Here is a 66730-nt window from a genome sequence, read left to right on the forward strand (position 1 = left end):
AAGGTTAAATGCCCCCTGTTTTGTACAACACCAATTCCAATGAAGTTGGGATGTTGTCTTAACAATGTTCAAACTGATAAACTTTATTGTTTTTAGCAAATAATCATTAACTTAGAATTTTATGGCTGCAACACGTTCCAAAAAAGCTGGGACAGGGTCATGTTTACCACTGTGTTACATCACCTTTTCTTTTAACAACATTCAATAAACGTTTGGGAACTGAGGACACTAATTGTTGAAGCTTTGTAGGTGGAATTCTTTCCCATTCTTGCTTGATGTATAGCTTCAGCTGTTCAACAGTCCGGGGTCTCCGTTGTCGTATTTTACGATTCATAATGCGCCACACATTTTCAATGGGAGACAGGTCTGGACTGCAAGCAGGCCTGTCTGGTACCCGCACTCTTTTACTACGAAGCCACGCTGTTGTAACACGTGCAGAATGTGCTTTGGCATTGTCTTGCTGAAATAAGCAGGGGCGTCCATGAAAAAGACGTTGCTTGGATGGCAGCATATGTTTCTCCAAAACTTGTATGTACCTTTCAGCATTAATGGTGCCTTCACAGACGTGTAAGTTACCCATGCCATTGGCACTAACACAGCCCCATACCATCACAGATGCTGGCTTTTGAACTTTGCGTCCATAACAGTCCAGATAGTTCTTTTCCTCTTTGGCCCGGAGGACACGACGTCCACAATTTCCAAAAACAATTTCAAATATGGACTCGTCGGACCACAGAACACTTTTCCACTTTGCATCAGTCCAGCTTAGATGAGCTCGGGCCCAGAGAAGCCGGCGGCGTTTCTGGGTGTTGTGGATAAATGGCTTTTTGCTTTGCGTCGTAGTTTCAAGTTGCACTTACGGATGTAGCGCCGAACTGTATTTATTGACATTGGTTTTCTGAAGTGTTCCTGAGCCCATGTGGTGATATCCTTTACACATTGATGTCGGTTTTTGATGCAGTGCCGCCTGAGGGATCGAAGGTCACAGGCATTCACGGTTGGTTTTCGGCCTTGCCGCTTGCATGCAGTGATTTCTCCAGATTCTCTGAACCTTTAGATGATATTATGTACCGTAGATGATGAAATCCCTAAATTCCTTGCAATTGTACATTGAGGAACATTGTCCTTAAACTGTTCCGACTATTTTCTCACGCACTTGTTCACAAAGAGGTGAACCTCGCCCCATCTTGTGAATGACTGAGCAATTCAGGGAAGCTCCATTTATACCCAATCATGGCACCCACCTGTTCCCAATTAGCCTGTTCACCTGTGGGATGTTCCAAACAGGTGTTTGATGAACATTCCTCAGCTTTGTCTTTTTTGCCACCTGTCCCAGCTTTTTTGGAATGTGTTGCAGCCATAAAATTCCAAGTTAATGATTATTTGCTACAAACAATAAAGTTTATCAGTTTGAACATTAAATATCTTGTCTTTGTAGTGTATTCAATTAACTATAGGTTGAACATGATTTGCAAATCACTGTATTCTGTTTGTATTTGTTTAACACAAAGTCCCAACTTCATTGGAATTGGGGTTGTATTTAAATGTTAAATACAACTGAACTGTACTTAAAGAAATTACTGGATTAAAAAAAAAAGACAGAAAAAAAAGACCCAGTAACATGCAGTTTAAACATTCAATTCAGTGGTTTCTCACGTAACACACTTTTGAGAATGTCAATAACCTAAACTAAGAATAATTACAATAAATATTTGTATGAAAAACTTCACATACATAAATATAAAACAAAGTATGGCAGAAAATGGTCCATACATAAGCTCGAATGCCATACTTGGGCCCGCCATAAACCGAGGACCCCCTTGTAGAGTGATGCAGTACCCCTTGATTTGATCATAAGTTATAAAAAGTAACCACAATAGTACAGGTGACACATTATCCCACCGTTCATGATGACAAAATCCCAATACTAAAATGGATGTAATTTTTAAACATTTGTGAACATGAAGAGTAAATAAAGACTCATAAAATGAAGTTGTCCGATTCTTTAATTTAAACATCTGATACATGATTCAGATGGACTGAAAACCTACAACAGCAAATAAAAGTTTTTTTCTTTTTTTTTTTTTTATTGTGTAAATAATGAGACTGGATTAACTTGGGCGCGTCATGACAAAAAAAGATCTCTCTGAGCATTTACTGACCAAGATGCCCTTAAAAAAAACTCCACTGGTTATTCATGAGCACTGTACAGGTGGATTGGACTGTCTACGACATTTTAGTACATAGAAAAATAAATACAGTTTGCTAAAATGAAGCCAGAATTATTGGAACTGTGATTGTAGCATTAAAAAAATCACATCGGAAAATTTAGGCTTTTTATCTCTTTACATTAGAATGAGATTTTTTTATAGTTCTCGGAGAGGGATACACAGAATAACGTTTACTGAAAGGACTAGCTAAAAATATACAAGCACAGACACAAACATGAGAAGTAAAGCCAACAAAATGAGTCTTCATTAAAACCAAACAGCGCAGTGGAGTTGATATCTAGAGATTCTTTACATGGAGCTCCTTGGTCTGCAGCTTTCTTTAATTGAGATTAAAAACAGTTCTGGGAAACTTAATACAAAAGTTTTTTTTTTTCTTTCATCTTCCTTATTTTACAATGGTGTCAAAATGTGTTAAAATATTCGAGTAGCAAATTTTAGACATTTTCTGTTCTCTGTTACAAGAGAGCAGCCCCCAGGTAGAGTTGAAGATGACAAGACAATGCACACATAGCAGGCCTTGATGTCGTACTGCGGGGTTGGAGAACCTTTTGCCTGTCGGGGACCCGAAAATGTCCACCAAATGAAAGAATATGTTACAACCATCAAAAAAAAATTTCATCATTATGAGCATTTTTTTATAAAGTGTTTTTGTTAAATCCTCCAAGGTTGTGCTGGTATTTTTGTTTTTTTATAATTGCAGCCCATTGGCCAAAGGATCCCCACCCCTGCCATCCACAATGTTGGCAAAGCATTCAAATCACTGGCCTTTGATTGGTTGACAGTGTGACACGAGATGGAGGATTCTATATCAACTCACATTACTACCATCACAAGAAGAAGGGTGTAACAGCAAATATTTATACATTGGGGTTCAGATGGTTTACACTTCTTACATCAGCAAAAATGAGGGAGAGAAAAAAAATAACAGTTAAGAAAGATAGATGGAAGTTAATTGTGAAAACAGTGCAAAGAATATTTCTGGGGTATTTTTTGTTTACATTAAAAAAAAAAGATAAAAAATGAAAACACACTTCTGTCGAATCTGGTCCAGACATGCTGCGTACCACCTTGCTGCTGTACCCAAATGTTGCATGTTATATGAAAGCGTGTGCATGTGAGTGAGTTTGTGTGTGTGTGTGTGTGTTTGTGTGTCTGTGTGCATGCGTGTGTGTGTGTGTGTGCTAGAGATTGCGTAGTGGTTCTCAACTCCGGTCCTCAAGCTCCGGCACTGTACAGGTTTTTGTTCCAACCAGGTCCTACAAAAACAAATAATTGAGTTTTATGAAGCGGATGAGGAATTTTGATACTTAAAAGAATGCACACACTTTTTCTGCAGCCTGCAACACAAACAAACAAAAAAAAAAGGACATTTATTTTTCCTGTGACATGAGCACAACAGAAGCAGTGAAGGGGGCCGCTGTCGAGGAGGACACGCCCCAGAGACCCGAGGTTGGAACAAGAACCCACGGAACACGGCGGTCATGACGAGCGCTCGGGACTACGGGGCGACTGTGGCTGAAACGCCACAGTGGGCGCACACACACTAAACACACGCGCCCGCTACCGGGTGCACCTGAGCAGACGAGGGCTGGGCTTGAGCACCACTGAGCATGTGCAATGTGAGGCAGCATGTGACTGTCTGCAGTTGTCCAGGGGTGGGCAAACTTCATACTCAAGGGCCACGTTTGAGTTTCAAGACAGGACATGGGCCAGGTCGTTTAAATAAAAAAAAGAAAAAACGTTGTGTATTTAAAATAATTGATTTTAATAAAATAGTTCACTTTAAAATACTGTTTGATTATTGTATTTAAATTAAAAATGCTAAATTCTTTATTCAGCTCATATTCATGTAGCTTATTTGAATAAAATTGTAATTCATGCTAATTTTAAAATGTAAATTAATGAAGCTCCATTAACCATTTCATGAAAATGAAATGGTTAATACAATATTTGTGTTTTATGTAAAACGATTATTATAATAATAAAATATTGTTATTGTTTATAGTGGTGCTAAAACTAATGATTATTTTAATAGCTCATTTGTCGATTATGGTTTCAATTAATCAGATAAAACAAAAATATTTTTTCATTTCCATCCCTTTATTCAAAAGTAGGACATCTTTTCAAATTAACAGTGCAAAAAAAATGCAAACATAATTACTTATGATTCAGTTACTGAGTTTGTCCGTAAAATGTCAAGAAAATGGGCAAAAATGTTGTCATTGTTGTCCAAAGTAAAAGCGGACGTTTGCAAAAGTCTTATTTTGATTAAACACAAAGATAATCACTCTGCTTCAATGAAAGACGACAGAAATCTGAAAATATTTACTTTTGTGAGCCTGAAACTCCAAGGATTTAGACAATTTTAAGTTGTCTCCAAACGATTAATCGATTACCAAAATAGTTGATTAATTGGTGCACGTCTAGTTTATAATAAATTTAATTATCACTACTTAACCAATCATTTAATAAAATAAAGTTGTTTATTAGACTAATATTTTGTATGTAAAATGTATTTTATTAATTTATATTTTATGATTTATAATTGATTAACTATCAGTCACATCACGGGTGGGGAAAGTACCACTACTTTCGCCTGACGTCGGTGCAGACAGGGTGGGTTGAGTTCCCACTCAGTGACGGTGTGAATGTGAGTGTCAATGGTTGTCCATCTCTATATGTGCTCTGCGACTGACTGCGGGCGACCGGTCCTGGGTGTAGTGCGAATTTTGCCCCAAGTCAGCTGGGATAGGATCCGGTTAACCTGTGACCGTCAAGAAAGGATAAGTGGCATAGAATGGATGAATGGATCATTAAAGTAATTTTGATTAAATTAAATAAATAGATGGTTTATTTTACAAACAGTTTTGTTTTTATTATTTACCAAAAAATAGAAATTTTTTAATGAGATAAATTAATTACAAAAATAAATGCATTTTACTTTTTGGGGGTAAAAAAATGGTCATATTCTTGCTTGGCGGGCCGGATTAAAGGCTGCAAAGGGCCAAATGTGGCCCAAGCCATACTTTGCCCACCCTGGTCTCATCCACGAAAGAACACCCCTCCCTCTTCAGTCACGCAGCTGTCATCTTTGAATGAACAAAACAACTGCCTTCCCTGCAAACTCCTGTCTCGAATAAGAGCCTGTTGGGGGGACTACTGAGAGTTGTCATTCTTGCTCTCCTGACTGGAGGGGGGCTTGCTGTTCCAGGGTGAGTGTGACCCCAACGCTGGTGAGCTGCTGAAACTGTCCTCATCCTCCAGGCCGTTGGCCCCGTCCACCTGGGTGTTCTCCAGTCGCGTGATCAGACGCTCGTCCTCGTCACCAAACTCCCCTCCCATCAGGGTGGGTTCTCCCACCATCATCACGTCCTAAAGGGGACAGTAAGGGCCGGCACATATTATCCCCTTTATACAGGGGGGACGGCGGACGGAACAACACGTTCTATCACGTGTTAGGTTTCTGGCCAAAGTGCACACTGTGTGTAAACGCCCTAAATGGGGGGAACTAAGTACATCCATCCATCCATTTTCTATACCACTTGTCCTTCTGGAGTCTGGAGCCTAACCCAGCTGACTTTGAACATATAGACCACCATTCACGATCACATTCACACCTATGGACAATTTGGTCTTTGTGCATGTTTTTGACATGTGTGAGGAAGCCGCAGTACCCGTAGAAAACCCGCGCAAGCACAGGAGAGAACATGCAAACTCCATGCAGGAAGGCCGCAGCTGAGATTTGAACCCTAAACCTCAGAACTGTGAGATAGATGAAGCAACCATGAAGTCAGCAAGGGAATTTTCAAAGTCCCGACAGGTAGGATGGCAACTACGTGAAAGCAAAGCCGGAAAGGCCCTTGATGCCTGCCCTGTTGTGTTGAAAGCGATTGTCACAGTCAGACAATAGTGATGCAGACCTTTCTTTGTGTCATCTTGAGAAGTGTACCACCTTGCTTTCTCCGGCATCAACCTCGCAAGGATCCTCGCCTGCCTGTGGAACCTCTTCTAGAATCTTCCATCACGCTGCTGTTTGCTGTCAAGCCAGCCAGCTTTCTGCTGGTGTTCAATACGAATGGCACTCTTTACCTACTCAACATTTTACCCTTATATTGAAATGTCTTTTAGGCCCTCCTCAACGCTACTTTATTTTTGTTTGCTCTTTGTTGGTTCGTTTCCTATTAATAGGGCTGCCAAGATTAGTCGACTAGTCACGATTACGTCGATGATCAAAATGTAAAAAATATATTTAATAATGGACTTTGGTTTTTTTGCTTTGATATTGTAATAACGTTCCCATTAAGGCAACACGTACATTGAAAACAAATCTGAACTTGTTCCTTTCTCAACCGTCTTTTATGGGGTTTACTTTTTTGTCAAAGTGTAGCCCATGCTATTAATACAGACTCTTACCGATGAAAGGTAATTCTGTCGTTGTAATTGTAAATCACTGTGCATGGTTTTTTGCATAATTTGTAAGTGCACTAAACATTTCCCGCTCGAAATGTTAAAGGCCATAGTATTGCCTTACTTTTAATTTCCAATATCATAAAGGATAAGCGGTGGAGAAAATGGATGGATGGATATATAAATGTCAGCAATGCTGGCTCAAAGTGCAGTTTATTAAAAGTTAACTGTACTATGATCTTAGATGGAAGCTAATGATCCTTATATAAGAACAGCTATCTACTGTTGCGATAAACTGTAATTTACCTATGATCCCATTAGTCGACTAATAGCAAAAATAATCGGTGACTAGTCGATTATTAAAAATATTCGTTTGTGGCAGCCCTAATTATTAGTACAAGTAATAATGTGTGAATATTGCTGCTAGGACACGGGCCAGGTCCAAGTCAATGCCATATAAATAAATCACTGATGGTCGCTCATTAGTCGAGCAGATTTGTCATCACAACATCCTTGAACATTTATGCGGCTGGAACCCGCATTCAAAACCGGTTGTTGTGCCTTAGCTCTAGCAGTATTGAAATCCACAGTCTCCAATTTGCTGACATGGTCCGTTTTCTTGCCGCCCTCAGTGTCCTCTTGAATAAAATGCCTTTCCTTAATCTGGCCAACAGCTACATGCTGCAAAGTGAGTATAGGAGACTCCCCCTTTTCCTCCCTTTATTGTTTTTGGCGAGGCGTTTAATGTGCCTTGTTTTTCACAGATTCCCACCGCAATATTTTGACCACCCCTAACCAACGAAGCTAGAGGAGGCAGTACTCTGCAGTGGAAAAAAAATCAGCATTTAGGAAAATGGGGTTAATTCCACCTCGGGTCTCAACCAACCAAGTAACATGATGTGTGGCTCATGTGCACTGACAAGCTTAGTCTGACGAAAAGTCAGACCAAGGCAAAATGGCAAAAACAAAACAAAAACAAACAAACAAAAAAACATGACAATGACTGGGACTGCTCATCGCTCCCTCCCCCTGCCCTCCGCACAACACAAAGCCCACCTCCAGATGCGCTCTATGCTTCCATCTTCGTCGCAACCTTCAGGGGACCTTTGCTGCTCCACCTAAAGGTGAAGTAGATGCTATGCTAACTGGTACCTGGTTGGACAGGGAGAAGCTGTTGGCTGGACTCTTCTTTTTGCTGTTGCTGTTGTTATTGCCGCCCCCGCCGGAGCTCACCGTGCTGCCGCCAGACACCTTCCTTTTCCGCCGCTTGTTGGGCGCTTGTCTAGCCGGCTCGGCTACAAGTGCACATGGAGGGGAGACCATGAACTTAAAGAGTTCTACTACGCTTTTGGTTAAAGAAAAAAAGTGGAGTATTTTTGTTGTGTTTTGTTTTTTACCTGGTGGTGCTACCATCCTCTGCCACTTTTGGAAGAGGCAAGTCTTCAGGCAGTCTCGGGGGCTCAAACTGTAGGTCTTATGTCTTGACATCAGTTCTTGCATGGGCTCCAATATCACACATAGCTTAAGAGGATAACATTTTAGGATTTCATTAATAACAAAAAAGACTGTTCCATTGTTACATGTGCTGCTGAGCCCATTACAGCGGAACCTCCAAAGTCGAACACAATCTGTTCAGTGACGCCGGTTAACTTCCAACAATCTCCCCCATTGGGAAAACTGTCAAGTGAATTCATTTGTTCCAGGCTAAAATGTCAGCATCATATAACCTTATTAACTGTACTCTATGGTAAAATTAAAACTTAGCACTCTATGGTGCAAACGAACACATAACATTTCTGATATAAATATTGAATATACTTAACTGTGCTATACATTAATATACTTTTGACTTTGGCCCAAACTATATGGATTTTCTAAGGCCGATGCTGATTCCGGATAGTTAGCAGAAAAAAAGTTTGAAAACTGATTAATTGGCCATTTAACCCTCTGGTGCATAGCGGTGTGGCGCTACTGTGGTGCTTTGCACCAGAGGGTCAATTTAAGAAACATAGAATGAATAAAATCACTTCTTTTTGGGTACCTTAATGCTTTACAACAACATAGATATGACTTGGAGACCGAACATTTGACTGTTTTACAATACTTTGTCCTTTAATATTTGTTTAACTTTACAACAGTGAGGAGTTTTCAAGTACAAAAACATGCAAAAAAAGCATTAAAACAATTGTTTTTTGTCAATGTCTTTATGTCCCCAAAGTGTTCTGTAAATTGACTGTTTGTTGTACTAGAGCGGCTCCAACTACCGGAGACAAATTCCTTGTGTGTTTTGGACATACTTGGCAAATAAAGATGATTCTGATTCTGATGAGACAGTAACAATATATCATCACTCTGGCCTATTACGATTACTTTGAAAAGGGCATATATCGGCCAGGTCTATCGTTATCACCCCTTTCTCCTTTGTCATCACAAAAAGTCAAAGAAAATGCAAAACACTAGTGAAGACTCATTGAGCTGAAGTCTCACAAGATTTGTTGACATCACTCATGAGTTCTGTTTGACTTTTTTTTTTTTTTTTTTTTTCCCTAAAAACTTGTTGAAGTCCAAAATTTACCCCATTTAGGGCTTCGACTGAGGAGGTTCCACTGTATTAATCTGGTTGCGATGAGCACTATTAAGGGCAAACCTCCTTACACGGAGGTAGTTGAGTGTGGAGTTGGAGAGCCCACATCTGGTGATATTTTTAGCCAGTTGATCCAGCATCTGAGGATCCTGCAGGAGCATGATGGACAACAGGAAGTTAAATTAAAGGGCACAGGACCTACTGTAAGTGCATGACGTTTTTGTTTTTTGGGTCGAGCACTCACATGCATGGCCAGGATGCTCCTGGGGAGGACCTCTCTGTGTTGTCTGATGCTGAAGTGCCACGTCTTGATCCTCATCATGTCATCAAACATAAACTCCAGGTACAGACGGCCCTCCACACAAACCTTGTCCAGGAGAGCAAAAGGTTAATTTGAGAAGTCAACAAAAGGAAGGCTGTAGAAAGACTGGCCGTACCTGTGTGAACATGGGTTTGCCGTTCTGGGTCACCATGGTGCACTGGTCACAGTCAAGAGATACAAAGTTACTGTGGAAGGACTCCTTTGGATGCTTCAAGTTGTAGAAGAGCTCTGTGGCACCCCCCTCGAAGATGCTCCGAAAATATCTGGGAATCAACGTCCTACCGATGGCTAAAAGAAAAAAAGAAATCAATTGGAGGTAAAAAAAAAATACTAAATAAAACATATTTTTAAATGCTTTCATTTATATTTGAGCGAAAATACCACTTCATAACCAGCATGTTTATTATAATAATGTAGTCACATATAATGTTCTCCCTGTCCATTTCCTATAGTGCTTACTGTACTAACGTGAGCCGCGCCACGAAAGCAAAAAGAAACGGTGCCTGTTTGTTTTAATGTTTGGGATAGTCCACACCAGGAGTTTTAAGCCATCTTGTTATCTTTATATTCCTTTAAATTTTAATCCTAAAGATGGAGATACCAGCAGATCTCTTCACACACACGAGGCGAAGCAGGCGCCCTAGTTGCTTTTCGTTGCGCTGACACATGCGTTGTCGGTGCACTTCATATGCGTTCAGTCTGTGCAGTCACAGAAATTGGGCTGCGCTTGATCGACTGCAGAGGGGTCTGCACAAACTCTCACGCTCAGGGATGGATGACGATATTTTCAACAATAGTGCCTGCTTCGCTTGTTTGAAGAAATCCTCCGGTATCTTTATCTTCAGAATTCCAATTTAAAGGAAAATAAAGCTAACAGGTGGCTCAAAGTTCCTAGCGTGAACTATCCTAAACATTACAAAACAAAGGAGCCGTTTCTTTTCACTTTCGCAGGATAGTTCAGCAGGGATGCATGGACCAATGCGTACTGTGGAACGCATACCAACGGTAACCCCGGTATTTAGTATGAATAAAACCGCTTGCACATCTGCGTGCAGTCTGCAGATGAGCGATGCGGAAAGTATCAATTGGCCAATCAATTCAATTCAATGGAGTTTCAATCAATTCAATCTTCTGTGCTGGGGTACACACGAATCGAAGTTCTTCTACCTGTATTCCCTCCAGGAATTCAAGCTTCTTATCAATCATTGCCGTCTGCAGATTCTGTCCCATTCTTCTATAGTAATTGTGAGGTTACCCTCTGTTTCCCACCTCGTTTTAATGTCCAGAGTATGGTCTACATTTAGATTATGGAGTGCATGGTATAATCTAGAACAGGGATCACCAATCTTTTTTAAACTGAGCTACTTCTTGGGGACTGATTAATGTGAAGGGTTACCAGTTTGTTGAAATAACAAATTTGCTCAAATTACCTTTAATGTTAGTATTGTTATTTTAATAATAATCATTTATGTGAAGACTGATTATATTATATAGGAAACTGGTAACCGTAACACTATTTCTATAAATCGTTTGTGTGCGTTTACATTTTCAAATGATCACTGATACAACATGCCCACAGGCACCACGTTGGTGACCACTAAGCTAGAAATTATTTTGGGGTAGGTGCCAACATCATAAACTATTGGGAAAATCCCCAAGATTTTACCTCCAAGGGTCGTGTGACATTTTATTCCCCTAATGAAGTCTCTGATTTATAAATAGCTAAAATGGTCCTGATTTTGTAGAATATACTTAGCATTAAAGACGCTGAAAAGTGAATTCAGAAATTTGTTTCTTAACACATTATACATGTTTGAAGGTCAGAGGACAAAGATGTTATGGGGTCAGTTAAAATTCATATTTGCATTGTTGATATGTTATGTAATGGATGCACGTAACTTCCAGCAAGTTGTCAACTATAGTTTCGCTAAAAATGAGGTTTTTATTACACGTATTGAGCATTCTCTGAACATACCTGAAGCTCAAGACACCGGGGAGCCAATATTTTTTAGCACGACTATACGTATTATATGTTTCAGTGACACGGCACAAGCTTTTACATAGTATGCAGTATTCCTATATATTGTGTGCCCCTTGCTCCAGTAGCTTTATAACACGCCGCACAGAAAGTCTTTGCTGTGTCTGTTGGCTTGTCATATAGGCAAAAGTACAGACAACAGTACTGCGTGGGTCTTTTTTCCCTACTGCCCAGTGCATAATAACCATAATACAGTTGTCGGTCCCGTGACCCTAGTGAGGATAAACGGTAAAGAAAATGGATGGATGGACAGTCGTAGGTATATACAAGGAAATCCTCACCTTCTGCGCCGTTTTGCCGCTGCACTGTGGCGGCTGCGAGATTTAGTTCTCTTGCTGGCAGTTGAGGTCCCAATGGCCTTAGGAAAAGTAGTTGGCACCGCAGCTGGTTTCAGCCTCTGCCTAACGACACCTGTGTATCCAATTCTCTCTGCTAAGTCTTTCTCAAAACACGCCGGTTCAAAGTGATCAGCACAGAATGTGCAATGCTTGCTTGGCACATACAGCTGACCACGTTTCTTCCCCTGTCGATTGACTCTCCCTATCCACTGGTCACGTATTCTTTTTTCACTTGGAAGGCCAAAAAAAACTCTTGTCACTGCCTGAACCATTTGTACAACCATATGCCACACAATAAACCATCGTGACATCGCTAAATCATACGACAACAAATATACAAGGACGGGAACAACAGCCTGGAACAATACCACACAACGGCGAATGAACAGGCTGTTTGGCTCGTGTTACGTCACAGCACCGGATAGAGCCGAAGACCGGAAGGCTCTGGATTAAAAAAGCAGAAGGCACATTCTGAATCATATTTATCGATTTAACTGGTGCTATATAATCACTTCGAAATGTCAGATGTGGTTTGTAAAGGGGTTCTAGAGTTATCAAGAACATTTTTAACATCTTTGTCCTCTGACCTTTGAAAAACATTGCTGAAAACGTGCAGAGAACTGTCTAGTACTCAATTGTGGAGATGGAGCGTGGGCATGCGCCTTTGTTCGCATCAGTGGTTATCTGGCGCAATTACGACATGCAGCTTTAGAGCGCCTCATTGTCGGCTGTGAGTGTGCGTATGTCACGCAGAGAATTGCAGAAGAGCGAGGTGGGAATCAGTGGACACGCTTCCCATCAAGATCTGGAAACGTAAACGTTGGGAAAGCTCATGTGATACGACATGACATTTGTGATTGGTTGTTACATCTGCAACATTGCAATGCCATTCACATGCGATTAAAATTCTGAATCACAGCAAAACTAGTGGTCGACGGCCAGCCACTCATGAAAACTAGTTGCTGAGCCCCACTCACTGCGGGACAAATCAGTCCACAGGCCTTGCTCTTACTGTATCGTTTGGGTCCATCTTCAAGGCAGAACGTTATTGTGAGCATTGCGTCGTCCTCAAAGAACTCTGTGGTGAAGGCATCCCACCACAAATTGTCACAATCCTGAAAGAGGGAACACAAACAACTTTCACTCCTTCAGTCATAATTGCATTTACTTGCTGCATATGACCACAAGTCAACAAAACTGATCTCATTCTGGATGTAGGTTGAAATGGGAACTTTATTAATATTGCATGTTTGGATTCACAACTCTTGTCAAACATGAAATTACAGTACACGGCAAATAAAATCCTTCTGATGTGCAGAGATTAACATGTATGTGTTTGTTGCCGTGTCTACGGAAACTTAGAGAAAATGTGCGTCTGATTACAACTGAGCGCTCGGGCATTTAAACAGTTGCCACTCCAATTACATTTCAGACAGGTTGGTCAGATAAGCCTATAAGAGCCTGATTACAAATTAAATTAACGAGGACTCTGGATTAATTTCCCACTCTCAGTTTCTTGCCATTGTTGGCCACAAATAAATGGCAACTGGGAGGTAAATGTTAAAAACATAGCCCCAGTACATGCATGGCTCAGAATGTTATTAAAATTGCCTTGAAAATTAAAAGAGCAGGGTGTGTTTTTTGAGTTTGTAAATCTCTCCAAATATATTGCATGCCAGCTCTCACCTCTGTCCAATTCTGTAGCCTTTTGTTCAGCTCATACATACGATAGTCTGTCTGGTTTCCATACGGTGTGGGTCTCCTGGAGCAGGAAATGGGAAATTCAACACTCAGAATGAAGTTAAAGCTGTCAAATCCCACAGTACATTCGCAAGCGCGGACACACACACACACACACACACACACACACACACAAGACAAGTAATTACAGGAGATTTGCAAAGTTAGTTTTTGTTGGCAAAACTGTCCACAGTGATGACACCAATAATTCCTACTTTATTTGCAAGGCTCTGAACTCACCCAATTCCTGGTTCCATATATGATGGGGGATACATGGGTGTAGGCCTGACAGAGAGAAAACAATCAGAATTGGGAAGTTTCAATTCAGGAATGAAAGCTGCTTTAGAAGTGTGAGGTTCATGCATGTTACGACCAATTTATTTTGTTATGATCTCTACATTGATTATGGGTTGCCATTTAAAAAATAAATTAAAATGCACTCAGTCTGCTTTGACTCAAAATAATGACTCATCTTTAGTGCAGTATCATAATATTTGTTTAAAATCTGCATATAAACTTGGAAATAAAAAAACTATTTGAAAAAGAGAGTTTGAGAGGTTGTCATCTGAGATGCCAGGGCACTCACGAGACTTCAGTTCAGCAGTTCATGATTAACTAACTGTACATGTTTTGCTTTTTGCTATAATGTTCTTAGAAGGAGGAGCAGCCTCAATAAGTTAAGGTGAAACAAGTAAAAGAGCAAGAAGCATGGAGGTTCGTTGACTTATTAGGATTCTGATTCAAAGCAGTAAGCGTCTTATATATTGTTTCTAATATAGGGTAGAGTGTTTTATAGCTTTTCCATTTTCCAGTGGTGAATTTTTTTACACTTGTGTGACAATTATGAATGCTAAAAAACAAAAACAAAAGAAATTATCTGTCCAGTCCGGTATATGCGCAACCTACTCCCGCATTCTGCAAAAGAGGCGAAAGCATTTCCTCCCGGCACAGGTAAACGGTGGGATGGCACAAGGATGAAGCTCTGATGTTTGATCTTCGTTCGTATTTACAAATATCATAGCATATTTGTAAAAATAATTGCGCTGCGATTGGCTGGCAACCAGTTCATGGTGTACCCCGGCTCTCGCCCACAGTTAGCTGGGATAGGATCCAGCATACACGTGACCCTAGTGAGGATAAGCGGTGTAGAAAATGGTTTAATAAATAAATAATATACATGTATTTAACTTTTGTCTGAAGAAACCAGACATAAAGACAACAACATTTTAGCAAGTTCGGCTTCAAACCATCTTGTCATCAACACGTAATCATGCTCATTAGCGCAGTGTATACGGGGAGTCCGCAAACCTGTTTTCCGGGTTTGGTCATGTGACATTCCGCACACAGCGGATTAAAATAAAGACCTTCTGATGCAGACAGTTTGAACCAGTAATGGATTATTACTATTTTAATTATTTAAGAATTCAGACAAATGGCCGCTAATGTTTACAGAACGGATTGTGTTCCACCTTAGAGGTTGCACTATATTAAAAACACTTCTGAAATGACGAACCACAAGAATAAACACATTAAAATTAACAAGCTCTCTGATATTGGTAATAAAAACTGAGCATTATCATCTTTGTTAAAGTAGAATTTTTGATGTAGCTCTTGCATTGGATTTTATTCGTGCAAGTGTCTAATGTTGTGGCCAGTTATCGGTGAGTCAAAATACAACTATTGGTATATACAAAAGTTAATGAGAGCATTATTTGTTCTCTTTAAGCTGGTGTCAGTGTGGTTCAAGGCAACTTACCCCACATCTCGGTCCAGCATAGCGCCTGGGTGGAAAGGGGGAAAGCTGCCGCCGTTGGGGGGTTCCTTGGGAGAGTACAGCTTGAATGACTTTGACGAACAGCCTGCGCAGTGAGAAAGAGAAAGAGAGAGAGAGGGAGGGGGGAGAGAGAGAGAGAGAGAGAGAGAGAGAGAGAGAGAGAGAGAGCGGATGTGGGTAGAAGAGTACAAACTTAGAGAAGATTGCGTCAATGTAGCTGCATCCAAATCACAACATCATCCACAAGTAATCCAACTCTGGCTGTTTTGTTGCAGTTCGCGCCAATAGGAGTACGCCGCCTGAAATGTATTTTATCCCCCTGAATCCCCCTCTCCACCACCACCCCACCTTGCCTATCCAGGCTGCTTTCATTAGCTAATGCATCTTCAATCTGCTAAATGGACAAGAAAAACAAACACGATCTGGCCAGTTCTTGTGACATCCATACTGACATAGGGATCCCTCCCTTCCATGAGAGCCCATCACCATCTGCACTGTGTCTACATAGCCCCCCCACCCCCAGTTGCCTCCTAAACCCATCCCCCCCTGCCCACCCGGCCTGGCTGTTTTTAACCCTTGTCTGGCCAGATAAAGCATTCATTGGAACTCATCTATTCTGTGAAACCTCACACAGGCAGCGGTCCAACTAACGATAGCTTAAACTCTACCAGACAGAGGCAGGGTGGGATTGGGGGTGGGGGCGGCATTCCTTAGAAATATGAGCCTGTCTACCTCATTAGAGCCAGCAGCTCTCTCCACACATGCTTTCATTAGACATTAATTACGGCGCTGCAATATATCCTAGCACTGTTCAATCATTCAGGCCTGTTTGTTAGTGATATTCTTATGTGTGGCATGAACATGCTGCACCTGAGGCGGTGCATAGTTAATTTAAATAGTCACAATTTACATGTGACAGTGTTCCAACAGTGGAGATAAAGGGTACTCAAGTTTTTCCGAGTACCTCCAGTACAAAAAATTTAGGAATTTTATCTGCCTCTGGGAACCGCTTATTTTATCGTGAAGCTCAAGGGACGCACGGGCACAACACGCTTACGTTCCCAAGGCAATGGAAGGAAGCGGAACCGAAGTGACCCTTTTTGATTTAAAGAATGCGCAGATGGCGATGCCGTCAGAGAAGACAAATGCGGAAAAAAGACTGAATGCCAAAAGTGTGGTAGCATTTTGAGCAGCTTGGCTAACATCGGTGACACGTAATCATTGTAACACGGACCTTGCATTTTACAACCGCACGTCTCTCAAGCACTTTAATCTCGCAGCATCTCCGCTGAAGACACACAGAATGCTAAAGAAGACTTAAGACAAGGTAAAAGTAACGTAGTGTAAATCAGTCAGATTAACGTCAATGTACCTTACTAATGTAACGTTAGCCCGGCAGAAGGTTAGGTTTCTGTTAATTATGACTACCATCAAATTTGTGGCCAGTTTATTACAATGGTGACTAGTTGTGGGCGATATATATAGTCTTTGACATAATCGTTAATGTTGATTTAATGATGTGCAATTTTAAATTATCGAGTATTCATACTGTCTAGAAAAGAAAACAACCAAACGGGTGCATGGACGGTATAGGAGGAAGAGCAAGAGTAGGAAGCGCATGAAAGTCCTCATTCGGCGCATCAGCAGACACGATTCAGTCATGTAACTCAGCGGTAAGCAAAACAAACTCTCGCTCGCAAACTAGCGGGCCGACTCTGAGCAACCTTCTCAGGAGTTTAGCATCTTAAAAGTCAGAGGACAAAGATGTTAAAACTGTTCTTGATAACTCTAGAACCCACGTTTACAAACCACATGTGACATTTCTAAGTGATTATATAGCAGATATACACCAGTTAAATCGATAAATATGATTCAGAATGTGCCTTCTGCTTTATTAATCCAGAGCCTTCCGGTCTTCGGCTCTATGACGTAACATGAGCCAAACAGCCTGTTCATTCGCCGTTGTGTGCTATTGTTCCATGCTGTTGTTCCCGTTCTTGTATATTTGTTTTCGTATGATTTAGCGGTGTCACGAAAGTTTATGGTGTGGCATTTGGTTCTACAAATGGTTCAGGCAGTGGCAAGAGTTTTTTGGCTTTCCAAGTGAAAAAGGAATATGTGACCAGTGGCTAGGGAAAGTCAATCAATAGGGGAAGAAACGTGGTCAGCTATGGGTGGCTAGCGAGCATTGCAAACTCTGTGCTGATCACTTCGAACTGGCGTGTTTTGAGAAAGAGTTAGTAGAGAGAATTGGATACACAAGTGTAGTTAGGCAGAGGCTGAAACCAGCTGTGGTGCCAACTATTTTTCCTGCGCCCATCGGGACTTCAACCGCCAGCAAGAGAACTAAATCTCGCAGCCGCCACGATGCAGCGGCGAAGCAGCACAAACAAGAGGTGAGGATTTCCTTGTACTGTATATACCTACGACTCCATCATCAGACATGCAAACACCAAAGGCATGAAAAATGGTACCAAAAAAAAATAAAAATAAAAATAAAAAAAATAAAAAAATTCTAGGGGGGATCCCCCGGGCTCCCGCAGAGAATGTTTTGGATTTTAACATAAATTAAGCAATCTGGAAGACTCTGAAGAGTACAATAAAGCAAAATAAACACATTTACTTCACGCAGAAAAACATTTATTTAAACCCCTCTCGTACATGTTGATGTACAACATGGATGGATTAAAATTAAATTTTCCTCATTCCTTTACTTTTTTGTTTTGGTCTCCAACTTGAGCCAGGCCCATCTCCACCTACCCCCGATGCCTGCTTCAAGCTGTGCCACATGAATAGCATCCTCCTCTTTATGCACTCTCATTCTGGAAAATAATTTATTACAATCATCCTCATTATTAACCATTATTTTAAGCCAGGACTGTATATAAAGACATGCTTTTGACATACCGTCATATCGACCCAGTGGCCACTCTTTCTGTTGTACAGTTGTTACTTTGCTGCTCGTTATCGTCACTGTCAGGTTCCGTCCTCCTGATCGGCTCAAACATTTGTTTGACGATGCCAAGTTCAGTTGGGTGCTCCTGTACGTCAATATCCTCGTCCTCATATTCTAACACGTTGCTCGCCATTGCGTATACAGGGTAGCGCACTGTGTTTGTCAATTGCAACGTCACTTCCGGTCGCCCTTGCGGTGGATAAAGTAACCACACCCAGCAGATGTGGTTTGTCTTGAGCTTTGGGTATGTTCGGGGAATGCTCAATACGCATAATAAAAACCAAATTTTTATCTTAATTATAGTTGACAACTTGCTGGAAGTGACATGCATGTATTACATAACATATCAACAATGCAAATATGAATTTTAACTCCCTCCATAACATCTTTGTCCTCTGACCTTTAACAAGTGGGTGAACGGTCACTGTGGACCTCAATGTAGCGCATGTATAGTTTTATTGCTGGCCAACAGAAAAATGACACAGGTCACTCCAAGTACGTGCTGGCTTCCTAAACGCGGTCATTTAAAAGTGAAACGAAGAGAATGGATGTTGTTCCGATCGTATATTCACTGGAGGATTTATTCATTTTGAATAACATTTACAAAGCAAACTGTGTGCTGTCAAAGTCATCCCGACTGCTGATGAGGCTAATGGAGGAGCTAGCTAGCACAGCCCTAAGGCAGCACAGTTAGTAAATATTTCATTACCCAATCAACCAGTGCTTTACCTATTTAAACACTATTACCAATACCAGCTGCTAAACTAAAAACAATATTCCGCGGTCATGACGTCACATAACGTCATTGTCATCAGTAACTAGTAACTGTATCAGAATACATTTCCAAAGTAACCCTCCCAACCCTGAGTATGAGCAATACATAAAACTTTGCGATTCCACAAGCATGACTCCCGATAAAGAGAAGAAAGGTCAAGGCTCCTTTATACTCGCACAGACGCCGACCGCGCTGACGTCACTGCGGATATCCCGCACGCAGTTTGCCTTTATACTCGAGCACAACCCACGCGCACTGTTTTGAAAGTGTGCTGCAGTTCTCCTCCAAGTCGGCATTTCCGTAACAAGGAACAAAGCAACAACAATGGCGACCGTGGAACGGAGTCTGCTAGAACAAATGGACCTAGATGACCAAATTATACGTTTAATTATGCTGCAAAATCGAGCGAGAAGGCGGCGGCGTAGGTGCTATGTGGAACCGGGAGTAACGCTGATTACATCACAGCATGTGACTAAAACGGACCAATCACGAGAGATGATCTCCGTGGCATTCTATGTGCAGCAACAATTTTTGCCGTGCGCGCGTCAAGCGACGCAGGAGGGGCCTCGCGGGCCAATTCGTTGGTCACGTGATGCAATGCGGGCGTTGTCTGCCGCGCAAGCGGGGGAGTATAAAGAGGCCTTAAATCTGCACAACACACTCAGAAAACCCTCACTGACTCATTTTGCAAACACGTACCATATGACAGAGCAAGTAAACGTTGACAAGACATAACACCATCAACTACCTTTCTTACTGCAGTGTTCTAGCCAAATTTGTATGCCAGTGTGTGCTGTAGTGAGAAACAAAAATCTATTTGGTTTAAAATATTTTATTAGGTTAGTTTCACATTTTGATGTCATCTTAATTGCTTTTGTTTTGTTTTATTACAAAAGCAATGAAAATTCTACTGCGCAAACTTGATTTGGCATATTCTCCTGTATACAGCCTGGACATAACTTGAAGTTATTCATTGTTAAATATTGCCACACAATATTCATGTGCAGTTTTTTGCAGTATATGCATGAAGCACTTTAAAAAATAAACAAGAGCTGTTGTTTTGAAAAGCTGTGTCTATCAATAAATGTCCTGGGAAGTAAGTAGAGATACACACCATTTGTTTTTTTAGGATACCATCAAATTATCATCGTAAAAGGTAGGTGAAAAGAATTATTGCGAGTGATGTGTTTGGTAATGGCACGTCTTAAGAGAAGGTTGTGAAACGTGGCAAAGTTTGTCAGAGGGGACTGAGTGAAATGAGTCATGTAACCAAAATAAATGGTTATATTTGTGTTTCCTCTCGAGGTTTCTTCATTTAATTAAGTTTAGTTAGTCTGGTCTAGCTCATAAATGCACAGTCATGACCCTACGGTATTCTTATGTCGCATACTAAAGTTATTAAGCTAGCTGCTTAAATTGCACAATATAGAGGCTGTTTATGTATTTTTTAATTAATGCATTATGTTTTTATACTTACAAGAAATGCTCAGTTTGAAATGTATTTTTATTTGTGTTTAAATTTATTTTTATTTGTTTGCAATTCAAAATGTTTCCAGACAAAAAAAAAAAGTATTCTGGAGTATGCACATGAAACAAAAACTGGAATTAATTAATTGATTATTAAATGAAATGGCTTATTTTATATTTACATCTACATTTCAATAAATTAGACTATGGTAGAATATTACATTTATTTCAGTACTCATACATTATATAGATTCATTTAACAATTGCAAAAATACTTTTAGGGCAAATTCCTACCAAACTTCTACATTCCAAATAATTTTAATTGTTTCTTGATTATATTTACGTAATATTCTAGTTTCTAGACATGGTGAATTTGGGTTATTTGTTTGCTGTAAACTATTATAAACTATAAACTATCATCAAAATTATGCATATATATTAAAAAACAAAATCCTGAACTATTTCACTGTGAGTGTGCCATGCCTCTATAATGAGTTGCACTTTTGATTTGAACTACCTAACTAAATTAAGCTTTTGACACTATTCTAATTTATTGAGGTGTACCTGTAAGTCAAGTGCTCCTTAACCAAGCAAGAATATAGTTTATAATTTATACAAATACTGGATTATTCAATATAATTTTTAGTAGGATACTCGAATACTAAACTATTCATTATCTGCAGCAGTGTGTCAATGTCATCTTGACGGTAAAAAGGCAGCAGTGCTAGATTAAACCAACACAGGGATGACTGCAACGCTGTCTAAATGGGTTCTACTTGTTTAATCTTCTCACTGAGCATCATTTTTGGTGTTAGTCCAAAGCCCCTTCTACACTGCCTGTAAGAGCCAACATGTTGGCACCATTTTTCTGTGCACAGTCAGAATCATCTTTATTGGCCAAATATATTAAAACCAGGGATGGGAATCGAGAACCGGTTCCGAAGTTCACGCATTGGGCCGCGCCCAAGTGACGCATAGGGGCCCTATGCGTCACTTGACGCGCACACGGCAAAAATTGTTGCTGAGCGTAGAGTGCCGTGGAGATAATCTCTCGTGATTGGTCCATTTTAGTCACATGCTGTGGTGACGTACTCAACGTTCCCCTTGGTTCCACATACAACCTACGCCGCCGCCTTCTTGATCGATTTTGCAGTATAATTAAACTTATCATCTGGTCATCTAGGTCCATTTGTTCTAGCAGACACTGTTCCACGGTCGCCATTGTTGTTGCTTTGTTCCTTGTTACGGAAAGGAAATTAAAAAACGGCTACCGGAAATGGCCAAAAAAACGCAGAGGAAACTCCACCCTGTGGTGTCCTAGCCAATACCAGCCATAGCGACACCGCCGACTTGGAGGAGAACTGCAGGTTGCGCTCGAGTATAAAGGCAAACTGCGCGTGGGATAGCCGCAGTGACGTCAGCGCGGTCGCCACCTGTTCAAGTATAAAGAAGCCTTAAGGTTTTGCCACCAAACGCAGCAGTAATTTAACGACTAAAAACAACATCAATTGAACTGTACACTACTAAAAACGGCAACATTGACTATTAAACCCTGTCTGTACAAAATAAATTTTAACGCAGTCAAAACGTGATACAGTAATTTTAATTACAGCAATGCATTCTGGGAAACAGCGAATGCAAAGGGTGTTACGCTAAAAGCGGCCCTGCCAGAAACTGCGACTAGAAGTTTGCCTTGGCCTCTTGGGGGCAGTGTGGTGCAATGCATGTATGGAGCTACACGTTTAGTGTAAGCTCAAAAAAAGAATAGGAGAAGAAAGTTGCCATAGAGCTTAAATAAAATTGTTTTTCAGAGATTAGGAAGAATATATGCCGAAGAATATTGTTATATTACCTGTATGTATGTGTTACTATGGCATTTGCGTGTGAAAACCTTTTTAAAATAAATCCCTCCCGTGATGTAATGCTAATTTTAGCTAGGGTTTCCCATTGAGTGTTTGCATTAAACTGGCGATCTCTAAAATGATGTGTCTTGTATTTAATTATACAATATGCATAATTTTTTTGTTGTACATTTAGTGTTACAGTAAACTCCAACTGGGGTGTCAACAGCTTAAAGCACGCTCAGGGAGGGCAGAAGAACATACGTCACGCACTTGCTGCAAGATACACAGGGTGCGTTTACAATGCAGGAACTTGCATAGGGAACCCGCGCCGCGGCACATTAATCGTTTTACTTCTTATTATAACGGTTTTCTGATCATGAGAAGCCTGTATACAATATATCAATATCATTTTTTTATTTTAATTTATTCATTTAATTATTTTTTTCATTGAATTATATTTTAGTCTCATGGACGTTTTTCTCCCCCAAACTACACATTTGAGAATCAATAAGAGAATCGAATTGTTAACCAGTATCAAAAATGGAATCGGAATCAGAAAAACGTTATTTCCCATCCCTAGTTAAGACACACAAGGAATTTGTCTCCAGCTGTTCCACATACAGGCGGTCCTCAGTTTACAATGGTAAGGATGCGATGTTTCAAGGTTACAAACTAAGGCTAGCTACTTGCATACAAATTGGGGTTGTGTCGCCGCTGTATCAACTGATTTCTGTCACCCTGTACATGGCATCTACATAGATTGGGAGGTACCAAGTTGACCCGGCAGTTTTCTGCATCCTGAGATAGTATCCGAAGCCAATTTTACACTCCCTATAAAAGCAGACATTTTTCTGCCATATGTCCATGTTGCAGTTTAGTGTAAAAGCCAAAGGTGGATCAATTCTGCATCATCTTTTACGACTCAGATTCAGTAAATTTGCGGGATTTCTGTGTAAAAGGGGCTTTTATGTTCCAGTTTCATACCACCATTGATGTAAAGATTCTCAAGAGCTTCACTGCTAAAAGCGAAACTACACCATAGCAAATGTTATACAGTGGACCAGGCTGGACCGTGAAATTCAAACTCGTTTTTTTTTTTCAAACCCCAAAGATTTTTGAGTAAGCGGGAATAAATTGCCACTAAGTGTTTTGGGGAGTTGGTTAACGCCCCAAAAAGAAAAAACAAAAAGAAAACAGAAAAAAAGAGAACATTTGGGGGCTGGATGGAAAGAAAATATGTGGATAGCAGCAAGTATGCGGGGTTCCACTCTAGTCTGCTGCATCCAATCAACATATCATAGCAACATGGATTTATTTAACTTGAAAACCTGTTTGCGTTAACAGTCAGTAGTAAACAAGAAATCTGCAGATGAGAGCAAATAAATGATGAATGCACCAATCAGACATTTTGGATGGAACAGTTAAAAAAACAAACGAAAGACCTAGTTGTTGTGTTGCCTCAGTGCCAAAATTAATCAACAGGTGTGTCATCCACTTCAATGTATGAAGATGGCACCACTATGTGACTGTAGATACACTTGCTATGACTTGATACCACAATGTGTCACAGGAGAGTCTTTTCCACAACACACAGGCTGGGTGAGGCACCCATAAAGCTCAAGTTCACAGTTCAGCTTAAAGACAGAGTGCTGCATTGCAGAACTAAAACTGCTAATATTTCAACATTCATTCATTCATTCATTCATCTTCCGAACGATAAAAAATCTGACGTTAGCTGACAAAATCAGAAAGCAATGAAAAACTACACTTCAATGAGTGACCTGTGTGCAATACAATGTAGAATGATATTCTAAATATAGTAGGCAACCAGTCCAGGGTGTACACTGCCTCTCACTCAGTCAGCTGGGATAGGGTCGAGTTCACCCACAACTGAGGAAAGGTGGTAAAGAAAATTGACATATGTATAGGGTTAGCGTTAGATCAAATGAGCCTTTGAGCATTTTTTTACACTTAAAAAGAAGCACTTTTCATATGCAGCAGTGCCCGCAACCTAGTCAGCCAGCCACCAGGGGGAGAACACGTTTAAAGCTTCACTGAGCTGTCCAATGTAGTAATATATAAAGCTTTTATTTTGAAATTAGCCCTCTCAGCACATTGGCGGAGAGGCGGCATGTCACAGTAAGACACTATTAACAATCGTGGCAGCTGCCTTGACTTCAACTTTTCGGCTGGGCTGAACGCAGTAAAAAAAAAAAAACTAATAATAAAAAAAATAAACAAGTAAATAGAGAGGGAAATCCCTACTGTCAAGGTCTTTGCAGTGTGTGACCATGCACGACTGACCAACGGTCAAGCAGAACAGAGACGTAGCCGTCTTTGACAATTCCCTATATTGACATTCAAATGAAAATTAGGTTCTTACACTCTGTTACTGCGTTTTATACAGTAACTGTATTTGCTTCCATTAAGTTGCAATTTGTGATTGCACTTTGTAATAGCATATTTATTCAGTTAGCCATTGGTATAGTAGAATTCTTTATGTGGATTTATTTTTTTATCTGTCATTTATTCTTATTTAAAGATTCATTTTGCACTGAAAACTGTTACATAGTTTTTGTTGAAAAGTAGTGTAATAAAAAAATAAAGATGTTTCCCTTAAATGAGGAATAATCGTGATTAATAATCATGATTTCAATACTGATCAAAATAATCGTGATTATTATTTTGTCCATAATCTTGCAGCCCTAATTCAGTCGGTTAATTGAAGACTTGTCTGTAGGTGTGACTGTAAATGGTTATTTGTGCCCTAAATCATAAATAAATACCAACGTTGGTATCGATATTATCGACTTTTGGATCAGTCCCCCTCCACCAGTGCAAACAATGGAGCTCCGTCTGAACAGACGGATGCTCAAATTGACCACAAGCAAATGAAACAGCACAAACAAGGCTAAAAATGCATCTAAAAGGACTCTCACGGATGTGTGTTATTACAAGGTGTGATAAACAAGAAGCCGCACACACACTCACCCAAGCACACCGGGGCTCAGTGTAAACGGAGCCGCAGGGCCGCATCCATGAACGGACGAAGGGGATGTTATTGCTAAGCTATTCATAATGTCCATGACTCGTATTTACTGACCTGCTAAGAAGGATAGGGACGCGGGGCGCGGTGTGAGGTGTGATTACCTGCAGAGAAAGGGCCACCAAAAGGCGGTGTGGCTTCTAGCCAGCTAGCGTCGATGCTAGCCGGAGAGACTGGACGGCGAAGGCTCTAAGCTCCGTCGCTTGGGAAAATACTTGGATGGTCCCAACACATAAGATGCCAAGCGGGGGAGGAAATTAAAACTACCAAGCGACAACTAGTAAACAAATAACAATTTAAGAATAATTTACTTCTATTAAAAAAAAAAAAATGCATTAGCATACGTGTATGGTGTTACCCATCTAGTGCTACTACTACTTGAGGACCCTTTGTTCCAGGCAGCCAGTCCGTTGATACACAAGAAGAAAAAAAAGAAAGAAAAAAAAAACAGCTCCGCCCCTTTGCGCGTACACTGGCGCGCGCATAAAAAAATACATTGTTTTATTTTTATAGCCCCAATTAACAAACAATATTATCTCAAGGAACTTTATATACAACGTTGGCAAGTAACGTATTACATGTAATGAGATTACATAATTTAATTACAAAACGTATGTAATTGTAAACCATTACATGACTGGGAGAAAATGTGCCATTGAAACTTTCATGATTACAATTTTAGTTATTTTAGAAAAACAGCCACAAAAGCTCAATTTCTTTATTTTATTTTATTTTTTTATCTCAAATCCTTCAAAATCAACTCTTGCGATTGGCTCTATGTCTGACCATGTGCCATTTTGCTGTAATATCAAACATGGCATAATTTTCCAAATATGACCACAAAGCATCACCTTGTGGTGAAATCTATTACTGAAAAGGTTAGACGCATAAACTAGGTTTCATGCAGACTTTTTTTTTGCCATTCCGATTGAATTCATTCAGATTGAAGATCACTGGTCAACTGTTTACATGTGACGGGATCTACTCCCAGTGGGTACATTTAATTGGACCAGCCGTGTGACATGCGGACATGAACGTCATTTATCAAGATGGAGTTCGTTCGTCTAACACAGTAGTTGGGATTCTTTTTTACACTTTTTACACTGTGTCAAATTGTATCATCTCCTGCGGTACCCCTGATGATCTCTCACAGCACATTAGCGTGCCACGGTACACATTGTTGGGTATCACTGCACTCAACCATATGATAATCAAACATATGAGCACGACTGTGTGTTTTCTAATTTACTAAATAAAAGTAGGGCTGTGAATTTCAAAATAAGAGCCAAGTCAATAAAAAAGAAAGTATTACGTGTTCCAATAAAGTGCTAAACTTCAGAATAGTTATTTGAAAAAAACCTAACAAAATACAGAAAATACTTCGTGTTGATCATATGGGTAGAAGCAAAATCATGCATTGTAAAAATGCATTATACATTGGTAGAAGGGTTTTCCAGAATTTTGAGGTCAACTTTGGGGGTGCGTATTATACATGGGTGTGCATTATACACAAAAAAAATACGGTAATTGTGGTCTCTTTTTTTCACACATGGTAGTAAAACCATTCTCACTTGATGTTTGATGAAGGAAATGTTCACATGAATTACGAGGCCTTATCGTTTCATATGGTCTGTTGAATGAATCGGGCAAGAAATCCATTTCCTCAGTCTTATTCATCATCCCCTCCTAATGAAATGATGATGATGAAATTAATTTGTACTGTCATGACCTTCTCTGTCTTAAAACAGAGTTTGCTTTCATTTCCATAGCGTCTGGAGTATGATCAAGCGCTTTGACTTGCACAGCTCAGTTAAGTCTGCACCAGTGATGTGTTAATCAGGCTGGTTAATTCAAGGCATCTTTGTAAAGACTTTTGGAAAGTGATTGACTCTGCTGATGGCTCAAATCCTTTTTAGACCGCAGTCCTGATCCTTTCCTAGCCTCATATTATATAAGGATATAATCTGCAGCCTCACTTTTAATCAATAACCACTCTGATGTTTACAAGCAATAGATTTGAAGGAGCAGGCAAGCCTTTGTGGTCTCTAAGTGCATTTTAAAGCTCAATTGGTTGAGGCCTTCGCTTAGTCAGTTTGTGTAATTATATAAAGTAGGAGAGCAGATGAGGAAAGTGAAGCGGTGGGTTTTATTGAAGGGCGAGGAGTAAATACATCGGAAGCCCACCAGGGACTCTTACTGGTAAAGCCCCACATCAGACCACAGCACCGATGCCGACTATCTGGAGAATGTTCACTCGACAGGTGAGGGGCCTTCAAGTAGCACACCAAATTAATGGAAAACTAAAATGATACAATAATTTGACAGCGTGTATTCTTATAAATTGAATGTTTATGATTGTTTTTAATCAGACTGCACAGGCCAACTACTTGTTTGTTAGTTTTTAGAATCCCTTATTTCAGTGCAGACTAAACTAGCTATTTTTCCTCTAACATTTTATAGAGTTCCCTTTTAGAGCTTCATGTCATTTTTTTTTTTAACAATTACAAAGCTGGTGATGGATTAAATTGCAACTAATACAGGAAGAATTACAGCGGAAATGGGGAGAAAGCTGTTCTGACAACATTAATCTTTAGTGTTGTTGTTGCTGTTGTTGTTTTTTTATGCAATGATTGCCAAGTTTTGTGAAAACTGGAGAGAGATGGAGCTACACTGTCCTCTGCTGGAGATCCTGCATATTTAGAAGAATTCTTTAGAAGAAGAAGGAGGGTGAGGAGGATTATCCATCCATTTTCCGTATTGCTTATCCTCACTAGGGTCGCGGGCGTGCTGGAGCCTATCTCAGCTATCTTTGGGCGACAGGCGGGGTACACCCCGAACTGGTCGCCAGCCAATCGCAGGGCACATAGAAACGAACAACCATTCGCACTCACATTCACACTGACGTGCAATTTAGTGTTCAATCAGCCTACCATGGATGTTTTGGGGATGTGGGAGGAAACCGGAGTACCCGGAGAAAACAAACGCAGGCATGGGGAGCACATGCAAACTCCACACAGGCGAGGCCGGATTTGAACCCGGTCCTCAGAACTGTGAGGCAGCTCTGCTAACCAGTCATCACCGTGCCACCTATTATTATTATTATTATTATTATTATTATTATTATTATTATTATTATACAGTTATTTAAATTGGATCACATTTGAATCCATATGCATCTTTGACACAACTATTAACTTATTGACTATTTTTTCCCTACAGTGAATGTCATATAGACTTCCTAGCTATTTATTTAACCCTACTGTTATGTATGTTTTTCCCCCATGTTTAATAATACAACAAAGCTAATTAAAAATAATTTTAAAAGACAAACAAAAGAACTAAAATAGACCGGATATTTATTTTCTAAAATGTTTGTACATTTAAAAATAAATATAGGTTAGTTTGACTCATAATTTAACAGGAAGGTTAAACACCAGAGTCACTTCATGTTGTAGATATGTTAGCCATTGATTTTCTACATTACTTATCTTTTCGATGTGGTATTGAGCTGGGAATTGATCCCACCCGAGCAGCATGAAAGTCAACGACAGTATGAGAAAACTGTATTTTAGGGTCTACAATGAAGCGATCGTGATCACGCAGCTGATATGTTTAACAAACTGGCTCAGGGTAATTTGACAATTGGAATTTGGAATTGGCTAGAAGTGACACCATGATATACTATTCCTGTGTCTCATGTATACAAGTGTGTTTAGTGTTTTGCAAAAAGTGTGAGACTGATATTGTGCTTATAGTGGTGCAGATCTGAGCCAGTGTTTTGCTCTTTGCGTGCAAGGTTTTGATAATTGTGTAAAACTTTTGATTTTAGTGTTTATACAGTCATAAAATGTAAATACAAAATATTTGCATTTATTTATTTATTTATATATCTATCTATCTATTATAAGTAACAGATTTGATTTAAAACATTTTTTAGTTCAGTTTTTTTTTTGTTTTACAATATTTAAGCACCATGTGTGCCTAATGTTACACTGTAGTGGCAAACAAAAATGTCAAATATTTATAGGAATACTACTGCCTTGTTTTGGATGAAATCTGGGGCTATTATGCTACGGTATTTTAATGTCAGTCATTGTTCTGGTACTTGAAGAGCTAAGTTTTGTTTTAGGTGGTACTTGCTGTAAATAGTTGTAGAACCACTGCTATGCTGTGTGTGTGCGTGTGTGTGCGTGCGTGTGTGTGTATTGGGAGACCTTACACATACAGGAAATTTCGGTGGATACAGTATATGCAGAGATTTAGTCGGATGCAGAGATACTGGCATCCATCTATTCATTTTCTATAACGCTTGTCCTCATTTACACTGGGATCCTTTAATGTATTGTTAAACGGAAAACAATGTTAAAATGACTCCGCTAATGTTGTCTGTTTATTTATGTATTTATTTATTTTCCAGAAATTAACTCACTAATCACTCTTTAAAAAAAAAAAAAAAAAAAGTTTTTTTTTAAAAGTCACTACCGTTGTCGGAAAAGGTCCGACAAAACTAAACGAAACTAGCTCCTTTCTGTTCGCAGACCTGTTGTTAGTGGAAGCAGTGCACGTCAGCTCTTGTGTTAACAAGTAAGGAATGGAATGACGTGTGGTGGGGGACAGGGGGGTGTTTTCTCTGATCTCACAGCTACACAATGTGCAGTGTGTATTTCTCTGCTGCTTAGCTAGCAGAGACAGATGAATGCAGTACATCTAGTTATTTAAAGACTAATGCTGTAGCTGTTCCACTGAATAATGAAACACCTATGGCACCGTATTAAATTTGACAGGACTATTAGCACAGCTGATTTATAAGGGCATCGTGTAAAGAAAAAAAAAAACGGCAATGTCACACCACAAGAGCAAATTCTCTATACCTACAGTGTTAGTTGCTAATTAAAAGGCAATGCATCAACATGGCTGCAGATATTTTCATGACTGCACAGCTTTGCTGGGAAAAGAGTACTTTGTAAATCCTGTTTTATGGCGTATGATTCCTTTAATGGCTCCCATCTGTCAGCATTTATCTTGATTTGCGTTCTCTCATCACACCCGCTGTGTGCATTACACAGATTCTATCTCTGGCCTGTCAGCAAATAGACATTTATTAATTCTTATCATAAAAGTATGAATCAGGGTGATGATTTGAATTTACAAAGTCGTTCAAACTGCCCTCAAGTGTGTCTTTTGTTCCCCTCCATCTTGTGGTTTAAAGACTGAGGCAAAAGATGTGCCCTGTTTTTAAAAAGTCATCATCTCCATCTCGTTTCATCCTCCTCTCTGCCTCGGTGGCACATGCCAGCTTTTCACTTTCAGGCTGAGGGGCCTGCAGCAGATGTGACATCACAACAGCTCATCTCCATTCTGCAAAACCCCTCCTTTCCCTATATCAGGCTCCCCAGCATCTCCCACACATTCCTGCTCTCTCCCTGCCTACGCACACACGGCCATTTTGATCTCGTTTACAGTAAGGAGGGACGAGAAGAGGCATAAAAAAGGCACTTTAAGACAGTGTTGTTGTGTAATCAACAAATAAATAAATAAAAGGCTGCCATCTTGGCTCTGCTTGAAGTCACTTTTCTCCAATCAGCAGCCATGTGACTTTCTGCATGAGGTAACTGATGTTAGTGCAGAGTGAACAAGGGCAAAGAGTGAGTGGAATGGAAGGGAGGGGGGTTAGAGTGATGAGCCGAGGGGAGAGTGTGTCGGAGTGGGTGCGTTTGAGGGGGAGGAGGGAGAGGGCATACATGCAATCTATTTTTACCATTTAGCCAGAACAAAGGATGTGATTGGCTCCACTGGGTTAGGGCACAGAGAACAAAGCCTTAAAAAAGGCAAAGTCACAGCAACAGAAGGTCGCCAACGCACTTTAAGCAGGCTGATGTGTGCCACCATATAGAGACTGCTATTAACCTGTTTACATGCTCGCTACAGCCATCTTTAATGGCTAACATTACTGTGCAAAGAGGCACGAGCAAAAAAAGACCAGAGGGAGAGAGAGAGTGATGTCACGTTAAATACGGGGCCATTTGTTTTTCCACATGTGCATGTGACACACGCACACACACAAACACACAACCGCATATTAAATGGAACCATGAAAGTAAAAAATATATATATATAGTGGGATACTGGGTTTTGGTAATTAAGAAAATATATAAAAATCCCATAGGAAATTATGTCAGTTAATCAGTTCCAGAGTCAAACTGTTTCCATCATCCAACAATTAGAATCAGTCTCATTTACAAATGTAAAAATATGTTAACTGTCATATTAACATGTCAAAACAACTTTTCCCAAACTTGCGCATTTGTTGCAATTCTCAGAGTAAAATGCTCTGGATGAGTGGTTCTCAAACCGTTTACACCCAAATACCTCCCATAGTTGGCCTACGTGTTCATTCAAAATGAGGCAGAGGCTTTATTCCAAAAGAGTATATTAACTATTATTGTAAACCACTGTAACATAATGCACATTTCGAAAATGAAAACTGTGCTTAAATATGGGAGAATAATTTTTTAAAATGTACTCAAATAATGATTAAATTCAAATGTATTGCACATTATTCGTTCATTCTTTTTCCGTACTGCTTATCGTTACTAAGCTCGGGGGCGTGCTGCAGCTGATTAGTTAAATAAAATTGTACCCATATAAATGTTTGGGAAAAATAGTTTTAAAGGTTAAATGCAACTGTATTGCACTTAAAAGTTAAATTCAACTGAACTGCACTTAACAAATACACTGTACTATACTGGATTACAAAGTTAAAGCCACTGTAACATTATGCACAACATATTTAGAGGGAGCCTGCACACCAATAGTGGTACTCATACCACACTTTGAGAATCACTGCTGTAGATGAACAAACATGTGTTGAGAACTATTTCTTCTTCACATTAATACAAAAGGAGCATTAGGAATAAACTGAAAATTTAAAAATATATTAATTAGAGAACCCCCCACCCCCCCCCACCCCCCAGGCCACCCTAATAATCCTTTGTAACTATCTAATACCTTTCTGTCTATGTTTTTTATGAATAGTATGTTTGGCGCCCACGGACTCGCCACATTTCTAATCTGGGTTTTGAGTTTAAAAAAAATTAATACAATTCTTACGACTTGCCCCTTGCGCTCCTTAATTTTAAACATACAGTAATTAACTGTCATACAAGTCTAAAAAGAAGTTAACCACTGTAAACATATAAATCAATAAAACAGTCTCCCTTTGACAACAAGTAAAGACACTGAGGTCTCGCGAATTTTGGCTCACAAGAACAATGACAGTTCGATCTAAAAAAAAAAGTCAAAAATGGTATGACCTTTTGTGGCATTTGACTTAAGAGGTTCCGCTGTAAACAAAAAGGGCCATCCTCCACCTACTCTTCACAATACAAGAATGTAAACAAAGCCGCTTTCATATAAGATGATTCATTGCGTACATACACAGTCGTGCTGCCCTGTGGCTTTTTTCCCGAAAGCTCCACCAATCTTAACGTGCCTCTACAGGCTCATGGGCCTCTGTGATGGGTGCTCGAGCGCACGTACTCTGAGCGCATGTCCTCTATGCGCACGTCCTTCCTCGTTTGCTAATATTTGCTTCACAACATTAGCTGCGATACTGCAAATCCTCCCTGTGCACCCTTCACACACATATGGATGTCATTAAATGTTTCTGCCCGACAGTGAAGTCTGTCAACAAGAGGGGGGCTACACGAGAGGGCCTTTAAAGGAAGCCAGGAAATAGACCAGACCTTAAAAACAATACTCTGTAATATTATATATGACAGCTGATGGCAAATAAAACATAGCATAAAATGAAAAGTTAGTCCCCTTTTCCAATGACTTTTCTTCTCATTGGAACAAGTAGCAAAAATCTGACATACGGGGAGCGGAAACCCATTGCAAAATCTTATGGGGTGGTGGGGGTGAAGCAACACACAAAAACAACACGTGCCTTTGGATGCATTTTACACTTGGAACCCTTTCCATAATGAAAGTAGAAAAAAAAAACTGAAAGTAACAACAGGAAAATGCAAAGGAACAATGACAAAGCGCTCTCAGTAACATGTCCACTTTCCAGTGCAGACTTATTCAGAATTACATTTTTCCCTGAAAAAAGATCATCCATCCCTCTGTTTTCTATATCGCTTATCCTCATTACGGTCGGGGATGTGCTGGAGCCGATTTGAGCTGCCTTCGGGTGAGAGGCAGAGTATACCCTGGACTGATCGCCAGCAAATCAGAGGGAACATACTTTATGGACAAACATACACAAACAACTATTCACATTTACATGCACACTTGGGACAATTTAGAGTATTCAATTAACCTAACATGCATGTTTTTGGAATATGGGGAGAAGCGGGAGTACCCTGCGAAAGCCCATGCTAGTACGGGGAGAACATGCAAACTCCACATAGGAAGGCAAGAGCCCGGGTTCAGGCCCCAACCTTAGAACTGTGTGGTGGATGTGCTAACCACTCATGTCTTGAAAAAAAGACCATTTAGCATACATTTGAAAATGTCTGAGGACCTCCTACTCTCTACTACTACAACTGAAACTGTAGACCCTTGGAACTTAAAAGGTTTTGTCAAATAACATTTGTAACTTTTGTATATCACAAATTTAAAACCATTAAGAAAATATGGTCCAGAAGTGGAACTTGAGTCCAAAATCTGTATTTTTTTCCCAGCGTATATATATATATATATATATATATATATATATATATATATATATATATATATTCTTTTTTTTTTTTTTTTTTTTTAAAGGAAAGTAAAGAGGAAAATTTTAAAAAACCTAACTTGCCAAAAGTGGCACTCATCAAAATTAAAGTTCACAATGCATTTTGTTGCAAAATTCCAGCACTAAGTTATTGGGCGCAGCAATGGCCCTTGGAATCTGCTTTGAGAAATCCTGCCTGAAGTGCTGTTGGAATTAATCAGCCAATAAGCAAACTTAATTGATTCCAAGCACCAAAACAGAACTATGAATCATCACAGTGCAATGAAAGAAAGAAAAGGAGAGTTCATTTCCTATTTGTGTCGACTCGCAGCAGAAAAGTAAATTACTCATATGTGAGTGTCTCAAAAGGTGGCAAAATCTAAAGTAACATTGATGTGCTCAGGGCCTCTGCATAGACTCTATCCCAGGGAGGGGTCGTCAACCTTTTTGTAACTACGAGCTACTTTTTGGGTACTGATTAATGCAAAAGGCTACTAGTTTGATACACACTTCGGAAATAACACATTTGCTCAAGTTACCTTTAATTGTGTTCCATCCATCTATTTTCCCTACCGCTTATCCTCACCTTTAATTATGTTATCATTTAAAAATTAATGATATACGGTATGTGAAGAGACTGATTATGTTTATGATATCTCACAATAATCATCACCAATTATTTAGCAAGATAGGAAACATGGATATTAATATGTAACACTGTTTTTATAAACCTCTGCAGGTCTTTAAATTTTCAAATGATCACTTCAACACCACTCCAAGGAAATAACAATGTGCCATCATTACATAAGTCATTCGTGCGACAGAAGTGTGCAGCAGCAAGACGAGGCACTCACCGGGACAAGCGCAACCTCCAACAGACATCTTCTCACATGTTGGGGGCTCAGCTTTGAAGGAAACAGCAGCACTCGGCCCTCACGCTGCTCGCATGGGCTACGCTTCTGAGGGAAAACAACACAGGCAGACAGAGAGAAGAGGAAGGGTGGAGAGATAAGAAGAGGGAGTGGTGCGATTCCGAAGCAGGGCCACCGCTCGCTCGCTCGCTCGCTCTCTGTCAGAGGCAGGAAGTTGGCAGTGGCTGCATCATTAACAGGCATGTTGCAACACAAGTGGGAGGGGAAATGAATCAGAAAGACTTGATTGCACAGCAGACAGGAGTAAGTAACACGAAATGGAGCTCAGTGTCTGTGTGTGTGTGCGTGTGTGTGTGCGTGTGCGTGTGTGCGTGCGTGCGTGCGTGCGTGCGTGTGTGTGTGTGTGGCATTGATGCATTGTCTATTTTTGCCGTGCTGCTGTGGGAGATAAACATTCTCAGTAGGGTCCCAGAGGCAGAGGGTCATTAATGCAAAACCAACACATGCACTCATGCCTCATGTATGACTGACTCCCATCTCACCCCCTTTTCTTTCTCTCTCATTGCTACCTTTGGCTGCACAGAGAAGACGTGTGTTAATCACCGCAGACATTATTGATTAAAAATGCAAAGCCCACCTGGAGAGCGGAGACACTCGAGGCCCACGGGAGTCGGGGAGAGAGTGCACGTTAATATGCACCCGCTTGCCAACATGAAGACCCTTTGCTCTCTTCGACACACTGTAATCCCTCTTCACTTGCTCATTGTCACCCACAACTTAACCTTTTGGCAGTTTAGTCCATTTCCATTACCACCAACACATCTCTTTTGTCACTTTTCAAACAGAAAGCCTGTATTTCAACATTACTTGTTTTCAGGATTACACAACACTACTGAACTAATTTCTGCAAAGTCTCATTCTCGTGCAATAGTGCATAGGGCCAGGAAAACCCCATTAAGCCTATGTTCACACAGTAGAATATGTATATAATATATAATATGGTTAAATCCAATCTTTATTTGTAGTAATAACAGAACAATGCATCCTTGAAGTGACATATATGGCATGGGCGGCGCCAGTGGGTGACTAGGGGTGGCCACACCCACCCTAGACTGAAGGGTGGCCACCCCACCGGTGCCCCACATGCGTCGTGAATAATTGCTAAAATATTTTCCAGTCGAAGTTTGATTCATTTTGTGGCCACCTCACAAAAGAAAAAATTCCTAGCTCCGCCCCTGACGCAATGCACACAATACACGACATCACATGGCGCAGTGTGTTTAGGGAAGTAAATACGGCGCCCCGCATGCCAATATGGTTGACGCATTTGTGCCAATTTCAGGATTTTGTGCATGAACTGACTGACTGTATTTTTCAGTTCTACTAGCGCATGTTCTTTTCATCACTGTTTTCTGCTCCTTTGTCCAACATTGCTTTTTGAGCAATATTTTGTTTTGTTTTCTGTTTTGTCGAACAGTTGTGACGTTTTGATCACATATAAGTCGGATGAGCGGAACCTCACCGACTTATCATCCGATGTATTTCCACATACGAAAGAGGCCAGGGTCGGATTTGAAAAATTGGAATTGTTCTGTTCACATTGACATGAAAAAAAATCAGATACATGTAAAATATGAGCAAAAAGCAAACATTGAATTGACAGGCAGTGTGACTACCACTACTCTGCTCACCACGTGACACCTTTCCTCTGCCAAAAAAAGGTATGTCGCCTACCAAGTATTATTTCTAATTTCCTGGTCAGCCAGGGTTCCAGTCGTTGATTAACACAGATTCTTTATTGTAACAAGTTAGCGACTGAGGATACACAGCTAGTAGAAATTACTATAAAGCCTTTTGCCTTTTCCCTGGATGCTAAAGAATCTAACTCCAGTCTCCACTTTGCTGCAACGGCCTCTCGTGGTCAACAGCCACATCCTGAAAAACAGGAGAGACGCTCGTTCTCCTCTATTGTATTTATTTGTTAGCATGTCTTGTTCCTACATTCAACTCAAAATGAAACGAGAATGATGCGGCAAATGTTTCCAAAGTGGTAATTCCACACAGGAATGGCAAATAAACTGATTCTGACTCTAACTGCTTCTTTCCCCTTGCCAACTAATTTTTCAAACAGTTGATTTATAAGTTCACAGTGACGCTTATTACTGTAGCTATCATCATAGCTCCGTCACTCTTGTTTGTACAATTCTGCTGTTGATTATGGCACTGTTTCACATCTTATATTGCTTAATGGCTCTCTGTTCTTTGTACATTTGTGTGTACTGTATGGCCTAAATGTATATTTTGTTGTCTGTCTTTTTTGCTACAGTACTAGAGTAACTCCAACTCCCGGCGGGAAAGCCTGTTTATTCTAACATCCTTGGCTAAAGAAGATAACTCTGATGCAGTCTGTGCAGTGTGAATTTCGCGTTTTCCCTCACTACTATTTTGAAGTGGAAAACCGATGTAGAGGTGAGGCGAGATGGAGAGGTGATATGGAAAACTGGCATAAATGTTGTAATGATTTGCCTAAGGACCCAAAAAGCAGTTAGGGAAAAAGCGAACGTTTGAATTAAATGCACATTGGATAAACAAAAATGCTAATCTTGAAAAACAAAAAAAGTCTAAGCATAAAACAGATTAGATGTGGCAATGTCCGAGGACAGTTTTGAAGGGGGGCACACACACAATGTAGACAAGGAGCCCCTGAGGACCTTGATCAGGTTTAAGATTCAGATCCAGGAATTGTATTTATATCATCTTTTCAATCTTGTTATATTTTTGGTTGTATGTGTTACATTACAAATGCATACAATAACTGGAGGTTTCCAGGCGGGATACATTTTGGACTTGTGGTTGTTCATAACCATGCATTTTTAGGAGCAAATCTTTGCATGCAGACAATCACACTTAACTTACACAAGCACAAAAGCAAGTCTTGCACTTGATCTTGTCAAGACTGATCTTGACTGTTGACTGTCTCTGCCGTGATATAACATCTGACAACTTGGCTGTCAGACAAGTAACTATGCACATATGGATCTTCCCCTGCTACTGAAGACCCCATCGTGCAGGTTTGACAAAAGCTCACATCACTGGCGTCTGTCACTCAGCAGCAGTACGGCAACAAAGAGCAAATATGAGTCAGCCTGGGAATGAGAGCTGACAGGCACATTGGCTACACACCAGTGAACAGGCAGCCGCATCACAGTTAAATGTCATACACCATGTCAGACAACGTTCCTGGGAGCCAGACACAATGAACATCCCCGCGGGCCCCCTTCTTCCAGTCACAAACACTATCTGCTGCCACATGTTGTTGTTGTTTTTTGTGCGTGTAGTTTCAAGGTTGGGATCAAACAAAGGCAGACGGAAGGAGGAAGATTGTGTGAATGTGATTCAAAAAATGGCTTCCAGGAGCAATTAAAGCTGCTGTGCACGATCAGGCGTGCTCTATCGCTCTCATCCCTCTTGCACATACAGATGCCCTCACTGCGTCGACATGTCAACAAAAAGTACTGCTCTTAAGAAGTTCTAACATCCCCTTGCCTGGTCTACTTAGGCACACAGCTGCTTGAACGCACACCTCTTATGTTGTGACAGCATACGCTCACATGGCTCCCTCTTTCTCCCTAAAATTCAAAGTGAATGTCTCAAAGGCTCCTGATGCCGTCATTCACGCAATCACTGCTTATCTGCACTGCTCTCCTTCATCACCGCACTCCATTCTCAGTGCTTACCTTTTTTTTTTTTTTTTCGCCCACGCTCGCCAGCAAAAGTCCGCCTGGGTCAGCCAATGCAGCGGAAGCCGAGCTGAGCCAGTAGGCGAAGAAAGAGAGAGCGATACGTTGGAGGAGGAAAGTGTTATGAGCAGATGCTGATATAGGACACAAATAGAAGGGGGGGATCAAGCAATGTGCAAATTGGATGATGAGAAGGAAGGAGTAAATGAGGGAAGGAAGCAGGAGGTGGGGGAGATGAGGAAAGGAGGAGGGAGGGGGGCCTGCTCTCCGCTGCACTGTTATGACGCAGAGCCTCATCTACTCTCTCCGCTCCAGCCCCTTCCTTCAATGCCCACTGGGGGGGGGGGGGGGGGTGCTGTATCCATGGCAACGGCAGAACAGAGTTAGGTAGTAGTTAGTGGTAGAGTGCAGTTATCACTTAGATGTGCATCTCGCAACTTCTGGAAGGAGTAAATAAATTAAAACGACATGCAATGAGAAGCAGACTGGTCGGACTTGTTGCCCACAGAAAGAGAGAGTGGGGAAACTGGATGCGCAAGTTGCTTTGCTCAGTCAAAGGGAACATGAAACAAGAGCAGACCTGCAAAATCGCACAATCAATAAATGATCAGCTCTGAGCTTCGGCAACCAACAGAACAATACCTAATAAGATTCTACAGAAGCATTGCAAGTTACAACCATATAGCTTCTGGACAAATTAAATGGGACCTTCCATTTAAATTGCTAAAATAGGCGCTTGCAGTCTGAATAAGATCCTGAAGATGTTATGTAACAAATGCAAATCACATATCGTCGCTGTTCGATACAAACCATGTATCTTGTTTTTTCTTGTTTTTTGGTTTCATCTTTTGTTTAGGTTAAAAGGAAAAAACTTACTAAATTTGGAGATACATGTTATTGGACAGAGACCTATAGAGGTTCTGCACTGTTTTTTTGCATAATATTTTGTTATGATTTTATTCCAGGTAAATATACACTATCCAATTTAAAGCATGTATTGAAGAAAGCATAATAATAATAATAATTACTATTATAACTTTATTAATATACTGTACTTCACTCCATTGAGAATGGATGGATGGAATATCTGAACTCTTGAATGGTGGCCTGTTGATTGGCGGTTGTGACATCAACAAGGGATTAAAGAGCAAAACAAAGGAACATTTCAAATGAAAGAGCAAAGTGACATTTAAGCTTGAATGTTGGTTCAAGCTGTGTGTGGAGTCCTCAGACGTGAGCTGTAACCGATAGCAGCTCTTGTATAAGAGTGCATTCTGTTACCGCTCATGGTAATAAAGCACAAAACCCGACATCACGTGGTGGACGCGCATAAACACGGGGCGCCTCACCGACTTGAGCGTCCAGACTACAGTCGCATCGGATACCTATCCGATTTAGATCCACATACAAAAGAGGCCTGGGACGGATTTGAAAAAATCAAACTTGTACAATTCACATTAATAATGCAGCCCTATGGGAGGCACAAGCCAGTGGAAACTGTAGGCCGGTCCCAAGCCCGGATAAATGCAGAGGGTTGCGTCAGGAAGGGCATCCGTCTTAAAAGTTTGCCAAACAAATATGAGCGTTCATCCAAAAAATTGTTCGTGGCCCGGGTTAACAAGGTCCGCCACCAGCGCCGTCAACCTGCAGGGCGCCGGTGGAAATTCACCTACTGTGGGTCGAAGACGAAGAGGTGGAAAGCAGGTTCTTCGACACAAAGAGAAGAGGAAAACACAGAGCCTAGAACTGAATGTGGGGACGTTGAATGTTGGGACTATGACAGGCAAATCTCAGGAGTTGGTTGACATGATGATTAGGAGAAAGGTTGATATATTGTGTGTCCAGGAGACCAGGTGGAAAGGCAGTAAGTTTAGAAGTTTAGGGGCAGGGTTTAAATTATTTTACCATGGTGTAGATGGGAAGAGAAATGGAGTCTGGGTTATTTTAAAAGAAGAGTTGGCTAAGAATGTCTTGTAGGTGAAAAGAGTATCAGATCGAGTGATGAGGCTGAAACTTGAACTTGAGGGTGTTATGTATAACGTGATTAGTAGCTATGCCCCACACGTAGGATGTGACCTAGAGATTAAAGAGAAATTCTGGAAGGAGCTAGACGAAGTAGTTCTAAGCATCCCAGACAGAGAGAGAGAGTGATTGGTGCAGATTGTAATGAACATGTTGGCGAAGGAAACAGGAGTGATGAAGAAGTGATGGGTAAGTACGCCATCCAGGAAAGGAACTTGGAGGGACAGATGGTGGTAGACTTTGCAAAAAGGATGGAAATGGCTGTAGTGAACACTTTTTTCCAGAAGAGGCAGGAACATAGGGTGACCTACAAGAGCGGAGGTAGAAGCATGCAGGTGGATTACATCTTGTGCAGACGATGTAATCTGAAGGGGGTTACTGACTGTAAGGTAGTGGTAGGGGAAAGTGTGGCTAGACAGCATAGGATGGTGGTGTGTAAGATGACTCTGGTGGTGGGGAGGAAGATTAGGAAGACAAAGGCAGAGCAGAGAACCATGTGGTGGAAGCTGAGACAGGACGAGTGTTGTGCAGCTTTTCGGGAAGAGGTGAGACAGGCTCTCGGTGGATAGGAGGAGCATCCAGAAGACTGGACGACTGCAACCAAGGTGATCAGAGAGGCAGGCAGGAGAGTACTTGGTGTATCTTCTGGCAGGGAAGGAGAGAAGGAGACTTGGTGGTGGAACCTCACAGTACAGGAAATCATACAAGGAAAAAGGTTAGCTATGAAGAAGTGGGACACTGAGAGGACCGAGGAGAGGCGAAAGGAAACATTGAGATGCGACATAGGGCAAAGGTAGAGGTGGCAAAGGCCAAACGAGAGGAATAAAGTTGATGAGCCACACAATGAAGTTATGGGAAAGAGTAGTGGAGGCTAGGTTCAGGACAGAAGTGAGTATTTGCGAGCAACAGTATGGTTTCATGCCTAGAAAGAGTACCACAGATGCATTATTTGCCTTGAGGATGTTGATGGAAAAGTACAGAGAAGGTCAGAAGGAGCTACATTGTGTCTTTGTGGATCTAGAGAAAGCCTATGACAGAGAACCCAAAGAGGAACTGTGGTACTGCATGCGGAAGTCAGGAGTGGCAGAGAAGTATGTAAGAATAATACAGGACATGTACGAGGGCAGCAGAACAGTGGTGAGGTGTGCTGTAGGTGTGACAGACGAATTTAAGGTGGAGGTGGGACTACATCAGGGATCAGCCCTGAGCCCCTTCATGTTTGCAGTGGTGATGGATAGGCTGACAGATGAGGTTAGACTGGAATCCCCGTGGACCATGATGTTTGCAGATGACATTGTGATCTGCAGTGAAAGCAGGGAGCGAAACAGTTAGAAAGATGGAGGCATGCACTGGAAAACAGAGGAATGAAGATTAGCCGAAGTCAGACAGAATATATGTGCATGAATGAGAGCGGTGGTGGGTGAAGAGTGAGTGAGTTTTGGAGACAAAGTTAGAGAGAGCAGACTTCGACGGTTTGGACATGTCCAGAGGAGAGTCAGTATATTAGTAGAAGGATGATGAGGATGGAGCTTCAAGGCAAGAGAGCTAGAGCAATACCAAAGAGAAGTTTGATGGATGTCGTGAGGGAAGACATGAGGGCAGTTGGTGTTAGAGAGGAGGATGCCGGAGATAGGCTTACATGGAAAAGGATGACGCACTGTGGCAACCCCTAAAGGGACAAGGTGAAAGGATAAGAAGAAGAACTACAGTTCACATTGACATGAAAAAAATCAGATACATGTCACATTGGACAAAAAATCGGAAATGACCTGCAGTGTGAAAATAGCCTAAATGGAGCCAACATTAAAGCAGATATCTCCAAGAAATGTACCCTTTCTCGCTCATCTTTGCTGACATCACATCCGCAGACCCCACCCTTAATGGCACACACTCAGAGTTACAGACATTAACAGATCTTTTTAAGGTTTCACTGGATATGGTGATGTGCTTTTTATTTTTATTGTACTGTTTGTTTGTTGGTTGTGTTCAATGACTATAGTCACTTGTTGTCCTGGAGCAGGACACTCTTATAAAGGAGATTTTGAATCTCAATGAGCCTTTCCTGGTTCAATAATTTCAAATAAAAAAATACAATTACAGTAATATTAAATTTCTCTATAAATAAAGTTCAGTTGCGTATAATTTAAAACAAAATTAATCCCGGAAGTTTTTGTCGAGATTGATCCAGATCGGAATTTGTGTGGTGCCGTGTGTCGCAGCATTATGGAAAGGTTTGAAGAATGCTAGTGTTGAAGGAGGACATATTTACATATTTAGGACAATTTACAAGATTAAACTGTTTCGTAAATGTCATTGTAACAAATGAGTGGAAATGTATTTTTTTTTAAAGTCATCTTTTTTTCAAGATTAAAAAAGCGTAAATTTTTTAGATTAAAAGAGGTTCTGTGACAAGCATAACTCCGTATATTTTCAAAGAAACTCACAGCACACTACACCAGATGAAAAGAGATGAAAGGATAAAAGATCAACATTTCTGACGTGAATGTCTTTGTAGTTTCTCCGCTCTGTGAACAAAAATTGCGGGCGTGAAAATAACTACAAAACCTGATAGTTTACCTTTGACCCCTGCCCCCAGCGTCATTGCGTTATTTTGCCAGGAATGTGTGAGGTCTCGTACCGGTTCGATTGCTGGCTTTTGATTGGCTAAAGCACTCCTCCAGTTCATGTGCTAGTAAGGGAGTAAACTTGCAAGATGGCGGTGCGGTGGGGCGCAGGCGAGGACACTTTAACGGCGTGCCATATGGATTTTTTCCATTTGAATACACTCGGAGAGGTAATGAATGTGTTATTATTTTAACTTTTTAATAATTGCGTAATTTTTAGTAATGTGCTTTATTCGAGCGCGCTGCGGTGCCCAAGTTAAACACAACGTGCGAGGAGAAGTGACACGTGGATACCACCCGGACCTCACCACAGCATATTTTTTAAAAGCCACTTCTGTTTTTTAATAATAGTTAACGTTAATCTACATGTCATATGCTTTATCTGCGTATTCCTAAAATATGTAGTGTAGCCATTGTGTCGTTTGAGCGTCGCATTGACTAGCTGTTAGCAAGCCGGTTCCACAGCTGCTTTAAACCCTTAAAAAGTATTAAAATGTCCAAACAGTGTACGTGACAGTCGTTCTCTATTATAGCTTACAGACCTGACTTGTGCATAGGTTCCATTATTATTGTTTTTAATTCAAATAAGTCGCTTCTGGTTGCAATGCTGCCGCTACTGTTGATTCATTCACACGTGTTGACAAGCCGGTAACGTGCAAGCTAACAAGGTGGCTTTCTAGCGTTGCAAGTCCCTTCACAAAAGCAGATTCACGTGGAATAGTTAATATTTGAGTTCGTTTGCTGGTTGGCTTTGAATTTAATCGTGGTGGATTCTTCGGCTGTTTGCCAGCCAGGTCGCTGCAGTGGTGTGTCATCATTTCAGCGACGTCGACGCGGATGTACACGTCGATCGACAATGCAATTAAATCAGCACACCTTTATCATAATTATTCAGCGTTTGCACAATGACTCATTACCGATTGTGTGCTAATAGAAAAGTAATCACATGTGTTTTGCTGCAGTTGGATCACAGTAACACAGTCACGCATGCGCAAAAGACACTGTTGATAAATTTCCCTCTTAATACTAACGCCGTGTGCATTTCATGTAGAAAAGTTTGCAATTTCCACTTTTCGAAATTTTGCAATTTGGGTACAGGCCAAAATATAAATAATGGAGTGTCGTAGTGCGACACGTGGGTGCGGTGCTTCCGCCATGTGGACGGCGAGCGTGAAGTATCAAACATGTCCAAGCACTGATAGTGCATGTGTGGACGCAAACACGTGGGTTGTTCGATGTAGATTGCCGTTTAAATGAACAGAGTGTCTATAAAGTCTCTTTACATTTGAACAAATGTATTATAAATAAAAATGGATTGACAAATTTGTCGGAATTATTCCAAAAATATTTTTTTGTGTGCAAACTTTATTATAATGGATAACTATTTACAACACGAATATACAGCTCCAAACATTTAACCAGAACAAGTCCTGACTAGTGATCAATACAAATAGAGAAGTCATTCAAGATGAACACAGAAAGGACAAGGAACAGAAAATAAATGCATAAATAAATAAAATAAATAAACAAAATAATAACATTAAATCTAGTTGTATATTGAGGGAAATATATAACATACAAGTTTGTTTTTGAAACAAATTATTGAAATAAATGAACTTTCCCTTGATATTCTTTTTTTTTTTTTTTTGGCACATACCTGTATTATGGTTTCAGTCTCAACTTCCAGATGGACCAAATTTTAAAGACGCATGTTTTCAAGAGGACTGTCGGTGACATGCAGTCAGTCATGTTCATGCAGTGTCTTGCAGGTTATTCTGAACTGATTGAATTTTGATGTTATTTCCGCTGTTTTTTAAGGCCGCTGAATTGTGCTCTGGAGAAACACCGGAGTTTCTTCAAAGCTACTTGGACCCCTCTATCCTTTCCATCTTTGATGACACCCCGTCCATGGAGGCAAGTCTCTACATCCTGCCTTGGCACGATTTGCATGTGTATTTATAAATGCCTTTATTATTATTATTATCATCATCATTTAGACAAAAGGACAAGACCAGGACATTGAAGCCACGCTGTTAACCGCTCTGGCGGACATCATCGACAATATGGATGATGAGAACCCGTCCCCGTTTGACATGCTGCCTGAGTCAGACCTGCTGTCGGGTCAGGGCAGAGAACACTCGCCGGTTAGTGCGCAGCTACCATAACTCTCAATAAGTCTCCCTTATAGTTCCTGCCACACAAACCCCCACTGGGCCCTCAGTTCCGGATGAGATGAAATGACAACACAAGGCTTCAAACACTTGATCAATGTTTAATTTGAACCTGAAGGGGGGGAAACAATTTCAATTTCACTGTGCTTTTTTCATATTGTAGCTCAGGAGATTGGTCTGTCTGCCACGGTCCCCTCCAGAGAAAGACTCCTCCTTATGTTTAAGACCACTATTGCCTGGAAAGGTAGCTCTCACCACACAAACGGTGGCTATACTCCTACTGTATGCCCATTCGATTTTAACAATTCACTCCTATGTGTACTCAGAACCTCCCCATGATGACAACAGACTCCCTGCAGAGAAGTTACGGAGATGAACAGGATGCTGGCTTTCTCACTCTGAGCCCACTGAGGCCCAGTTTACCTTCTGACTGCACTTCACCAGATTGGGAATGTCTGGCCATCCCGGTTCCTGTCACCGTTGAGCAGGAGAGTGCCGACGGTCTTTCTGTCAGCCTGGGCGACTTGGTGAAACACATGCATCCATACTGCATGACCATTAGCATGGAGGATGATAAGGGCATGCAGATGTTGCCCGAAGGAGGAATCTTACTTGAAGTGGTGGATCAGTGTAAAAATGGAGAGCCAATCCTGGCCATCCAAGACCTCCCATTTCCTCTACCAATTGAAGAGTATACAGAGAATAAGCCAAGGGCAGGTGATGAGGACGATGTAGCTTCTGAGAGCTCAGAGCATATTGTTGTTGTTGTTGATGATGATGACGACGATGAAGCCTTCTGTCAAGTTCCGGTGAAAATTCCAGGCTTATGTTCTGATGGGAAAGATAGCATTATGATTAACAAGGAGAAGGAAGACACCCGAGCAAGAAGCCCTTCTCGTAGGAAAAGGAAAAAGAAATGCAAGAAATATTGCCCACCTGTTGAGGGTCGGGTCCTCAGGAGTGCTTCAATAATACATAAAAAACAAGAATTACCCCCAGAGTTGAAAAACAGGCAACTCAAGGAACAGAAGAAAAACAAAATGCCAAAGGATCCAGCTGGTCCTGAAGATCCCTTTCTAAAACTTAAGGTAATAACTTTACGCCAAAGTGAATCCCAAGCAGAAATGATTACTTTGATTCCTGAATCTAGTGTGAAAGCTGTTACGTTTGTGCCACCACAGGCCACAGGACAGTTAAAAGCTGCTGTTCCTGAAAGTCCAGCCCCAGCACTCTCCTCCCAACAGCCAGATAAAATGTCCAAACGGCTGTCCCAAGCTCCTGATGAGATCTCCACCCAACCATCTTTAGTGTCTTTCAGCAACCCAGCAGCTGCTCTTAACACCACAGCGACTGTAGAGGGACCCCTTCCACTGGTGGCTCCTGCAGCTCCAGAGCCAAAGCCCAAGTCCCTCAGTCTGGCAGAGTACAGACAACTTCGGCTGCAGAAGAAGCCTGTTGCGGTTCAAAACCAAGGCGACAACAGCACCAAGTGGCCAAGCCTTCCAGAGCTGCCCAAAGAATTGCCCCCTATCCTCTGTTTGCTTCATCCCAGCCCCAGGGATACTCGGTGGCCCACCTCCCAGGCTGCAAAGCAGGTGGTGGAGGTCAAACCCACCTGGCAACCCCGGGGACCCTGTGCCCCGCCCACGCCTGAGGCGCTGTTAGTGCCACCCGCCTATATGGTCGCCTCAACCAACAAGACTGCTAATGCTGTCCCTACACAGTCAAAAGTGTCAAAAGAAGTATCGAGTCCAAAGCCAAATGTGCCCCAAAAACCTTCAGCTGGTACACCTGATTCTGTCAACACTCTCGTCTCTGAATGCCAGCCAGTGCACCAACCAACAGACAAGTGTCCTAAACTGTCAGAAGACAAGACTGAAGTCACTGAGAGGCTTCCACAGTTTGTCAAAACCACTACACAGACAATCCAATGCAACTCTGCTGCTGTTGTTCCTATTCCCAGTCCCCTGCAGAAGACCCCAGTTTGCCAGAATGTGCCCAAGGTCATTCCTCACTCCACTCCTTCCGCAAACAATTGCAGTAAACCTGCAAAGGCCCCGACAATGAATCCCAAAGCCTCTTCTACTCCATCCATTAATCCATTGGCTTCCTCAAGTCTTAAATCAAAACTAGTTGTGCTTAAACCAAAACCTCGAGTCGCATCCACGGAGCCAAAGGCAAAGAGTCCCACACAGGAGCTGATTGAGTCCTTCACCGCTGAGATGGGTGAGCTTGTCAATTGCACACCAAAGTCTCTCAATAAGTAATGCTCGTTAAACTATTTGGCAACTGTACATTTAAACGGTTAAGTGACACTACTGACTCACATTCCTAACGATAATCCTAGCTAAAAAGATTTTTGGGACTTTAAAGTTATCATCAAGGTCACCCCTTCTGAATGTTTAATAGTTTGTTTCTCCGATTGTTGCTCTCTCTTTAGCATCAATTTGTGGTTTTAATCATTCACCAGTTTCTGTATGATAGGTATTGAGGCAGCTGATCTGACGAGCCTGTTGGAGCAGTTTGAGGAAACACAAGGTGAGCAAATTAATCCCTTTTACAAGTCCATTGGAGCGATTTGTCTTTTTTATAGGGAGAACAATCAACACGACATTATGACAGGAGAATCGTGTCCCATTTCTTGGCTTGCAGTTGTAGTTTAAGTTTTCATAGGTTGATTGAGGTGAAGTATTCAGTGTTTCGTCATGGGAGTGAAGAAGCATGTGATTTGACTCATGACTTGGCTCATCACAAAAAAGGCAGTTTATTTTAAAAATATGTGCATATACATGGCAGCTTTTTTGTGGGATGTTGTATTTTCTGAAGGTTGCACTCATTCCCTACAGAGAGCTTTTTTTGTTGTTGATGGGTTTTGTTGGGGGCAGAGATGCTGCTTTGTGCTGTGGAATTCTGCCCATTCTGCAAATCCATTTAACTCTCGCCATGCTGTCTTTGTTGGTGGATATACAAGGCTCAACCCCACATTGTGTGTACAGCGACTATACTCAAACGTACATTTAATAGTGTCAATTTGAGTGTTATAGAGCCCTCCTAATGTCTTGACTGGCCGTGACAGTTGCATTGTGCTTGCACTGACATTTCTATCCACTAATAAATCTCTGTTTTGCCATTATCCTTATCTCTCTTCAGCCAAAGAGCAACAAAGTATACTGGAGGTCTGTGGTAGAGCAACAGCTGTAGGAAACTCTAGGTGAGTTACCCTACAGCCATCATGCTGCTCTGTGGGTATGATGGAGTCAAATGTGTACATGTATGGTTGGAGTGACTCCACCTTATTTGCCAAGACCTGCCGCTAATGTCAAGCCTCAGTAATACAATTAGCTTCAAAACTGTGATTCACAGCCACACCTAAATACATACCAGCAAATACATGTGCAATATTAACTTTTGTGCTCACTTTTCAGTGCCGAATTTGCACATGAGAGAACTGTTGTGGAGCGTGTCAGAGCCAATGATCTCTCAAGCCCTGCAGGTAATTCATATGAACCATACAAAGCAAATGAAACGTTTTGTAGAATGATGTACTGTAAGTCCAATTATGTACAGTGGAAACTACAGTTCTGCCTTGAGATACGGGCCGTCATTCAGCATTTTGTTTTTTGTTTTACTTTGACTTGCGTGCACTAACTTGAGATACAAGCGCTGTATGATCGCAGTGAATTCAAATCAACTCGCGTCACAATAAGTAGCAGTTTGGCAAGTTGTGAACATTTAAACAAAAAAGACGCTTGAAACTGTTGAATTTAACTTTTACTGTCAAACCAAACATTAAATAAAGATAATTACATGTTATTTAAAACAACCAAAGTGCGCTGTTTGAAGAACGGTCTGCTATCTTAATGCTAATACATCGAAAATCACAAAACAATGACCTGCAATGCACAACACCAGTCGCAGATTCCATATGTCAAAGTCCTTTACTTCACACAAAGTTGGCAAATATTAACTGCAGTTCAGAGCTGATATTTCTATCAGGCCATTGCTTCAAAGAACCAACTCTAAAAGCTCATCATCGACAAGAATAATGGTGTCACTGGTGTTATGTCACTGAATCACTCTATAATACTGGACAAAGGTACTTGGACACTGTCAGTCTTTCTAGTTGATGAGTCTGCTTTTGTCACCTCTGTTCAGAAAATGTCACAAAACACACCTAGAGATCTTTTGATATGAACTGAAATGAGGATTAGTGTGGCACACTGACATCACGGCTTATGAAGGCTCGGTTAAGTCATATTTTTATTGACACCTCAAATTTGTAAATGAATTTGGGTTACCATATCTTCAGATTAGCAGCTTTGCATCACAATTGGCCAACTGCTGTTAATTGTCTGGCATAATAATGGTGCATTCTTGGTGTTCTTTAGCTTTGACTCCTCCAGCCACTCCTCCGCAACAGATGTGGAAACCTCTGGCCCCTGTTGCCCTTCTTGGAAAGGCCAAGGCCTCAGAGTCCTCCAAATTGAACCCATCTAAGGCTATTCAGATAGAGGCCCGTCCTCTGACCTCAGCCAGATTCCGTACCAAACCCACTGAAGCTGCCGCCTCTGTGCCTTACGATGTCGTGTGCATGGATCATGATTACTGCCTCCCCAGCAGACATGCTTCTACTGGAGAAGCAGGCAAGCGCTGGAATGTCAAACAGCAGATCTCAATTAAAGCCATCAAGCACCCTATTGCAACCACTACAGTGCCCCCGTGTGTCCAGGAGACCACCTGCCAGTTGAACCCCAACACACAAACATCTTTAGCACCTCCAGTGACATTGAATGATGACATTGATAGGATAGAGAGGTCCTCTGTTCTTGAGACTCCAGAAGCTTCTCCAGCGCGGCAGGAGAGCGAATCGACTGAAAGCAGTCTTAGGAAGAGGACTTTTGAGAGGTCCTATCGTTGGCATGCTGCCTCTCGCAGTCCCAGCCCCAAACAGAGGGGGCGAAAACGAAGATCCCAACGTTCCCCCTCGGAGTCCAGCAGCTTTGAGTCTGATTCCCACTCCTCTCGATCTCGGTCGAGATCCCACTTGCCATCCAAGAAAAGGTTAGGTTCACTTTGCACAATATCTAAATTCTCTTTGGATTGTGATTTATAACTCTTCCTCTATAGGTTTCGTCATCGCCGCTCTCGCAGCAGATCCAGCTGTTCATCTCGTTCCTCTTCACGGTCCTCTGTATCCCGCTCTCCTCCCAGGAGGAGAAAATACTCATATTCCTCCTCTCACTCTGGTTCTTGGAGTCGCTCTCGATCGCGGTCTCGTTCTCCCCAAAGACGAACGTCATGCAGGAGAACCAGAACTCTTTGCAGGTACATAGTAGAAACTGCAAATGGTTCTCATGCTCGTTGAATTTGGCTAAAGGTGTTTGTTTTTCTTTAGTCCTTCATATCAGAGTACATATGGGTATGCTGCTGAGGATGTGAAGTCTCGCAAAGACAAAGCCATAGTAAGCTTGTACATTTTCATTGGTGGAGTTTCGTGATATAGTTTAACTAAATAAATTTAGAAAACTCACTTTACAGGAGGAGAGACGGGTTGTTTACATTGGTCGAATTCGAGGCACAATGACACAAAGGGAGCTCAGAGATCGTTTCTCCTACTTTGGTGAAGTAGAGGATTGTACTCTGCACTTTAGGGAACACGGGTGAGTGCTCCATGTCTCTCGTTTTGGCATACTTGCTGTGTTGCATTGTTACTGAACCCTTTTGGTCTCTCCTGTGACTTTAAGGTTCAAGATACAATGCTAGAGCATATGCAGGCCTGCTCATAACTGGGGCCTCCTGGCTTATGTCTAAGGTTGCTCTTTTAAAAGCAAGCCACAGCTTTAAATGACAACCCATCATGAAGTGAAGTAGTCATCTGTCAATATATGCTAATGCTTTGATCTATTACAGGGACAACTATGGGTTTGTGACTTACTACGACACCAAGGATGCTTTCACCGCCATTGAAAATGGGAACAAACTGCGCAAGCCTGACGAGCTGCCATTTGATCTGTGCTTTGGTGGAAGGAGGCAGTTCTGCAAAACCACCTATGCTGACCTAGGTAGTAGGCAAGACAAGATGGATGCTCTCAACCTGTTCATCCTTTTCTTTTGAATTGTAATCACTATGCTCATGTTACTTTTCAGATTCTAACAGAGACTATGACCCACCAGCTTCAAAAGGCAAGATGAAGACACTAGACTTTGACACTTTACTGAAGCAGGCCCAGCGAAGTTTGAAGAGGTAACAGGAGGCCTGGCGCAGGAAGCACCAAACTTACCTCAAGAGCAAAACTTGTCTTTTCAGTTTGTTGTGGAATTTGTTTACATTTATTTTGTTTGGGAAAGTCTAATACCTTCTATCGAAGTGGAAATTTATAGTTAAATGAGTAAAACACATTAAAAAATGTAATGACAATTTTGTAATATTTAACTGTAAAAACAAAATGAAATGTATGACGAGAATCACTTTTAAGGGTGAAAACAAAAGTGGCATCCTTAAATGTTGCGAGAGGATGTGATACATTCAAATGTTCTGCAAACATCAATTAAAAACAGGAACCTGAAATGTCTTGTCTGGTCATTTAAGCAAACATGTTGACTTTTTTTCCCATATCCACTACAGTACACCGCTCCAAGAATGAGTATTGTTTACTGTGATTACAAAATAAGAGATCCAAACCTGTCCTACTACACCTGAACTATTGTGGCAAAAACCTAGTGCCAAAGATATCCCCATTTTTCTACATACATATGGGAGTAAACAAACATTTGACACCCCAAAAAAACATTGGACACATGGTTAGTGTTCAACTTGATTCATAAGATATACCAGCTGTATAAAAGGGACTTTGCAGATTAAACTGCAAGATTTGAATGTACCCTCCCTTCACCAATCCCACCTGTCACCACCCCTCAAATCTCTGACTAAAGCCACGCCCCTCACTAACATATACATGCACTAGACGCTGACTCGCACTAACAAGCCTACATTTGCCAATGGTGCTAACACTGGTAGTATGACTGATTGGTAATGGAGTGTTACTATAAGAGTAAATGTTATCGGTTTGAAGTTTTTATTTTTTGGGTATGTCTATCAATGCAAAATAAAAAGGTGATATGCTTGGCATTGAGTAGAAATATTCCTAATTCTTTGTGGATTCTGAATTCTCAGATGCCTGAGGTGCCTTGCTCTGGTTCTTTTTGCTTTTCTTCTGCCCAGTTCTTTGCAAAGGATGTGCATTTTTTTAAATTGTATTTTCCAGAGGTCTACCGTAGCTAGAGCAAAGCTCCTGAAGCCCAAGCTAACTGGTCAGTGCGAAGCTGCGCCGGTGTGCCTGCAAGTGATTGACACCTTGTCACTCACTCCTTCTGTCTCTTGATTATTTTTCCTCGGGTACAGTGGTGTCTTTAAGGGTTATCCATATTAGCGGAACAAGATGACAGCTGACTTTTTCCACAGACCATTTTCCTAATGCATTACTGTCAGATCAGACGGACAGTTTTAACAAATATTACAACAACAACACATTTTTAATTTAAGAGTAACGTAAAGTCAAGCGAGACAAACTACAAGCACCCCCCCCCCCCCTTTTTTTTTTTGTGTGTGTGTGTGTGTGAAACAGTACTGGGTCTTTGCTGCATTCCTAATATGGGCTGTGCTACCAAAGATATTTAATACTCATAAGAGAGTTCACGCAATTCCGAGGATGTTTAGCTTTTAACCTTTCACTGATTCTCGTTGCATGATATTGTCGTATAACCGGGACCAAACACTCGACGTTGGTTATATGATGGTTATGTATTTAAAAATACTGCACCACTAATATAACAATATACGCATGTGGTGCATATTTTAGTAAAATGTATTAGCATTAATTTTCATATTAAAAGGTTACTATGTATTCAGTTAATGTAGTGTTTGCAGCGCATCTTTCTTGAGGATGACCGCTAAAATAAACACTTTTTTACCACGAAATTGTTTTGTTAATGCGTTGGTGTTTGGCGTTGGCTAATGTGGATGTGAAACATCTTGACGTTGTAAGTGCATTTGTGCGGTTTTGTCGGTCAGATCTGGTTTTGTCTAGTTTGAACTAGTTAGTTGAGCATGCGCACTGGGTGTAAACAGGAAGAACACTGGGAAAAAAACGGAGCAAATCCACCAGAAAGAGACCATCGTAGGCTCGGATTAAACCAAAAAAAATGTACTGCGGTTCATTTTATATTCACACCCTGAATTCATTTTGTAAACTCTGATCGAGATTCCGATTAAATTAGGCGCGAATAGGTGTGGATATTTGGCTCGCTGAAATCCGAGGTTTTCTCCTGCTGTCTGCTTCGACCGTGACGCGATTGACTTGCTCGACATTCCCTTTCACAAACAAACAAACTGTGCTTTTCAAGTTTTTTTCCACGCGTCTCTGAGTGGGTTTCTACCATTTAAAAAAAATGGTCCAAAAAGATAAGACGCTGGAGACGACACCGGTGGAAGACGAACCGAGCCCCAGCCCAGTCTCGGGAGAGGCTTGTGCCACCGGTGCCGGCCTGTTGGAAGAGTCCGCCGGCATCAGCGTGGAAGCAATGGGCCACAGAAAATTCATCAGTGGAGTGGTGGAAGGTACTTTGAGTGATGAGCGTTTTGGAATTGAAAACCTGCAGAAAAATGGGTCAATCGAACTCAATACGCATCATGTAGTCTGCGTTTGTCACCAGAAAACGAGATGTTTCATTTATAGCGGCCATCAGTCTTAGCATCAGCATTACTTTTGTCCAATTTGCCACGTTGAAATAATTAACCTTAGTATGTCATTTACTTTGGCTTGGTGTTTGATTTCACCTACACATTTAAACAGTGTGTTATGCTTTGAATATAATCACGTGCCCATACAATAGAAACCATTCTTTGGTCATTTGTCACTAGACACAAGCAAAATGAAGTGAACCGGTATGTGGCAATGGTTGAAAAGCAGACCAACACCAACGGGCGAAGAAAGCGAATATTTCCGTTCGCAGCACCTCGTGAAAACTGACAGTATGGTTTGTTCATGCAGGCTTTTATGGACGACCGTGGACAATGGAACAGAGGAAAGAGTTGTTCAGGAGGTAAAAATGAAAATGTCTACCTGCTTACGTTGTTAGTTACATCATGTTTGTGCATGGGTTCTAATCATTGCCATCACTGTGTTTCACAGGCAGCAGAAATGGGGACTAAATACGTATCTTTATGCTCCCAAAGATGACTACAAACACAGAATGTTCTGGAGGGAATTATACTCAGTGGAGGAAGCAGGTGACTATTGAGAGGAAATGAAGAAATTAATTATACCGTTTCTTAGGTGTACAGTATATATGCCCACAGTGTTAACCATTTTTTCCCCAATTAACTCTCAGAGCAACTTATGACTCTAATTGGATCAGCCAAAGAGTACGGCATTGAGTTCATTTATGCCATTTCACCTGGACTTGATATCACTTTCTCCAATCAGAAAGAGGTCACAGCACTCAAGAGGAAACTGGACCAGGTATTGTGATGTGTTTACCAATAAAACATGCATCAAACCTTTCTGTTAAAGACAATAAAACACCTAATGAATGAGGACAGATAATAAACATTGCGTCATTAATGCACTTTACGCAAAGATTTTCTTGGCACCCAAATTTTAAATGAAATCATCCACTAAGGCTGTTTCCCAACCTTTATTGAGCAAATGCACATATTAAGTTAATCACAAAAAAGTTAAAGGCACAATAAAAAGAAAAAAGAAGTCACAATAAAGGCCTTTTCATACCACACTTGGGAACACACAGCACACACGTGGATGAACCCATTCATTGTGTATGTGCTCTGGGGCGGTGATTTCAGAGTGACAACAGCAACAAATTTTGGCAAAGTTGTACAGTAAAAGACATGGAGAATGTGAAGGAAATAATAAAGGCAGTGTCCCAGGGAGTTTTGGGACACATACAAGTGATGTGGTAAAGAGGGCAGAGTGATGGACTGAGCTCTTCACCCTGTTAAATATACCGAGTTGGTTGAAAGTGGTAGAAATGTGATTTAAGCATGTGTAAAAATAAAAATGTTAATAGCGTAGCCACACATGCGTCCCTTGTATCATGTCTTATCCACATTGTAAGCACAGCCAGGGCTTTCCTGTGTTACTACTTTACGTCTCCAAACCAGCGGGAAAAGGCACCAGACTACAACTTGTTCAGTAGCCTAGCAACCGGTATCAAATATGGACACAGTGCGCCGTCCTGTACCCTGCCCTGCGGCGAACTCCCCAAAAACAGTGCAGTGTGAAAATTGCTTTATTCTGTTGTATGAATGGCAATAGGTGAATACATGGGATAATTTTGCCTTCGGCCATCTAGTGGAAGAGCTTTTATTAGTTTTGCCTGTCACTATTTGTCACTGGGATAGATAGATGAAAATAGGGAGGTTCGTCTACATTATATGTAATGAATAATTTTTGGACCATCTGATGAGTGGTTGGGAGTCACTTCCCTAATGTAATATAAAGTGTTTCAAAACTCAACACAACACTAATGTGACAAGCTTGTGGCAAGTAACCAGTCTGCAGCTTGTGCAGGAAGCTAACGTAATCTACTGCTTCACTCAGTGCTACATTACAAACTGCACCAACATATGGACTAAAACGCACAGGATGTCGGAATCAGGGTTGCATAAAGCCAAAGGAAAAAGCAAATACAAAAAAAGTTAGTCCAGTAATGTTGGCTGAGTTGGGATCTAGTGAGGTGTGCTGGCTGTTCCTTGTGCAAAATTTGTACATTTACTTTTTCTTTCCCCTCCGAACATGAATGGATTTTGGTTGAACTACAGGCGTTACGGCATTTGAGCTACCACTGTATTGTTGGGTATTGTTAACATGCTCATTTTCTGTCTGTAAGGTGACACTGGTTACAAATCATTTGCCTTACCACTGTAATGTTTGATATTATTAACAAGCTCATTTTCTGTCCGTAAGGTGACACACTTTGGTTGCAAATCATTTGCCTTACTTTTTGACGACATCGACCACAACATGTGCCCAGCCGATAAGGAGGTGTTCAGCTCATTTGCACACGCTCAGGTGTCCATCACCAATGAAATCTACCAGTACCTTGGAGAGCCTGAAACTTTCCTCTTCTGTCCCACAGGTATAATTTTACTATTTGAAATCTTATGCTGGTCTATTGTGACCTCATTATTGATTTTGTTTTTTCAACGCCCTCACATTCAGAGTACTGTGGAACCTTCTGCTACCCAAATGTGTCTCAGTCTCCCTACCTCCACACAGTAGGAGAGAAGCTGCTGCCTGGTATTGACATTCTGTGGACAGGCATGTGTGACACACCTCCTCACGGGTATCACTCCTGCTGCTATTTAAAGTTGATGCCAACAAGGCTTTTCTGTTCGCAGGACCCAAAGTGGTATCCAAAGACATCACAGTGGAGTCTATAGAGGAAGTTTCTAAGATTTTGAGAAGAGCCCCCGTGATCTGGGACAACATACATGCCAATGACTACGACCAAAAGCGGCTCTTCTTGGGTCCTTACAAGGGCCGATCCACAGAACTCATCCCCAGACTAAAGGGAGTCCTAACCAACCCCAATTGCGAGTTTGAGTCCAACTTTGTTGCCATTCACACTTTGGCCACCTGGTATAAGTCTAATATGAATGGAGTGCGCAAAGATGTCGTCATGAGTACGTACAATCAATTTTTTGGGAAAGAACATTTATTCTTTACAATGCAGCATCATTAAAGCGTTGAAATTCTCTTGCTTGACCAGCGGACGGTGAGGACAGCACAGTTTCTATCCAGATTAAGTTGGAGAATGAGGGCAGTGATGAAGAACTGGAGACAGACATGCTGTACAGCCCCCAGCTCGCCCTGAAACTGGCTCTCACCGAGTGGCTTGGGGACTTTGTCGTGCCTCATCAATACAACAGTAAGAGAACTGGTCAATCATTTGCTTCTCTTCCTACTCTGTTGTCGCAGCGTAACCAATGTTATTGGGTTGTCCGCCCTAGGCCGACAGGTGCCTCAGAGCGGTGCCAAAAGTACAGTCATCGACGTGTCCTCCATGGCCCCTCCCTCTCTTTGCTCCGCTACCACGGTGACAACTGTGTTTCAGCAGCCCATAATGTCTGCAGCCATGCCGCCTCACCTACTGGAACCTCACTCCATGGCAAAAACATCCGAGCAGGAAGAGGAGGTAGTGGTTTGGCTTTCAGTAAATAAATGCATCCATCCACTATATGAGGAAATGTGGTAAAAAGATAATCTTTCTTTGGTTTTGGAACTATGCTTACATTTTGTCTGTGGAGGTGGAGAAGAAGGATTCCGATGACGAGCCCATGGAGATGGTGGTGGAAAAGCAGGAGGAGACTGACGCACAAGTAGTCACAGAGCAGAAACTTGAAGGCCCAATCTTGGCTGACAAGATGGCAGAAGATCTAAAGCCCATGGACACAGACAAGGAGAGCTTGGCAGAGTCCAAATCTTCCGAAGAATCCATACAGGAGGATTCTGGGAGTGATATTGCCCCCATGCAGACTGATGATCAGCTCAAACAGGTGCCACGGACAGATTTTAAGCACTTCACCCCATTAGATATCGCTGAATGTGTGCATTGATGTGGTCCCCTCCTAAAAGAGTCTCTTGACCTTGGTTTCTTCCATACAGGAGGTGTTTGTACCAGGTCCCAATGAGAAGCCGCTGTTCACCGTGGAGCCGCTCTCTATCGATGACCTATGCCTGCTTGCAGAACTCTTTTACCTGCCTTACGAGCATGGCCCCAAGGCAATGCAAATGTTGAAAGAGTTTAACTGGCTGAGAGCCAACAGCAGTGTCGTCAGCGTCAACCGCAAGATGAAAGAAGATGAGAAGGTCGGTTAAGTCTTTGGAAATAAATAGGTTTTTTTTTTTTTTTTTTTTTTTTTTTTTTTTTAATCCCTAGATCTAGTGGTAGCCCGGTGTGAAGCAAAATGGCGAATGTGTACTACCCATAATGTACATTGGGTGGTGTAGCATCAACTGGAGATGAAGTGAACTTGGACAACGAAGCTGCTGCTTAAAATCCTTTGCATTACTCTTTTGTCCTCCAGGTTGCAGAATGGCAGTTGAGGGCAGAAAAGTTTGAGGACATGTGCTGCTCGGTCATCCAGATGTTCACACGTCTGTCCAATTCGGCCAATCGCACCATCCTGTATGACCTTTACCCTTACATCTGGGACATCAAGAGCATCATTTCTATGGTCAAGTCCTTTGTCCAGTGGCTAGGTGTGTATAAACAGAACCACACAACTCTTTCTTCTCAAGGAACAGGATTAACTTAGCCATACAGTGGATACGGAACGTATTGTGATCCCTTAAAATTTTCTCTGTTATATTGCGGCCATTTGCTAAAATAATTTAAGTTAATTTTTTTCCTCATTAATGTACACACAGCACCCCATATTGACAGGGGAAAAAAATATTGTTGACATTTTTGCTGATTTATTAAAAACGAAAAACTGAAATACTACAGCCATAAGCCCTTTGGTGTGACACTCATATGTTTAACTGGTGCTGTCCATTTCTTCTGATCATCCTTGATATGATTCTACACCTTCATTGGAGTCCAGCTGTGTTTGATTTTACTGATTCGACTTGATTAGGAAAGCCACACACCTGTCTATATAAGACCTTACAGCTCACAGTGCATGTCAGAGCAAATGAGAATCATGAGGTCAAAGGAACTGCCTGAAGAGCTCAGACAGGATTGTGGCAAGGCACAGATCTGGCCAAGGTTACAAAAAAATTTCTGCTGCACTGAAGGATCCTAAGAGCACAGTGGCCTCCATAATCCTTTAAATGGAAGACGTTTGGGACGATCGGAACCCTTCCGAGAGCTGGCCGTCCAGCCAAACTGAGCAATTGGGAGAGAAGAGCCTTGGTGGGAGAGGTATAGAAGAACCCAAAGATCACTGTGGCTGAGCTCCAGTGATGCAGATGGGAGAAAGTTCTAGAAAGTCAACCATCACTGCAGCCCTCTACCAGTTGGGGCTTTATGGCAGAGTGGCCTGACGGAAGCCTCTCCTAAGTGCAAGATAGATGGAAGCCCACATGGAGTTGGCCAAAAAACACCTGAAGGACTCCAAGATGGTGAGAAATAAGATTCTCTGGTCTGATGCGTCCAAGATAGAACTTTTTGGCCTTCATTCTAAACGGTATGTGTGGAGAACACCAGGCACTGCTCAACACCTGTCCAATACAGTCCCAACAGTGAAGCATGGTGGTGGCAGCATCATGCTGTGGGGGGTTTTTCAGCTGCAGGGACAGGATGACCGGTTGCAATCGAAAGATTAATGCGGCCAAGTACAGCGATATCCTCGAGGAAAACCTTCTCCAGAGTGCTCAGGACCTCAGACTAGGCCGAAGGTTGACCTTCCAACAAGACAATGACCCTAAGCACACAGCTAAAATAACGAAGGAGTGGCTTCAAAACAACTCCGTGACTGTTATTGAATGGCCCAGCCAGAGCCCTGACTTAAACCCAATTGAGCATCCCTGGAGAGACCTGAAAATGGCTGCCCACCAACATTCACCAGCCAACCTGACAGAACTGGAGAGGCTCTGCAAGGAAGAATGGAAGATGATCCCCACATCCAGGTTTGAAAAACTTGTTGCATCATTCCCAAAAAGACTCATGGCTGTATTAGTTTAAAAGGGTGCTTCTACTAAATACTGAGCAAAGGGTCTGAATACTTATGGCTGTGTGATATTTCATCCATCCATCCATCCATTTTCTGAGCCGCTTCTCCTCACTAGGGTCGCGGGCGTGCTGGAGCCTATCCCAGCTGTCATCAGGCAGGAGGCAGGGTACACCCTGAACTGGTTGCCAGCCAATCGCAGGGCACATAGAAACAAACAACCATTCGCACTCACAGTCATGCCTACCGGCAATTTAGAGTCTCCATTTAATGCATGTTTTTGGGATGTGGGAGGAAACCGGAGTGCCCGGAGAAAACCCACGGATTACAACAATTTGTTTTTTTTGCCGTCAATATGGGTGCTGTGTGTACATTGATGAGGGAAAAAAATAATTTAAGATTTTAGCAAATGGCTGCAATAAAACAAAGAGTGAAAAAATTAAGGGGGTCTGAATATTTTCCGTACCCACTGTAAGTCCTCAGCAAGCATATTTACATTATTCATTCGTACTTGCATAACAGGGCTGGGAATTATTCTCACTCTGCTTCACAGATAGTGCTGGTCATATACTAAAAAAAGTAATATAGGGTCTGAAGAACAGGGTCAGCCAGTATACAGGATAAGTGTGGCCTTGAATTTTTATGTTGGAGCATTTTTCTTCCACGCTAACTTAAGATGGAGCACGAGGGCATAGGCGCTTATTCTTACATACATGTTTGTTGTTGTTGTTTTCTTTAAACCTGACTAAATGCTGGTTGCGCTGCGAGCATCTCCCTGATGCAGTCTACAAATTCCAAACCAAATGCCATTGGTAAACGACCCAACAAGGGTTACTGCTGCTTGCTGTGTATCCAGTAACGTCACGACTGCACTCCCACACGGAGCCACTCACTTCCATCTCTCTGTCTGTGGGGATGGGCACCTGTGGGGCATCCCCTTCCTCCACGCCCTAGCGCGCATGCGAGCTTGGACAGCAAGTTGATTCACTGACTATGGAAGGCCATTCTGGTGCATAATGCAGATGTTATTTTTTTCTAAATGTAGCTTCACAGAGGAGACTTAGCAATGAGACTGCTTAGTTACCCAATCTGGATCAGGGTGGATTCAATCCCCTTGTAAAAGGAAATGCTATACTTTCCCAGTGGTGTTTATTTTCTTAAATGTATAGATTACAAGCCCTCTTTAGGGGTAAGGTGTTTATTAGGGGGGTCTTTTTGTCTTAAAATGCATTTAAATAATAAGTGTTTTTTTTAATTATTATGGATAACAATAATAATCATTAGCATTATCGTTTTCAAATAAATGATGCTACTTAAATTAAAATGAATGTTGCATTAAAATACTGTATCATTCTAAATAACATACAATGCTATTATATATTATTGCAGCTTCTATCACTCACCTTTTCTTAAAACCGATGCCATACCTGCTCTGCAGGTTTTTTTTTTTTTTTTTGCAAAGATACAGTATCTACTGCCACACGTAGTGTCCTTCATAGTATTTGTACCACCTGATATTTATAGGAGGCATCGACAGTAATTCCCTGCTATTTGCGGGGGGAGAGAGAGTGAGCGAGAGAGCCCTGCCGCAAATAGCGAAAAACCAAGAGTAATTGACGGCGCCACCCCCAAAATTTTTAGGATTACCTACACTATTAGTTAACCCCATAACGCTGGCATTGGGCAGAATCCTCACATGTGCAAAACCATCACTTTTCAGGAAAAACAGGATTTTTGTTGCGCCATTAATATTGCATCGTCAAAGAGAGCAAGCTGTTTTCTGCACTTTAGATATGTCAATAATTTGCAAAGAAAATAAATAACAGACCCATGTGGGGACTGACCAATAGTATCAATTTGTGTCAAAAAAACTCAAACTTAGCTTACAATATGACCCTTAAAAATAAATGGTTGATTTGATTTTTAAAAAATGAACTGCAAGTACACCTGTACAAGCGCATGCTGTGAAGACTTACTTTTACTTACAACCCAGGCTAAACTTAGAGCCTCCTTGATTTACAAAGCTTCTCTCTAAGTTGAGGCGTGTCACTTACCATGCTACCTTGACACCAATTACGATACTGCGTTCCTATAAAGACAGGGCTTGGGCGATATCTTAGGAAATTTCAGAAAGTGTACAAATGCGCCAATAGGTGAGTTTATCAGCAAATGGCTGGGTGTATAGTGAACCGCGAATATGGGGATTACTGTATTTGTGGTGCGGCATGTATTTATTAACAAGGATGATGCCCCCTTTGATTCATAGTGCAAAGGCATCTATTTAAGTTGAGGCCACTATTTAAGGAATTACAATATTTCTTCTATTGTTGACTATGTGAGATGGTCCACCCTGTGTCAGTTGAGTAATACTGATTGGCATGAACGTAAATGTGTGTTGTCAGTTTGACTGAAGCACCAGCATGGCCTGTCGGTTACTCCTTGTAACCCGGTTTCATTTGCAGGTTTCTGTCCTATATGGTAAAGCTGAGGACTCCAATACACAGCAGGCAGCAAACCCACGCTGGCAAAACCACAATTAAAAGGCTTTATGCCTTTACTAAAGTGCTGGAACTGTGCTACGGAAGAGTGATTTCCCCCCCCACCCAATTGACTCCCCATCTGGTCGACATGCTGGAAGCTGTGCAGCTGGCACTCAGTCACAACCTCCCTGCTTACTGTACTGAGTGCAACTACTAATAATGATTTTCTACTGTTTTCTCCCTTTACCATGTACAGATGGAAGAATCCACAGTACAAGTTTCTACTGCTATTGGATCGACAGTGGCCGATGTATGTGCAGTGCAGGCGAAACGGATTCATGCCTTTTTCTTGAATGCGACTGATAATTGTGATAGATTAATTGGAGGAAAGGAGGCAGCCCCTCGGATGAAGTCACATTTTTGCGCAGCGATTTTGAGCTTTGAGTGTTAACTTCTAAATGTTCTCTTTTTTCCGGCAGCTTCTCTAACTTGTTTTTTTTTTTGGTTTCTGACAGTAGGCTTATAGAAGTGGCTCAGACCAGCCTGATGCACCTACTCAAGGGAATTTACCCTTTGCTTCCAAAGTCACTTGATCCTACTCATCCACCTGTGTAATTCTGATTGTTATGCTTGTGTCAGATTGGATTGGACCATGCAAGTGGGCTGCATGGCATTTGTGTAATTGTGTTATGTGGGTGAAAGCTGTCAGAGATGCTTTTTTTTCATTGTGGGACATTTAATTGCATTAAGCTGAAGCAAGTTCAGCGTTCCTGTGGGTGCATCCGCTTGCTGTGTCGGAAGCGCATAAGGCATCAAGATACATTTTGTAGAGCCGTGTAAAGTATCACACTCGACTTGTCTTGTCATACGACAGGGCCTCTTTTCAAACTTCTCACACATTGCAAAAGAGCCTGTACTGTATTTAACGAGCTGTCGTTATTCTGTAATTCATATCTAGGCTGCCCCTTTAGTTTTATGGCTTTGGAATAGTGCACTATGGCTCCTCATGGGTCTTTGTGGTTTGATGAGTCGCGCTCCCCAGTCATGTGACAAGCCAGATGAGGAGAGAATGTGACTTCACCCCGGGTGCTGAGATCAGCGGGGGCGACGGCAGCTGAAGCTTACATAGACTACACTATGCTGTTTGGTTGACAGTCTCACGGCAAGGAAAAGTAGCTGTATTTAAATTTGGGGGAGCGTGCGGGGTGTTTTCCACTGCATGAAAGTTGTGTAGACCTGCACAGTGTTTTGACTTTGCTGCCTTGGAGTTGATACTGTTACTTATTGTAATCACGTAAGCTTTAGTTGCTCGAGCCCCTTTTCATCCTAAAATAATCCAAAAGAGCCACTGTCGTTTATGTTCAATGCTTGAATTCAGATGAAATTATGCCTTTAGAAACATAACTGCCCTTCCCTCCTCCCCACTATCTTAACCTGTGCGAGAGCCCCATGCTTTGGTAACACTCTCCGCTTGGCTCTGCTCCTAACAGGGTGTCGTAGTCAGTCCTCAGCACAATTCCCTAAAGGAGACCAAGAGCCGTGGGCCTTTAGGGGAGGTCTAGCAGGAGAGTTCCAGGTATCTAATGCACCGAATTTGCTGCAATCAAATTGAAATGAAAAAGTGTTTTAAGCAAAGAAGACAATGGTCAGTGTGTGAAGGTATGAAGGGATTTGGTCTGTCAAAGGTGAGCTGATTGTTAAACAGCATGGAATTGAACCCAGTTCACTTCCCGTGATTGCTGTTTTTGAGGGGGGGTTCAATCATTGTGTTAAACAGTCATTTAAACATGCTCCTACAAATGAGCTTACAGTCCTGATTTTTATCCATTTGGATTTCTTTCAGCAACTGCCCAAGGAGATGCTGCTCTTCCCTTAGCGCATGCGGCGCAAGCGAGCACAGGCTAGCGTTTTTACTTTTTATTTTCATGACATCTCATTTCTTTGCAGGAAGTGCACAATTCCCACGCCAGTTCTTTGCAAGCGCCCGCGCGAGCATCACAGCGCAAGCGAGTACGCATTTGCAATGGGGGAGAAAACTCCAGGATAAAACACAATTGTCCAAGTTAAGGCAACCTCTCAAAATTTGGAGAGGAATAAAACTCCCAGGCAGCAACTGACATACAATTGACTAAGTCACCTAGCTCGTATGTGACATGTTTTTTTCCCCTGGAGTTCTCTCTGTGCAAGCATCATTATTTTTTCTCAACAGGAGGGTTGCGCGGCGAAATATCGTGACCCCTTACTCAAGGGAAAGGAGCATCTCCTTCAGCAAGTAAAACCTTGGTCAGACCAAAATGCCTCCCCTTGTTTAGTTATGCTGTATATGTAAAGCAAACACAAGTTGCGCTTGTTTGTCGCGCTGTGCTCCCAAAAGTAACAATGACACTGAGGTGAAGTTTGCTCCGGTGGCCCACTGTCAGATCAATAAGGAATGGGAGTTGGGATAAAAAATAAAATAAAAAATAGATAAGATAGATACAGGGTTGGGCATCGTTTCAATTTGAGCAATTCAGAATCCAAACGATTCTGATTCTTTTAGGGGGCTGGGTCAAAAAGGTTTGCATGGTTTAAATAAAGGTTGTCCAAATTATGAACATATACACCCAGCCATTTTCTTAGCATCCCGCAGCATAGACTAAAATGAACATTTGACTCGGGGTTCTTTATAACCAGTATCACTATCAAACCTATGAACTAAAAGGCAATGTGTGAGGAACTAACCCAGTTGACTTAATATTCGTTAATTAATGTTTCCGCTCAAAGTTAAATACAGCATTGCTAAAATTATTTGGGACTGTTTTATCACGTCAAATGGTTTTAACTTGACTACCTGCTTTGAAGCTTGTAGCCTTTTATTTTGAAGGGTACACAGCGGAACTCAACATTTTGGCGCGAAAAGTAACTTCACACGGCACCAGTGATTTCATTTAAAAATAAATAAATAAATAATGTCTGTAATGAGTGAAAGCAAATGCTATAAAACGTTGATTCCTGTCCTTACCCATTGATCAGGCACAAGGTTAGTGTTTGTGATACTGTGAGATGTGAATTTTGTCCCAATTCAATGTTAAGCTTTTTCTTCTGTAATCGGCTCTTACATTGGTTTGAAGACTAAAATAAATACTATAAACCATCAGTGCAAAAGTGCAACCAACCATTTACCTTGTTAGCTGTCTCAATGGTGACATAGTAGACGTATTTTATTGTTTCACTCACCCAATTGACTGAGAATTGACATTACTGAAGCTCAGCATGGTGTAGGCTGAGGCTCGGAGCGCATCAAACCCCCCACATCGTGAAAGCCTCCCAATATAATCTTATTCCAAGTGTTGCACTGAGGCCACTGGTCATTAATTTGAACAAAGTTAAGACACACTTTTTCGCTGCCGCCGTTGGGCACAAGCACGTCTTTGTGCGCCTTCTTCTTTGTTGGTTTTCGTCACTTTTACTTTGGGGTTTCCGGAAACTCGAAACTGTGAACCGAAACGTTTAAATTTGAACAATTCCTGGAGACCGTTAGTCCCGGTCCCAATCGGTTCTCGATGCCCAACCCTATGTGAGTGTGTGTGTGTGTGTGTGAGTGTGTGTGTGTGTGTGTGTACACTACTATAGTATATAGTATATATATATATACTACTATATATATATATATATATATATATATATATATATATATATATATATATATATATATATATATATATATATATGCACACACACACACAGTGGCTGAAATAAGTATTTAATGTGACCATTTTTCTCAAATTTATTTCCAAAGGTGCTATTGACATGAAAATTTCACCAGATGTTGGGAACAACCCACGTAATCCATGCATACAAAGAAAGTAGAACAAATAAGATCAGAAATTAAGTTGTGTGTAA

General features: G+C 41.4%; 3 protein-coding genes and 1 non-coding gene across 12 annotated transcripts in view; 3 read left to right on the forward strand and 1 right to left on the reverse strand.

The window, feature by feature from the left end:
• Nucleotides 1-1990: 1990 nt before the first annotated feature.
• Nucleotides 1991-39096, reverse strand: ldb1a (LIM domain binding 1a). 5 transcript variants are annotated; one of them, XM_061689805.1, is made up of 11 exons: nucleotides 35099-35322; nucleotides 15417-15519; nucleotides 13901-13945; nucleotides 13607-13727; nucleotides 12933-13035; nucleotides 9660-9832; nucleotides 9467-9589; nucleotides 9294-9371; nucleotides 8036-8159; nucleotides 7791-7933; nucleotides 1991-3487 (listed from the first exon to the last, which is right to left on the reverse strand). In XM_061689805.1, the coding sequence occupies exons 1-11, from the start codon at nucleotides 35124-35126 to the stop codon at nucleotides 3434-3436; spliced, it is 1095 nt and encodes a 364-aa protein (XP_061545789.1). In that variant the 5' UTR covers nucleotides 35127-35322; the 3' UTR covers nucleotides 1991-3433. The 5 variants fall into 5 exon arrangements, with proteins under 5 accessions (XP_061545789.1, XP_061545790.1, XP_061545787.1 ...); XM_061689806.1 differs by having other exon boundaries at nucleotides 13607-13682; nucleotides 35099-35320; XM_061689803.1 differs by lacking the exon at nucleotides 1991-3487 and adding exons at nucleotides 3494-5603; nucleotides 38854-39096 and having other exon boundaries at nucleotides 7791-8159; nucleotides 35099-35203.
• Nucleotides 39097-43583: 4487 nt separating this feature from the next.
• Nucleotides 43584-52226, forward strand: pprc1 (PPARG related coactivator 1). Of its 2 annotated transcripts, XM_061690004.1 has the most exons (15): nucleotides 43584-43672; nucleotides 45321-45416; nucleotides 45500-45646; nucleotides 45837-45917; nucleotides 46000-46761; nucleotides 46855-47899; nucleotides 48158-48211; nucleotides 48824-48884; nucleotides 49099-49166; nucleotides 50062-50734; nucleotides 50801-50998; nucleotides 51069-51135; nucleotides 51212-51333; nucleotides 51584-51735; nucleotides 51821-52226. In XM_061690004.1, the coding sequence occupies exons 1-15, from the start codon at nucleotides 43592-43594 to the stop codon at nucleotides 51919-51921; spliced, it is 3708 nt and encodes a 1235-aa protein (XP_061545988.1). In that variant the 5' UTR covers nucleotides 43584-43591; the 3' UTR covers nucleotides 51922-52226. The 2 variants fall into 2 exon arrangements, with proteins under 2 accessions (XP_061545988.1, XP_061545987.1); XM_061690003.1 differs by having other exon boundaries at nucleotides 46000-47899.
• Nucleotides 51374-51513, forward strand: LOC133410231 (small nucleolar RNA SNORA50). The gene has a single exon (XR_009769519.1). It is a non-coding gene; the product is annotated as a small nucleolar RNA SNORA50 (small nucleolar RNA).
• A 1562-nt stretch (nucleotides 52227-53788) lies between the features above and the next one.
• Nucleotides 53789-66730, forward strand: part of oga (O-GlcNAcase) — a 21624-nt gene continuing 8682 nt past the window's right edge. The window contains exons 1-14 of one of the 4 annotated variants that reach the window (XM_061689565.1): nucleotides 53789-54290; nucleotides 54724-54775; nucleotides 54865-54962; nucleotides 55064-55194; nucleotides 56659-56830; nucleotides 56914-57012; nucleotides 57093-57377; nucleotides 57464-57622; nucleotides 57705-57892; nucleotides 58002-58250; nucleotides 58360-58563; nucleotides 58782-58956; nucleotides 63105-63158; nucleotides 64339-64424. In XM_061689565.1, the coding sequence (XP_061545549.1) occupies nucleotides 54122-54290; nucleotides 54724-54775; nucleotides 54865-54962; nucleotides 55064-55194; nucleotides 56659-56830; nucleotides 56914-57012; nucleotides 57093-57377; nucleotides 57464-57622; nucleotides 57705-57892; nucleotides 58002-58250; nucleotides 58360-58563; nucleotides 58782-58956; nucleotides 63105-63158; nucleotides 64339-64424 (2121 nt within the window). In that variant the 5' untranslated portion in view covers nucleotides 53789-54121. The remainder of the gene's footprint in view (nucleotides 54291-54723; nucleotides 54776-54864; nucleotides 54963-55063; nucleotides 55195-56658; nucleotides 56831-56913; nucleotides 57013-57092; nucleotides 57378-57463; nucleotides 57623-57704; nucleotides 57893-58001; nucleotides 58251-58359; nucleotides 58564-58781; nucleotides 58957-63104; nucleotides 63159-64338; nucleotides 64425-66730) is intronic. The other 3 variants (XM_061689566.1, XM_061689567.1, XM_061689568.1) reach the window with 3 other exon arrangements.

This window comes from Phycodurus eques, chromosome 11, assembly GCF_024500275.1.
Source record: "Phycodurus eques isolate BA_2022a chromosome 11, UOR_Pequ_1.1, whole genome shotgun sequence".
Classification (NCBI taxonomy): domain Eukaryota; kingdom Metazoa; phylum Chordata; class Actinopteri; order Syngnathiformes; family Syngnathidae; genus Phycodurus; species Phycodurus eques.

Coding starts and splice junctions, on each gene's coding strand:
- ldb1a (XM_061689803.1), bottom strand. CDS start 35,126: ATGTCTGTTGGAGGTTGCGCTTGTCCCG. Junction 13,946..15,416: donor ATGCTGGACCGAGATGTGGG/GTAAGTTGCCTT, acceptor TCTCTCTGTCAG/GCCTACACCCATGTATCCCC. Junction 9,833..12,932: donor AGATGGACCCAAACGATACA/GTAAGAGCAAGG, acceptor TTTTTCTTTTAG/CCATCGGTAGGACGTTGATT.
- pprc1 (XM_061690003.1), top strand. CDS start 43,592: ATGGCGGTGCGGTGGGGCGCAGGCGAGGACACTTTAACGGCGTGCCAT. Junction 47,900..48,157: donor GTCCTTCACCGCTGAGATGG/GTGAGCTTGTCA, acceptor TCTGTATGATAG/GTATTGAGGCAGCTGATCTG. Junction 50,999..51,068: donor AGAACCAGAACTCTTTGCAG/GTACATAGTAGA, acceptor GTTTTTCTTTAG/TCCTTCATATCAGAGTACAT.